This window comes from Salvelinus namaycush, chromosome 2 (genome assembly GCF_016432855.1).
Source record: "Salvelinus namaycush isolate Seneca chromosome 2, SaNama_1.0, whole genome shotgun sequence".
In the NCBI taxonomy this organism is placed as follows: Eukaryota; Metazoa; Chordata; class Actinopteri; order Salmoniformes; family Salmonidae; genus Salvelinus; species Salvelinus namaycush.
The window spans coordinates 79,224,557-79,296,645 of record NC_052308.1 but is presented as its reverse complement, the minus strand read 5'-3'; the positions used below and the strand labels follow the sequence as shown (position 1 = coordinate 79,296,645).

Below are 72,089 nucleotides of genomic sequence, written 5' to 3'. Positions count from 1 at the left end.
GTCAGGGTAAGGGAGGGTTTGGCCGGTAGCGATATCCTTGTCTCATCGCGCACTAGTGACTCCTGTGGCGAGCCGGGCGCAGTGCATGCTGACCAGGTCACCAGGTGTACTGGGTTTCCTCCGACACATTGGTGCGGCTGGCTTCCAGGTAGGATGTGTGCTCTGTCAAGTAGCAGTGCGGCTTGGTTGGGTTCTGTTTCGGAGGACGCCTGTGTCACGATCGTCACGACCAAAACATAGAAACAGAAAACATAGAAATAAGGAAACTAGAATGCCCACCCTAGTCACACCCTGTCCTAACCAAAATAGAGAATAAAAGCATCTCTATGGCCAGGGCGTGACAGTACCCCCCCCCCCCCCCCCCCTCCGGCCGCAAAACCTGACTCTATAGGGGAGGGTCCAGGTGGGCATCTACTTCAGTGGCGGCTCCGGTGCGGGACGCAGACCCCACTCCACCTCTGGCTCCCCCCACTTTGGTGGCGCCTCTGGACTGGGGACCCTCGCTGCAGGCCCCGGACTGGGGACCCTTGCTGCAGGCTCCGGACTGGGGACCCTCGCTGCAGGCTTCGGGCCATGGATCATCACTGGAGGCTTCATGCCATGGATCATCACTGGAGGCTTCGTGCCATGGATCATCACTGGAGGCTTCGTGCCATGGATCATCACTGGAGGCTTCTTGCCATGGATCATCACTGGAGGCTTCTTGCCATGGATCATCACTGGAATGAGGAGACGTATACGCAGCCTGGTGCGGGGAGCTGCCACAGCGCTTACCAGGCTGGGGAGAAATACAGGAGGCCTGGTTCTGGGAGTAGGCACAGGACTCACCAGGCTGGGGAGACATACAGGAGGCCTGGTTCTTGGAGCAGGCACCGGATACACTGGGCCGTGGAGGCGCACTGGAGGTCTCGAGCGTAGAGCCTGCACAACCCGTCCTGGCTGGATGGTTATCTTCGCCCGGCAAAGGCGGGGCGCTAGCACAGGACGCACTGGGCTGTGCAGACGCACCGAAGACACAGTGCGCAGAGCCGGCGCAGGATATCCTGGGCCGAAGAGACGCACTGGCGGCCAGATGCGCTGAGCCGGCACCATCCGTCCTGGCTGGATGCCCACTCTAGCACGGCCGATGCGGGGAGCTGGAATGTAGCGCACCGGGCTGTGAACGTGCACTGGAGACACCGTGCGCTCCACTGCATAACACGGTGCCTGACCAGTACCACGCTCCCTACGGTAAGAACGAGGAGTTGGCTCCGGTCTCCAACCTGACTCAGCCAATCTCCTCGTGTGCCGCCCCCCCAAAAAAAAATTGGGAGTGGCCTCCCGGTTTTCCGTGCCAGCCGTGACCCTGTGTAATCCTGGGCCCTTTTTCTCACTGCCTCCGCTTTCCTCGATGCTTCCACCTGCTCCCAGGGCAGGCAATCCTGACCCGCCAGGATCTCCTCCCATGTCCAGTCCTCCTTACCACGCTGCTTGGTCCGTTTGTGGTGGGTAGTTCTGTCACGATCGTCGTAATGATGAGACCAAGGTGCAGCATGGTGAGCGTACATTTATTTTTACTTAAAATTTTAAATGTCGCCAACAAAACAAGAAACAACAAAAACGAACGCGAAGCTTACTAGGGCTATACAGGCCACTGACAAAGTCAACTACCCACAACTAAGGTGGAAAAACAGGCTGCCTAACTATGATTCCCAATCAGAGACAACGATAGACAGCTGTCCCTGATTGAGCACCATACCCGACCAAAACATAGAAACAGAAAACATAGAAATAAAGAAACTAGAATGCCCACCCTAGTCACACCCTGGCCTAACCAAAATAGAGAATAAAAGCCACATGGTGCTGTCTGACACAGACATGGTGCTGTCTGACACAGACATGGTGCTGACACAGACATGGTGCTGTCTGACACAGACATGGTGCTGTCTGACAGAGACATGGTGCTGACACCGAAGTGGTGCTGTCTGACAGACATGGTGCTGTCTGACACAGACATGGTGCTGACATAGACATGGTGCTGTCTGAAATAGACATGGTGCTGTCTGACACAGACATAGTGCTGACACCGACATGGTCCTGTCTGACACCGACATGGTGCTGACACAGACATGGTGCTGTCTGACACAGACATGGTGCTGACAACGAAGTGGTGCTGTCTGACACAGACATGGTGCTGTCTGACATAGACATGGTGCTGTCTGACACAGACATGGTGCTGTCTGACACAGACATGGTGCTGTCTGACACAGACATGGTGCTGACACAGACATGGTGCTGTCTGACACAGACATGGTGCTGTCTGACACAGACATGGTGCTGACACAGACATGGTGCTGTCTGACACAGACATGGTGCTGTCTGACACAGACATGGTGCTGACACAGACATGGTGCTGTCTGACACAGACATGGTGCTGACACAGACATGGTGCTGTCTGACACAGACATGGTGCTGTCTGACACAGATATGGTGCTGTCTGACACAGACATGGTGCTGTCTGACACCAACATGGTGCTGACAAAGACATGGTGCTGTCTGACATAGACATGGTGCTGTCTGACATAGACATGGTGCTGTCTGACACAGACATGGTGCTGTCTGACACAGACATGGTGCTGTCTGACATAGACATGGTGCTGTCTGACATAGACATGGTGCTGACACAGACATGGTGCTGTCACAGACATGGTGCTGACACAGACATGGTGCTAACACAGACATGGTGCTGTCTGACACAGACATGGTGCTGACACAGACATGATGCTGTCTGACACAGACATGGTGCTGACACAGACATGGTGCTGTCTGACACAGACATGGTGCTGTCTGACATAGACATGGTGCTGTCTGACACAGACATGGTGCTGTCTGACACAGACATGGTGCTGTCTGACACAGACATGGTGCTGACACAGACATGGTGCTGACTGACACAGACATGGTGCTGTCTGACACAGACATGGTGCTGTCTGACACAGACATGGTGCTGTCTGACACAGACATGGTGCTGTCTGACACAGACATGGTGCTGACACAGACATGGTGCTGTCTGACACAGACATGGTGCTGTCTGACAGAGACATGGTGCTGACACCGAAGTGGTGCTGTCTGACAGACATGGTGCTGTCTGACACAGACATGGTGCTGACATAGACATGGTGCTGTCTGACATAGACATGGTGCTGTCTGACACAGACATAGTGCTGACACCGACATGGTCCTGTCTGACACCGACATGGTGCTGACACAGACATGGTGCTGTCTGACACAGACATGGTGCTGACAACGAAGTGGTGCTGTCTGACACAGACATGGTGCTGTCTGACATAGACATGGTGCTGTCTGACACAGACATGGTGCTGTCTGACACAGACATGGTGCTGTCTGACACAGACATGGTGCTGACACAGACATGGTGCTGTCTGACACAGACATGGTGCTGTCTGACACAGACATGGTGCTGACACAGACATGGTGCTGTCTGACACAGACATGGTGCTGACACAGACATGGTGCTGTCTGACACAGACATGTTGCTGTCTGACACAGACATGGTGCTGTCTGACACAGACATGGTGCTGTCTGACACAGACATGGTGCTGTCTGACATAGACATGGTGCTGTCTGACACCAACATGGTGCTGACACAGACATGGTGCTGTCTGACACAGACATGGTGCTGTCTGACACAGACATGGTGCTGACAAAGACATGGTGCTGTCTGACATAGACATGGTGCTGTCTGACATAGACATGGTGCTGTCTGACACAGACATGGTGCTGTCTGACACAGACATGGTGCTGTCTGACATAGACATGGTGCTGTCTGACATAGACATGGTGCTGACACAGACATGGTGCTGACACAGACATGGTGCTGTCTGACACAGACATGGTGCTGTCACAGACATGGTGCTGTCTGACACAGACATGGTGCTGTCACAGACATGGTGCTGACACAGACATGGTGCTAACACAGACATGGTGCTGTCTGACACAGACATGGTGCTGACACAGACATGGTGCTGTCTGACACAGACATGGTGCTGACACAGACATGGTGCTGTCTGACACAGACATGGTGCTGTCTGACATAGACATGGTGCTGTCTGACACAGACATGGTGCTGTCTGACACAGACATGGTGCTGTCTGACACAGACATGGTGCTGTCTGACACAGACATGGTGCTGACACAGACATGGTGCTGACTGACACAGACATGGTGCTGTCTGACACAGACATGGTGCTGTCTGACACAGACATGGTGCTGTCTGACACAGACATGGTGCTGTCTGACACAGACATGGTGCTGTCTGACACAGACATGGTGCTGACACAGACATGGTGCTGTCTGACACAGACATGGTGCTGTCTGACAGAGACATGGTGCTGTCTGACACAGACATGGTGCTGACACAGACATGGTGCTGTCTGACACAGACATGGTGCTGACACAGACATGGTGCTGACACAGACATGGTGCTGACACAGACATGGTGCTGACACAGACATGGTGCTCTCTGACACAGACATGGCGCTGACACAGACATGGTGCTGTCTGACACAGACATGGTGCTGTCTGACACAGACATGGTGCTGACACAGACATGGTGCTGTCTGACAGACATGGTGCTGTCTGACACCAACATGGTGCTGTCTGACACAGACATGGTGCTGTCTGACACAGACATGGTGCTGTCACAGACATGGTGCTGTCTGACACAGACATGGTGCTGTCTGACACAGACATGGTGCTGACACAGACATGGTGCTCTCTGACATAGACATGGTGCTGTCTGACACAGACATGGTGCTGTCTGACACAGACATGGTGCTGTCTGACACAGACATGGTGCTGACACAGACATGGTGCTCTCTGACACAGACATGGTGCTGACACAGACATGGTGCTGTCTGACACAGACATGGTGCTGTCTGACACAGACATGGTGCTGTCTGACACAGACATGGTGCTGTCTGACACAGACATGGTGCTGTCTGACACAGACATGGTGCTGACACAGACATGGTGCTGTCTGACACAGACATGGTGCTGACACAGACATGGTGCTCTCTGACATAGACATGGTGCTGTCTGACACAGACATGGTGCTCTCTGACACAGACATGGTGCTCTCTGACACAGACATGGTGCTCTCTGACATAGACATGGTGCTCTCTGACACAGACATGGTGCTCTCTGACATAGACATGGTGCTGTCTGACACAGACATGGTGCTGTCTGACATAGACATGGTGCTGTCTGACACAGACATGGTGCTGTCTGACACAGACATGGTGCTGACACAGACATGGTGCTGACACAGACATGGTGCTGTCTGACACAGACATGGTGCTGACACAGACATGGTGCTGACACAGACATGGTGCTGACACAGACATGGTGCTGTCTGACACAGACATGGTGCTGTCACAGACGTGGTGCTGTCTGACACAGACATGGTGCTGACACAGACATGGTGCTGACACAGACATGGTGCTGACACAGACATGGTGCTGTCTGACACAGACATGGTGCTGTCACAGACGTGGTGCTGTCTGACACAGACATGGTGCTGACACAGACATGGTGCTGACACCGACATGATGCTGTCTGACACAGACATGGTGCTGACACCGACATGATGCTGTCTGACACAGACATGGTGCTGACACAGACATGGTGCTGTCTGACACAGACATGGTGCTGACACAGACATGGTGCTGACACAGACATGGTGCTGTCTGACACAGACATGGTGCTGACACAGACATGGTGCTGACACAGACATGGTGCTGTCTGACACAGACATGGTGCTGTCTGACACAGACATGGTGCTGTCTGACACAGACATGGTGCTGTCTGACACAGACATGGTGCTGACACAGACATGGTGCTGACTGACACAGACATGGTGCTGACACAGACATGGTGCTGACTGACACAGACATGGTGCTGTCTGACACAGACACGGTGCTGACACAGACATGGTGCTGTCTGACTCAGACATGGTGCTGTCTGACATAGACATGGTGCTGTCCAGACATGGTGCTGACACAGACATGGTGCTGTCTGACACAGACATGGTGCTGTCTGACACAGACATGGTGCTGACACAGACATGGTGCTGTCCAGACATGGTGCTGACACAGACATGGTGCTGTCTGACACAGACATGGTGCTGTCTGACACAGACATGGTGCTGTCTGACACAGACATGGTGCTGTCTGACACAGACATGGTGCTGACACAGACATGGTGCTCTCTGACAAAGACATGGCGCTGACACAGACATGGTGCTGTCTGACACAGACATGGTGCTGTCTGACACAGACATGGTGCTGACACAGACATGGTGCTGTCTGACAGACATGGTGCTGTCTGACACCAACATGGTGCTGTCTGACACAGACATGGTGCTGTCTGACACAGACATGGTGCTGTCTGACACAGACATGGTGCTGTCACAGACATGGTGCTGTCTGACACAGACATGGTGCTGTCTGACACAGACATGGTGCTGTCTGACACAGACATGGTGCTGACACAGACATGGTGCTCTCTGACATAGACATGGTGCTGTCTGACACAGACATGGTGCTGTCTGACACAGACATGGTGCTGTCTGACACAGACATGGTGCTGACACAGACATGGTGCTCTCTGACACAGACATGGTGCTGTCTGACACAGACATGGTGCTGTCTGACACAGACATGGTGCTGTCTGACACAGACATGGTGCTGTCTGACACAGACATGGTGCTGTCTGACACAGACATGGTGCTGTCTGACACAGACATGGTACTGTCTGACACAGACATGGTGCTGACACAGACATGGTGCTGTCTGACACAGACATGGTGCTGACACAGACATGGTGCTCTCTGACATAGACATGGTGCTGTCTGACACAGACATGGTGCTCTCTGACACAGACATGGTGCTCTCTGACACAGACATGGTGCTCTCTGACATAGACATGGTGCTCTCTGACACAGACATGGTGCTCTCTGACACAGACATGGTGCTGTCTGACACAGACATGGTGCTGTCTGACACAGACATGGTGCTGACACAGACATGGTGCTCTCTGACACAGACATGGTGCTGTCTGACACAGACATGGTGCTGTCTGACACAGACATGGTGCTGTCTGACACAGACATGGTGCTGTCTGACACAGACATGGTGCTGTCTGACACAGACATGGTACTGTCTGACACAGACATGGTGCTGACACAGACATGGTGCTGTCTGACACAGACATGGTGCTGACACAGACATGGTGCTCTCTGACATAGACATGGTGCTGTCTGACACAGACATGGTGCTCTCTGACACAGACATGGTGCTCTCTGACACAGACATGGTGCTCTCTGACATAGACATGGTGCTCTCTGACACAGACATGGTGCTCTCTGACATAGACACGGTGCTGTCTGACACAGACATGGTGCTGTCTGACATAGACATGGTGCTGTCTGACACAGACATGGTGCTGTCTGACACAGACATGGTGCTGACACAGACATGGTGCTGACACAGACATGGTGCTGTCTGACACAGACATGGTGCTGACACAGACATGGTGCTGACACAGACATGGTGCTGACACAGACATGGTGCTGACACAGACATGGTGCTGTCTGACACAGACATGGTGCTGTCACAGACGTGGTGCTGTCTGACACAGACATGGTGCTGACACAGACATGGTGCTGACACAGACATGGTGCTGTCTGACACAGACATGGTGCTGTCACAGACGTGGTGCTGTCTGACACAGACATGGTGCTGACACAGACATGGTGCTGTCTGACACAGACATGGTGCTGACACAGACATGGTGCTGTCTGACACAGACATGGTGCTGACACAGACATGGTGCTGACACAGACATGGTGCTGTCTGACACAGACATGGTGCTCTCTGACACAGACATGGTGCTGACACAGACATGGTGCTGTCTGACACAGACATGGTGCTGTCTGACACAGACATGGTGCTGTCTGACACAGACATGGTGCTGTCTGACACAGACATGGTGCTGTCTGACACAGACATGGTGCTGACACAGACATGGTGCTGTCTGACACAGACATGGTGCTGACACAGACATGGTGCTCTCTGACATAGACATGGTGCTGTCTGACACAGACATGGTGCTCTCTGACACAGACATGGTGCTCTCTGACACAGACATGGTGCTCTCTGACATAGACATGGTGCTCTCTGACACAGACATGGTGCTCTCTGACATAGACATGGTGCTGTCTGACACAGACATGGTGCTGTCTGACATAGACATGGTGCTGTCTGACACAGACATGGTGCTGTCTGACACAGACATGGTGCTGACACAGACATGGTGCTGACACAGACATGGTGCTGTCTGACACAGACATGGTGCTGACACAGACATGGTGCTGACACAGACATGGTGCTGACACAGACATGGTGCTGTCTGACACAGACATGGTGCTGTCACAGACGTGGTGCTGTCTGACACAGACATGGTGCTGACACAGACATGGTGCTGACACAGACATGGTGCTGACACAGACATGGTGCTGTCTGACACAGACATGGTGCTGTCACAGACGTGGTGCTGTCTGACACAGACATGGTGCTGACACAGACATGGTGCTGACACCGACATGGTGCTGTCTGACACAGACATGGTGCTGACACAGACATGGTGCTGTCTGACACAGACATGGTGCTGACACAGACATGGTGCTGACACAGACATGGTGCTGTCTGACACAGACATGGTGCTGACACAGACATGGTGCTGACACAGACATGGTGCTGTCTGACACAGACATGGTGCTGTCTGACACAGACATGGTGCTGTCTGACACAGACATGGTGCTGTCTGACACAGACATGGTGCTGACACAGACATGGTGCTGACTGACACAGACATGGTGCTGACACAGACATGGTGCTGACTGACACAGACATGGTGCTGTCTGACACAGACACGGTGCTGACACAGACATGGTGCTGTCTGACTCAGACATGGTGCTGTCTGACATAGACATGGTGCTGTCCAGACATGGTGCTGACACAGACATGGTGCTGTCTGACACAGACATGGTGCTGTCTGACACAGACATGGTGCTGACACAGACATGGTGCTGTCCAGACATGGTGCTGACACAGACATGGTGCTGTCTGACACAGACATGGTGCTGTCTGACACAGACATGGTGCTGTCTGACACAGACATGGTGCTGTCTGACACAGACATGGTGCTGACACAGACATGGTGCTCTCTGACAAAGACATGGCGCTGACACAGACATGGTGCTGTCTGACACAGACATGGTGCTGTCTGACACAGACATGGTGCTGACACAGACATGGTGCTGTCTGACACCAACATGGTGCTGTCTGACACAGACATGGTGCTGTCTGACACAGACATGGTGCTGTCTGACACAGACATGGTGCTGTCACAGACATGGTGCTGTCTGACACAGACATGGTGCTGTCTGACACAGACATGGTGCTGTCTGACACAGACATGGTGCTGACACAGACATGGTGCTCTCTGACATAGACATGGTGCTGTCTGACACAGACATGGTGCTGTCTGACACAGACATGGTGCTGTCTGACACAGACATGGTGCTGACACAGACATGGTGCTCTCTGACACAGACATGGTGCTGACACAGACATGGTGCTGTCTGACACAGACATGGTGCTGTCTGACACAGACATGGTGCTGTCTGACACAGACATGGTGCTGTCTGACACAGACATGGTGCTGTCTGACACAGACATGGTACTGTCTGACACAGACATGGTGCTGACACAGACATGGTGCTGTCTGACACAGACATGGTGCTGACACAGACATGGTGCTCTCTGACATAGACATGGTGCTGTCTGACACAGACATGGTGCTCTCTGACACAGACATGGTGCTCTCTGACACAGACATGGTGCTCTCTGACATAGACATGGTGCTCTCTGACACAGACATGGTGCTCTCTGACATAGACATGGTGCTGTCTGACACAGACATGGTGCTGTCTGACATAGACATGGTGCTGTCTGACACAGACATGGTGCTGTCTGACACAGACATGGTGCTGACACAGACATGGTGCTGACACAGACATGGTGCTGTCTGACACAGACATGGTGCTGACACAGACATGGTGCTGACACAGACATGGTGCTGACACAGACATGGTGCTGACACAGACATGGTGCGGTCTGACACAGACATGGTGCTGTCACAGACGTGGTGCTGTCTGACACAGACATGGTGCTGACACAGACATGGTGCTGACACAGACATGGTGCTGTCTGACACAGACATGGTGCTGTCACAGACGTGGTGCTGTCTGACACAGACATGGTGCTGACACAGACATGGTGCTGTCTGACACAGACATGGTGCTGACACAGACATGGTGCTGTCTGACACAGACATGGTGCTGACACAGACATGGTGCTGACACAGACATGGTGCTGTCTGACACAGACATGGTGCTGTCTGACACAGACATGGTGCTGACACAGACATGGTGCTGACACAGACATGGTGCTGTCTGACACAGACATGGTGCTGTCTGACACAGACATGGTGCTGTCTGACACAGACATGGTGCTGACACAGACATGGTGCTGACTGACACAGACATGGTGCTGACACAGACATGGTGCTGACTGACACAGACATGGTGCTGTCTGACACAGACACGGTGCTGACAGAGACATGGTGCTGTCTGACTCAGACATGGTGCTGTCTGACATAGACATGGTACTGTCCAGACATGGTGCTGACACAAACATGGTGCTGTCTGACACAGACATGGTGCTGTCTGACACAGACATGGTGCTGACACAGACATGGTGCTGTCCAGACATGGTGCTGACACAGACATGGTGCTGTCTGACACAGACATGGTGCTGTCTGACACAGACATGGTGCTGTCTGACACAGACATGGTGCTGACACAGACATGGTGCTGTCTGACACAGACATGGTGCTGTCTGACACAGACATGGTGCTGTCCAGACATGGTGCTGACACAGACATGGTGCTGTCTGACACAGACATGGTGCTGTCTGATACAGACATGGTGCTGACACAGACATGGTGCTGTCACAGACATGGTGCTGTCTGACACAGACATGGTGCTGTCTGACACAGACATGGTGCTGTCTGACACAGACATGGTGCTGTCTGACACAGACATGGTGCTGTCTGACACAGACATGGTGCTGACACAGACATGGTGCTGACACAGACATGGTGCTGTCTGACACAGACACGGTGCTGTCTGACACAGACATGGTGCTGACACAGACATGGTGCTGTCTGACACAGACATGGTGCTGTCTGACACAGACATGGTGCTGACACAGACATGGTGCTGTCTGACACAGACATGGTGCTGACACAGACATGGTGCTGTCTGACACAGACATGGTGCTGTCTGACACAGACATGGTGCTGTCTGACACAGACATGGTGCTGTCTGACACAGACATGGTGCTGACACAGACATGGTGCTGACACAGACATGGTGCTGTCTGACACAGACACGGTGCTGTCTGACACAGACATGGTGCTGACACAGACATGGTGCTGTCTGACACAGACATGGTGCTGTCTGACACAGACATGGTGCTGACACAGACATGGTGCTGTCTGACACAGACATGGTGCTGACACAGACATGGTGCTGTCTGACACAGACATGGTGCTGTCTGACACAGACATGTGTCATTCTGAAGACCAGAATGCTGTGAACCTGGAGATTACATGTTAAATGATAACAAAATTAACATGCACAATATCAACATGTGTCAAATATGTAAATTGAAAACATTGTATGTTTAAAGCACTGTGTGTGTGTTTTTATGGTATGTAACATTTGAAAGGCCATTTTTATGTTAAAATCCCCAAATAATAATTTAAAGTTGAATGAACATATGAGACAAGTTGGGTAAACACATCATTTTAAATTGACAGTTTTCTCAAGTTGGAGCCAGACATTTCTTTTAGCTCGAAAAGTTGAATAAACTATAAAAAGATTTGGAACTAGTTACGTAATCATGATTGGCTGAAATGTGTAGATTTTTTTTTTTTACAGTGTTCCATTACTACACACAAAGAGAGAGAGAGACACAAGCAAGCCAGGACAGGACCACTGGGCTGCCCTGCTAATAGAAATATGCTCCTTCAGATTCCAAATTCCACTGCCTGTCTCTGCCCAACCCGCTCCTTACACACACACACACACACACACACACACACACACACACACACACACACACACACACACACACACACACACACACACACACACACACACACACACACACACACACACACACACACACACAGACACACACACACACACACACACACACACACACACACACACACACACACACACACACACACTGCCTGAGGATGACTATTTCAGAGGAGAATTCTGCTTCCAGTAAGGGCTGTAATCAAGCTTCATGTTTCATCACTTTTAATGTGGAAAAACAGTGAGCCAGTTGTCTGTCTGTCTGTCTGTCTGTCTGTCTGTCTGTCTGTCTGTCTGTCTGTCTGTCTGTCTGTCTGTCTGTCTGTCTGTCTGTCTGTCTGTCTGTCTGTCTGTCTGTCTGTCTGTCTGTCTGTCTGTCTGTCTGTCTGTCTGTCTCCGTATGTGTGTGTCTGTCTGTCTGTCTCCGTATGTATGTGTGTGTGTGTGTGTGTGTGTGTGTGTGTGTGTGTGTGTGTGTGTGTGTGTGTGTGTGTGTGTGTGTGTGTGTGTGTGTGTGTGTGTGTGTGTGTGTGTGTGTGTGTGTGTGTGTGTGTGTGTGTGTGTGTGTGTGCGCGTGTGTGTATGTTTGTGTAAGGATAAGAACTATCACAGGCTATGAGGATAGGAAGAGGTCCTAATCACATCGGCTGCGGAGCGCTTGATCATACAATCATCAAGAACAGCTGATGCTCTCATGCATGCTTCAGTGTTACTTGCCTCGAAGCGATTATAGAAGTAATTTAGCTCGTCTGGTAGGCTCGTGTCACTGGGCAGCTCACGGCTGTGCTTCGCTTTGTAGTCTGCAATAGCTTGCAAGCCTGCCATATCCGACCAGCGTTGGAGCCGGTGTAGTACGATTCAATCTTAGTCCTGTGTTGACGCTTTGCCGTTTGATGATTCGTCTGAGGGCATAGTGGTATTTCTTATTAGCTTCTGGGTTAGAGTCCCGCTCCTTGAAAGCAGCAGCTCTACCCTTTAGCTCAGTGCGATTGATGCCTGTAATCCATGGCTTCTGGTTGGAGTATGTACGTACGGTCACTGTGGAGACAACGTCATCGATGCACCTATTGATGAAGCCAGTGACTGATGTGGTGTACTCCTCAATGTCATCGAAAGAATCCGATCTGTGCTGCAAAACAGTCCTGTAGCTTCTGCTTCATCTGAACACTTTTTTATTGACCGAGTCACTGGTGCTTCCTGCTTTAGTTTTTGCTTGTAAGTGGGAATCAGGAGGATAGAATTATGGTCAGATTTGCCAAATGGAGGTCGAGGGAGAGCTTTGTATGCGTCTCTGTGTGTCAAGTAAAGGGAGTTGAGAGTTTTTTCCCTCCAGTTGCACATTTAACATGCTGATAAAAATGAGTTAAAACAGATTTGAGTTTCCCTGCATTAAAGTCCCTGGCCACTAGGAGTGCCTCCCTCTGGATGAGCATTTTCCTGTTTGCTAATGGCCAGATACAGCTCATTGAGTGTGGTCTTAGGGCCAGCATCGGTTTGTGGTGGTATATAGACAGCTACGAAAAATACAGATGAATACTCTCTTGGTCAATAGTGTGGTCTACATCTTATGATGAGATACTCTACCTCAGGCGAGCAAATCCTCGAGACTTCCTTAGATTTCGTACATCAGCTGTTGTTTACAAACATACAAAGACCGCCAACCATTGTCTTACCAGAGGCCGCTGGTCTATCTTGCCGAAAAAGCTTAAAATCCGCCAGCTGTATGTTATTTATGTCGTTGTTGTCACAGGTTTGCGTACTGGTAGCGAAGTCAGGTGCAGGAGAGCAGAGAGTTGTGAACAGGCGCACACTTTATTTATGCAGGAGCATAAACAAAGCAAACAGAATACGGACGCAACTGCGTCAAAACCTCCAGCAAAAAAATGGCAAAAGTGCAAAGCGCGAAAACAGTTACAAAAGCTATAGTTTACCAAATAAACTTCGTGAAATAAACACGGATCATGGAAAACCAGCCTGGCGCGTCACATAAAACACGTAACACAAAACAATTCCACACAAAGACATGGAGGGGGAACAGAGGGATATATAGCAGTGTAATTAGGGAATGTAAACCTGGTGTGCGGGGAACAAGACAAAACAAATGGAACAATGAGAAATGGAGCGGCGATGGCTAGTAGGCCGGTGCCGTTGAACGCCGAACGAACAAGGAGAGGAGCAGACTTCGGCGGAAGTCGTGACAGTCGTTCAGCCACGACTCGGTGAAACATAAGATATTTTTAATGTCCTGTTGGTAGGATATACGTGATTATAGTTTGTCTATTTTATTATCGATTGATTGTACGTTGGCTAATAGGACCAATGGTAAAGGTAGATTACCCTCTCGGCAACGTATCCTTACAAGGCACCCGGACCTTCGTCCGTCTCTTTCTCTTGCGAATGATGGGGATGAGGGCCTTTTCGGGCGTCTGAAATAAATCCTTCACGTCAGACTCGTTGGAGAAAAAGTATTCCTCCAGTCTTTCTCTCTCTCCTTCATTTCATCTTTCTCTCTCTCCTACCTTTCATCTCCCTCTCTCTCCTACCTTTCATCCCTCTCTCTCTCCTCTAGCTGTCCCGCCTCTCCCTCTCCTACCTTTCATCTCTCTCTCTCTCTCTCTCTCTCTCTCTCTCTCTCTCTCTCTCTCTCCTACCTTTCATCTCCCTCTCTCTCTCTTCTACCTTTCATCCCTCTCTCTCTCCTCTAGTTGTCCTGCCTCTCTCTCTCCTACAATTCATGTCTCTCTCTCTCTCCTACCTTTCATCTCTCTCTCTCCTCCCTTTCATCCCTCTCTCTCTCCTCTAGCTGTCCTGCCTTTCTCTCTCCTACCTTTCATCTCTCTCTCTCTCCTCTAGTTGTCCTGCCTCTCTCTCTCCTACCTTTCATCTCTCTCTCTCTCTCTCCTAACTTTCATATCCCTCTCTCTCTCCTACCTTTCATCCCTCTCTCTCTCCTCTAGCTGTCCTGCCTCTCTATCTCCTACATTTCATCTCTCTCTCTCTCTCTCCTACCTTTCATCTCTCTCTCTCTCCTACCTTTCATCCCTCTCTCTCTCCTCTAGTTGTCCTGCCTCTCTCTCCTACTTTTCATCTCCCTCTCTCTCTCCTACCTTTCATCCCTCTCTCTCTCCTGCCTTTCATCCCTCTCTCTCCTACCTTTCATCTCTCTCTCTCTCTCTCTCTCCTACCTTTCATCTCTCTCTCTCTCCTACCTTTCATCCCTCTCTCTCTCCTCTAGTTGTCCTGCCTCTCTCTCCTACTTTTCATCTCCCTCTCTCTCTCCTACCTTTCATCCCTCTCTCTCCTCTAGCTGTCCTGCCTCTCTCTCTCCTACCTTTCATCTCTCTCTCTCTCTCTCTCTCTCTCTCTCTCCGACCTTTCATCTCCCTCTCTCTCTGCTACCTTTCATCCCTCTCCCTCTCCTCTAGTTGTCCTGCCTCTCTCTCTCCTGCCTTTCATCCCTCTCTCTCTCTCCTGCCTTTCATCCCTCTCTCTCTCCTCTAGCTGTCCTGCCTCTCTCTCTCCTACCTTTCATCTCTCTCTCTCTCTCTCTCTCCTACCTTTCCTCTCCCTCTCTCTCTCTCCTACCTTTCATCCCTCTCTATCTCTCTCTCTCTCCTACCTTTCATCTCCCTCTCTCTCTCTCCTACCTTTCATCCCTCTCTCTCTCCTCTAGTTGTCCTGCCTCTCTCTCTCCTACCTTTCATCCCTCTCTCTCTCTCTCTCTCCTGCCTTTCATCCCTCTCTCTCCTGCCTTTCATCCCTCTCCTGCCTTTCATCCCTCTCTCTCTCTCTCCTGCCTTTCATCCCTCTCTCTCCTGCCTTTCATCCCTCTCTCTCTCCTGCCTTTCATCCCTCTCTCTCTCCTGCCTTTCATCCCTCTCTCTCCCCTGCCTTTCATCCCTCTCTCTCTCCTGCCTTTCATCCCTCTCTCTCTCCTGCCTTTCATCCCTCTCTCTCCTGCCTTTCATCCCTCTCTCTCTCTTCTGCCTTCCATCCCTTTCTCTCCTGCCTTTCATCCCTTCTCTCTCTCTCCTGCCTTTCATCCATCTCTCTCTCCTGCCTTTCATCCCTCTCTCTCTCCTGCCTTTCATCCCTCTCTCTCTCCTGCCTTTCATCCCTCTCTCTCTCTTTCCTGCCTTTCATCTCTCTCTCCTGCCTTTCATGCCTCTCTCTCTCCTGCCTTTCATCCCTCTCTCTCTCTTTCCTGCCTTTCATCTCTCTCTCTCTCTCCTGCCTTTCATCCCTCTCTCTCTCCTGCCTTTCATCCCTCTCTCTCTCTTCTGCCTTCCATCCCTCTCTCTCTCCTGCCTTTCATCCCTCTCTCTCTCTCCTGCCTTTCATCCCTCTCTCTCTCCTGCCTTTCATCCCTCTCTCTCCTATAGTTTTCCTCCTCTCCTCCACCTCGGCCATCTTTCTCCTTCCTCTTGTAACGGAGCTACTTCCGTGAATAGTATGAATACGTGTTAGAGACCTAAAGATTTGAGCTAGCTCCACCAGTCAATGCCTTGGCTTAAAACTTCTTATGGCTGCAAGCCCGATGTCGGTACACTTATGACAACAGCCAGCTCAAGTGCAGGGCCCGAAATTCAAAAGATATTTTTTAGAAATATTTAACTTTCACACATTAACAAGTCCAATACAGCAAATGAAAGATAAACATCTTGTGAATCCAGCCAACATGTCCGATTTTTAAAATGTTTTACAGCGAAAACACCACGTATATTTATGTTAGCTCACCACCAAATACAAAAAAGCACAGACATTTTTCACAGCACAGGTAGCGTGCACAAAACCAACCTAACTAACCAAGAACCAACCAAACTAACCAAGAAACAACTTCATCAGATGACAGTCTTATAACATGTTATACAATAAATCGATGTTTTGTTCGAAAAATTTGCATATTTGAGGTATAAATCATAGTTTTACATTGCAGCTACAATCGGAAATAGCACCGAAGCAGCTAGAACAATTACAGAGACCAAATTGAAATACCTAAATACTCATCATAAAACATTTATGAAAAATACATGGTGTACAGCAAATGAAAGACAAACATCTTGTGAATGCAGCCAATATTTCCGATTCTTTAAATGTTTTACAGCGAAAACACAATATAGCATTATATTAGCTTACCACAATAGCCAAAAACACAACAGCATTGATTCAAGCCAACAGTAGCGATAACGAATAAACCAGCAAAAGATATACATTTTTTCACTAACCTTCTCAAAATTCATCAGATGACAGTCCTATAACATCATATTACACAATACATATATTGTTTGTTCGAAAATGTGCATATTTAGCGGCACAAATCGTGGTTATACAATGTGAATACGTAGGCAAAATGCAATAACAATGTCCGGAGAAATCTTGGAGAGGCACCTAATCTAATCAAATAACTATTCATAAACTTTACTAAAAAATACATGTTGGACAGCAAATTAAAGATAGCTTAGTTCTTAATGCAATCGCCGTGTTAGAATTCTAAAAATAACTTCAGTACGACATCCAGCTTACGTTATTGCGAGAGAGCGCCCAAAATCAAAGCGGAAAACACAACGACACATTTTCGACAGATATATGAAATAACATCATAAATGGGTCCTACTTTTGCTGATCTTCCATCAGAATGTTGTACAAGTGGTCCTTTGTCCAGAACAATCGTTGTTTGGATTTAGAATGTCATTTTTCCCTCTCGAATGAGCAAGCAAAACTTGCCAAGTGGCGCGAAGCTCTCCATCGTCAACAAACGCAAAGAACGGAACACGCCAAAACTCCCGAAAAAAAATCAATAATCTGATTAAATTATATTGAAAAAACATACTTTACGATGATATTGTCACATTTATCAAATAAAATCAAAGCCGGAGATAGTAGCCGTCTATTACGACAGCTTTTCAGAAGGCAATCCCCGGTACCTTCTCGCGCCTTCCTGAAAACAGGAAATTGGTGTCACGTCATGCCAAGAGCTCTTATTCGACCTCAGATCAAGCTATACACTCCATTTCTTCTCTCACTGCCTATTGACATCTAGTGGAAGGCGTATGAAGTGCATGTATACTAATACATATCAAGCAAATTAATAGGGATGCCCTGGAAAAGAGCATCGATTTCAGATTTTCCACTTCCTGTCAGGAAGTTTGTTGCAAAATGAGTTCTGTTTTACTCACAGATATAATTCAAACGGTTTTAGAAACTAGAGAGTGTTTTCTATCCAATAGTAATAATAATATGCATATTGTACGAGCAAGAATTGAGTACGAGGCCGTTTGAAATGGGCGTTTGAAATTCTCTATGCTTTCCTAAATTCACAGAGTCTTTTTTGGAGCTCATATCATCAAATGTAATTCTCTCTCTTTCTCTTCCTCCTTTTTAGATATTTGTCTGTCTGTCTGTCTGTCTGTCTGTCTGTCTGTCTGTCTGTCTGTCTGTCTGTCTGTCTGTCTGTCTGTCTGTCTGTCTGTCTGTCTGTCTGTCTGTCTGTCTGTCTGTCTGTCTGTCTGTCTGTATGTCTGTATGTCTGTATGTATGTTTGTCTGTGTCTCTGGCTTTGGTTTTCGCTCTGTCTGTCTGTCTGTCTGTCTGTCTGTCTGTCTGTCTGTCTGTCTGTCTGTCTGTCTGTCTGTCTGTCTGTCTGTCTGTCTGTCTGTCTGTCTGTCTGTCTGTCTGTCTGTCTGTCTGTCTGTCTGTCTGTCTGTCTGTCTGTTTGTCTGTCTGTCTGTCTGTCTGTCTGTCTGTCTGTCTGTCTGTCTGTCTGTCTGTCTGTATGTCTAACTCTCTAGATATTCCTTTCTTTCCCTCTTTCCCTCTCCCTCCCTCTTTAACACCCACAGGCTTCTGTCCCAAATGGCACCCTATCCCTCATAGGGCCCTTGTCAACAGTAGTGCACTACACAGGGAATAGGGTGCCATTTTGGACGCAAGCACATAAACATGTTGCGATGTGAGGACCCAGCAGGTATCCAGGTGACAAGACACACACTTTCCCCCTTTCCCTGCTGTAGATATAGTTCCCAGGTGCCCTACCCTCTTCCCTCAGGTAGGGTGTTTTAAACGTGTGTGTGTGTGTGTGTGTGTGTGTGTGTGTGTGTGTGTGTGTGTGTGTGTGTGTGTGTGTGTGTGTGTGTGTGTGTGTGTGTGTGTGTGTGTGTGTGTGTGTGTGTGTGTGTGTGTGTGTTTGTCTTGTCAATGAAATATGTATAAAAATAAAATACATTTCAATCGATTGAATCAATCCAAATCTATGGTGGGCATGCAAGATGGTGGCCTCCATGCACTTACGTCTCGTTTGCTAAATTTGTCATATTGTATCTTAATCTCGTTATAGGCTACTATCTGCATGAGCACAGTTTAGGCCTACGTGATCCCAAGACGCTGGCAATATAAAAAATGGGATAAAGTTGATTGTGTTGATTGGTAAATAGTGTTGATTGGTTGTTTTGAAAACTGTGGTCCCGTAGGCCTAGTTCTAAAACGATGACGTCATATCTGTATTCTGACATCTTTCTAGACATAAACAGAGAGGAAGAGGCAAAGCGAGAGGGTTCACTCTCGTCAAAATCTGTTCACGATAAGCAGATCGTCTGCCTTCCCGCCTTTGGGACAACAACTCCCATTTTTAGGACAGAGACAAGACCATCTCGTCGTTTCCTCTGTAATGAGATACCTAGGCCACAAGGTGGCGCCAAACCTCAGTCCTTTCAACACTGCTTCACTACAAGGATCAACCGGAGATACTGTAAGAGGTGTCTGAGCATTTTTTATCTAAAATAAACATCTGAAAGTGATTAATAAAAGTGGTCTGAAAAGGAACCAGGTTAAAATTTATTAAAAACATAAGATACATTCAGGTAAAAAAAAAACTGCCAGAAAAGCAATGTCTAAATGTTCAACCTAGGTCAACATATTCATATATTATATTAATCATGTTTAAATGTTCAACCTAGGTCAACATATTCATATATTATATTAGTCATGTCTATATGTTCAACCTAGGCCAACATATTCATATATTATATTAATCATGTTTATACACTGCTCAAAAAAATAAAGGGAACACTTAAACAACACAATGTAACTCCAAGTCAATCACACTTCTGTGAAATTAAACTGTCCACTTAGGAAGCAACACTGATTGACAATAAATTTCACATGCTGTTGTGCAAATGGAATAGACAAAAGGTGGAAACTATAGGCAATTAGCAAGACACCCCCAATAAAGGAGTGGTTCTGCAGGTGGTGACCACAGACCACTTCTCAGTTCCTATGCTTCCTGGCTGATGTTTTGGTCACTTTTGAATGCTGGCGGTGCACATTTGTGGTCTGCTGGAGGTCATTTGCAGGGCTCTGGCAGTGCTCCTCCTTGCACAAAGGAGGAGGTAGCGGTCCTGCTGCTGGGTTGTTGCCCTCCTACGGCCTCCTCCACGTCTCCTGATGTACTGGCCTGTCTCCTGGTAGCGCCTCCATGCTCTGGACACTACGCTGACAGACACAGCAAACCTTCTTGCCACAGCTCGCATTGATGTGCCATCCTGGATGAGCTGCACTACCTGAGCCACTTGTGTGGGTTGTAGACTCCGTCTCATGCTACCACTAGAGTGAAAGCACCGCCAGCATTCAAAAGTGACCAAAACATCAGCTAGGAAGCATAGGAACTGAGAAGTGGTCTGTGGTCACCACCTGCAGAACCACTCCTTTATTGGGGGTGTCTTGCTAATTGCCTATAATTTCCACCTTTTGTCTATTCCATTTGCACAACAGCATGTGAAATGTATTGTCAATCAGTGTTGCTTCCTAAGTGGACAGTTTAATTTCACAGAAGTGTGATTGACTTGGAGTTACATTGTGTTGTTTAAGTGTTCCCTTTATTTTTTTGAGCAGTGTATGTTCAACCTAGGCCAACATATTCATATATTATATTAATCATGTTTATATGTTCAACCTAGGTCAACATATTCATATATTATATTAATCATGTTTAAATGTTCAACCTAGGTCAACATATTCATATATTATATTAATCATGTTTAAATGTTCAACCTAGGTCAACATATTCATATATTATATTAATCATGTTTAAATGTTCAACCTAGGTCAACATATTCATATATTATATTCATCATGTTTATATGTTCAACCTAGGTCAACATATTCATATATTATATTAATCATGTTTAAATGTTCAACCTAGGTCAACATATTCATATATTATATTAATCATGTTTAAATGTTCAACCTAGGTCAACATATTCATATATTATATTAGTCATGTCTAAATGTTCAACCTAGGTCAACATATTCATATATTATATTAATCATGTTTAAATGTTCAACCTAGGTCAACATATTCATATATTATATTAGTCATGTCTAAATGTTCAACCTAGGTCAACATATTCATATATTATATTAGTCATGTCTAAATGTTCAACCTAGGTCAACATATTCATATATTATATTAATCATGTTTAAATGTTCAACCTAGGTCAACATATTCATATATTATATTAATCATGTCTAAATGTTCAACCTAGGTCAACATATTCATATATTATATTAATCATGTTTAAATGTTCAACCTAGGCCAACATAATCATATATTATATTAATCATGTCTAAATGTTCAACCTAGGTCAACATATTCATATATTATATTAGTCATGTTTAAATGTTCAACCTAGGTCAACATATTCATATATTATATTAATCATGTTTAAATGTTCAACCTAGGCCAACATATTCATATATTATATTAATCATGTTTAAATGTTCAACCTAGGTCAACATATTCATATATTATATTAATCATGTTTAAATGTTCAACCTAGGCCAACATATTCATATATTATATTAATCATGTTTAAATGTTCAACCTACGCCAACATATTCATATATTATATTAGTCATGTTTAAATGTTCAACCTAGGTCAACATATTCATATATTATATTAGTCATGTTTAAATGTTCAACCTAGGCCAACATATTCATATATTATATTAATCATGTTTAAATGTTCAACCTAGGCCAACATAATCATATATTATATTAATCATGTCTAAATGTTCAACCTAGGTCAACATTTTCATATATTATATTAGTCATGTTTAAATGTTCAACCTAGGTCAACATATTCATATATTATATTAATCATGTTTAAATGTTCAACCTAGGTCAACATATTCATATATTATATTAATCATGTTTAAATGTTCAACCTAGGTCAACATATTCATATATTATATTAATCATGTTTAAATGTTCAACCTAGGTCAACATATTCATATATTATATTAATCATGTTTAAATGTTCAACCTAGGTCAACATATTCATATATTATATTAATCATGTTTAAATGTTCAACCTAGGTCAACATATTCATATATTATATTAATCATGTTTAAATGTTCAACCTAGGTCAACATATTCATATATTATATTAATCATGTTTAAATGTTCAACCTAGGCCAACATATTCATATATTATATTAATCATGTTTAAATGTTCAACCTAGGTCAACATATTCATATATTATATTAATCATGTTTAAATGTTCAACCTAGGTCAACATATTCATATATTATATTAATCATGTTTAAATGTTCAACCTAGGTCAACATATTCATATATTATATTAATCATGTTTAAATGTTCAACCTAGGCCAACATATTCATATATTATATTAATCATGTTTAAATGTTCAACCTAGGTCAACATTTTCATATATTATATTAATCATGTTTAAATGTTCAACCTAGGTCAACATATTCATATATTATATTAATCATGTTTAAATGTTCAACCTAGGCCAGCATATTCATATATTATATTATCAAACAGTAACCCAGGGGCGCAACTTTGGTTTTATAAGTGGGGGACATCATTGTTATTATTATTATTATTTACCCTGTCGGATAAACACTCCAAACAGCCTACCCGACTGTATCACATTCCAATGATAAAACTGGGGAGGACAACAATGCAATGTCCCCCACTGTCCCCAGCTAAAGTTGCGCCCCTGCCTGAGTAGCCTAGTAGATATTCTAACCAGGCAGTGACGAGCACAATTTGTTCAAAGATAACGGTTTATTTTATTTAGGTAAGTTTATGTTTTCAGCATTATTACACATTTAAAAAAAGTTGTAATTAAAAAACGTAAAACTACTTTACTGTAACAATAAAAACAAATATGAATAATTGTATTCGTAATCAGTGTCGCCTAAAACCTTGTTTCATATTGTAGGCAACATACTGTTCTGTAAACTCAGGGTGTTTCATAGTGTAGGCAGCATACTGTTCTGTACACTCAGGGTGTTTCATAGTGTAGGCAGCATACTGTTCTGTAAACTCAGGGTGTTTCATAGTGCAGGCAGCATACTGTTCTGTAAACTCAGGGTGTTTCAAATTGTAGGCAGCATGCTGTTCTGTAAACTCAGGGTGTTTCATAGTATAGGCAGCACACTGTTCTGTAAACTCAGGGTGTTTCATAGTGTAGGCAGCACACTGTTCTGTAAACTCAGGGTGTTTCATAGTGTAGGCAGCATACTGTTCTGTAACCTCAGGGTGTTTCATAGTGTAGGCAGCATACTGTTCTGTAAACTCAGGGTGTTTCATAGTGTAGGCAGCATACTGTTCTGTAAACTCAGGGTGTTTCATAGTGTAGGCAGCATACTGTTCTGTAAACTCAGGGTGTTTCATAGTGTAGGCAGCATACTGTTCTGTACACTCAGGGTGTTTCATAGTGCAGGCAGCATACTGTTCTGTAAACTCAGGGTGTTTCATAGTGCAGGCAGCATACTGTTCTGTAAACTCAGGGTGTTTCAAATTGTAGGCAGCATGCTGTTCTGTAAACTCAGGGTGTTTCATAGTATAGGCAGCACACTGTTCTGTACACTCAGGGTGTTTCATAGTGTAGGCAGCACACTGTTCTGTAAACTCAGGGTGTTTCATAGTGTAGGCAGCATACTGTTCTGTAACCTCAGGGTGTTTCATAGTGTAGGCAGCATACTGTTCTGTAAACTCAGGGTGTTTCATAGTGTAGGCAGCATACTGTTCTGTAAACTCAGGGTGTTTCATGGTGTAGGCAGCATACTGTTCTGTAACCTCAGGGTGTTTCATAGTGTAGGCAGCATACTGTTCTGTAAACTCAGGGTGTTTCATAGTGTAGGCAGCATACTGTTCTGTAAACTCAGGGTGGTTCATAGTGTAGGCAGCATACTGTTCTGTAAACTCAGGGTGTTTCATATTGTAGGCAGCATACTGTTCTGTAAACTCAGGGTGTTTCATAGTGTAGGCAGCATACTGTTCTATACACACAGGGTGTTTCATAGAGCAGGCAGCATACTGTTCTGTAAACTCAGGGTGTTTCATAGTGTAGGCAGCATACTGTTCTGTAAACTCAGGGTGTTTCATAGTGTAGGCAGCATACTGTTCTGTAAACTCAGGGTGTTTCATAGTGTAGGCAGCATACTGTTCTGTAAACTCAGGGTGTTTCATAGTGTAGGCAGCATACTGTTCTGTAAACTCAGGGTGTTTCATAGTGTAGGCAGCATACTGTTCTGTAAACTCAGGGTGTTTCATATTGTAGGCAGCATACTGTTCTGTAAACTCAGGGTGGTTCATAGTGTAGGCAGCATACTGTTCTGTAAACTCAGGGTGTTTCATAGTGTAGGCAGCATACTGTTCTGTAAACTCAGGGTGTTTCATAGTGTAGGCAGCATACTGTTCTGTAAACTCAGGGTGTTTCATAGTGTAGGCAGCATACTGTTCTGTAAACTCAGTGTGGATCATAGTGTAGGCAGCATACTGTTCTGTAAACTCAGGGTGTTTCATAGTGTAGGCAGCATACTGTTCTGTAACCTCAGTGTGGATCATAGTGTAGGCAGCATACTGTTCTGTAAACTCAGGGTGTTTCATAGTGCAGGCAGCATACTGTTCTGTAAACTCAGGGTGTTTCATAGTGTAGGCAGCATACTGTTCTGTAAACTCAGGGTGTTTCATAGTGTAGGCAGCATACTGTTCTGTACACTCAGGGTGTTTCATAGTGTAGGCAGCATACTGTTCTGTAAACTCAGGGTGTTTCATAGTGCAGGCAGCATACTGTTCTGAAAACTCAGGGTGTTTCATAGTGCAGGCAGCATACTGTTCTGTAAACTCAGGGTGTCTCATAGTGTAGGCAGCATACTGTTCTGTACACTCAGGGTGTTTCATAGTGTAGGCAGCATACTGTTCTGTACACTCAGGGTGTTTCATAGTGTAGGCAGCATACTGTTCTGTAAACTCAGGGTGTTTCATAGTGTAGGCAGCATACTGTTCTGTAAACTCAGGGTGTTTCATAGTGTAGGCAGCATACTGTTCTGTAAACTCAGGGTGTTTCATATTGTAGGCAGCATACTGTTCTGTAAACTCAGGGTGTTTCATAGTGTAGGCAGCATACTGTTCTGTAAACTCAGGGTGTTTCATAGTGTAGGCAGCATACTGTTCTGTAAACTCAGGGTGTTTCATGGTGTAGGCAGCATACTGTTCTGTAAACTCAGGGTGTTTCATATTGTAGGCAGCATACTGTTCTGTAAACTCAGGGTGTTTCATATTGTAGGCAGCATACTGTTCTGTACACTCAGGGTGTTTCATAGTGTAGGCAGCATACTGTTCTGTAAACTCAGGGTGTTTCATAGTGCAGGCAGCATACTGTTCTGTAAACTCAGGGTGTTTCATAGTGTAGGCAGCATACTGTTCTGTAAACTCAGGGTGTTTCATAGTGTAGGCAGCATACTGTTCTGTAAACTCAGGGTGGTTCATAGTGTAGGCAGCATACTGTTCTGTACACTCAGGGTGTTTCATAGTGTAGGCAGCATACTGTTCTGTAAACTCAGGGTGTTTCATAGTGTAGGCAGCATACTGTTCTGTAAACTCAGGGTGTTTCATAGTGTAGGCAGCATACTGTTCTGTACACTCAGGGTGTTTCATAGTGTAGGCAGCATACTGTTCTGTAAACTCAGGGTGTTTCATAGTGTAGGCAGCATACTGTTCTGTAAACTCAGGGTGTTTCATAGTGTAGGCAGCATACTGTTCTGTACACTCAGGGGGTTTCATAGTGTAGGCAGCATACTGTTCTGTAAACTCAGGGTGTTTCATAGTGTAGGCAGCATACTGTTCTGTAAACTCAGGGTGTTTCATAGTGCAGGCAGCATACTGTTCTGTAAACTCAGGGTGGTTCATAGTGCAGGCAGCATACTGTTCTGTAAACTCAGGGTGTTTCATATTGTAGGCAGCATACTGTTCTGTACACTCAGTGTGGATCATATTGTAGGCAGCATACTGTTCTGTACACTCAGGGTGTTTCATAGTGTAGGCAGCATACTGTTCTGTAAACTCAGGGTGTTTCATAGTGTAGGCAGCATACGGTTCTGTAAACTCAGGGTGTTTCATAGTGTAGGCAGCATACTGTTCTGTAAACTCAGGGTGTTTCATAGTGTAGGCAGCATACTGTTCTGTAAACTCAGGGTGTTTCATAGTGTAGGCAGCATACTGTTCTGTAAATTCAGGGTGTTTCATAGTGCAGTTAGCATACTGTTCTGTAAACTCAGGGTGTTTCATAGTGCAGGCAGCATACTGTTCTGTAAACTCAGGGTGTCTCATAGTGTAGGCAGCATACTGTTCTGTAAACTCAGGGTGTTTCATAGTGTAGGCAGCATACTGTTCTGTAAACTCAGGGTGTTTCATAGTGTAGGCATCATACTGTTCTGTAAACTCAGGGTGTTTCATAGTGTAGGCAGCATACTGTTCTGTACACTCAGGGTGTTTCATAGTGTAGGCAGCATACTGTTCTGTAAACTCAGGGTGTTTCATAGTGTAGGCAGCATACTGTTCTGTAAACTCAGGGTGTTTCATATTGTAGGCAGCATACTGTTCTGTAAACTCAGTGTGGATCATAGTGTAGGCAGCATACTGTTCTGTAAACTCAGGGTGTTTCATAGTGTAGGCAGCATACTGTTCTGTAAACTCAGGGTGTTTCATAGTGCAGGCAGCATACTGTTCTGTAAACTCAGGGTGTTTCATAGTGTAGGCAGCATACTGTTCTGTAAACTCAGGGTGTTTCATAGTGCAGGCAGCATACTGTTCTGTACACTCAGGGTGTTTCATAGTGCAGGCAGCATACTGTTCTGTAAACTCAGGGTGTTTCATAGTGTAGGCAGCATACTGTTCTGTAAACTCAGGGTGTTTCATAGTGTAGGCAGCATACTGTTCTGTACACTCAGGGTGTTTCATAGTGTAGGCAGCATACTGTTCTGTAAACTCAGGGTGTTTCATGGTGTAGGCAGCATACTGTTCTATAAACTCAGGGTGTTTCATATTGTAGGCAGCATACTGTTCTGTAAACTCAGGGTGTTTCATAGTGCAGGCAGCATACTGTTCTGTAAACTCAGGGTGGTTCATAGTGCAGGCAGCATACTGTTCTGTAAACTCAGGGTGTTTCATATTGTAGGCAGCATACTGTTCTGTACACTCAGTGTGGATCATATTGTAGGCAGCATACTGTTCTGTACACTCAGGGTGTTTCATAGTGTAGGCAGCATACTGTTCTGTAAACTCAGGGTGTTTCATAGTGTAGGCAGCATACGGTTCTGTAAACTCAGGGTGTTTCATAGTGTAGGCAGCATACTGTTCTGTAAACTCAGGGTGTTTCATAGTGTAGGCAGCATACTGTTCTGTAAACTCAGGGTGTTTCATGGTGTAGGCAGCATACTGTTCTGTAAACTCAGGGTGTTTCATATTGTAGGCAGCATACTGTTTTGTAAACTCAGGGTGTTTCATATTGTAGGCAGCATACTGTTCTGTAAACTCAGGGTGTTTCATAGTGTAGGCAGCATACTGTTCTGTACACTCAGGGTGGTTCATAGTGTAGGCAGCATACTGTTCTGTAAACTCAGGGTGTTTCATAGTGCAGGCAGCATACTGTTCTGTAAACTCAGGGTGTTTCATAGTGTAGGCAGCATACTGTTCTGTAAACTCAGGGTGTTTCATAGTGTAGGCAGCATACTGTTCTGTAACCTCAGTGTGGATCATAGTGCAGGCAGCATACTGTTCTGTAAACTCAGGGTGTTTCATAGTGTAGGCAGCATACTGTTCTGTGCACTCAGGGTGTTTCATAGTGTAGGCAGCATACTGTTCTGTACACTCAGGGTGTTTCATAGTGCAGGCAGCATACTGTTCTGTAAACTCAGGGTGTTTCATAGTGTAGGCAGCATACTGTTCTGTAAACTCAGGGTGTTTCATAGTGTAGGCAGCATACTGTTCTGTAACCTCAGTGTGGATCATAGTGTAGGCAGCATACTGTTCTGTAAACTCAGTGTGGATCATATTGTAGGCAGCATACTGTTCTGTACACTCAGGGTGTTTCATGGTGTAGGCAGCATACTGTTCTGTAAACTCAGGGTGTTTCATAGTGCAGGCAGCATACTGTTCTGTAAACTCAGGGTGTTTCATAGTGTAGGCAGCATACTGTTCTGTAAACTCAGGGTGTTTCATAGTGCAGGCAGCATACTGTTCTGTAAACTCAGGGTGTCTCATAGTGTAGGCAGCATACTGTTCTGTACACTCAGGGTGTTTCATAGTGTAGGCAGCATACTGTTCTGTACACTCAGGGTGTTTCATAGTGCAGGCAGCATACTGTTCTGTAAACTCAGGGTGTTTCATAGTGCAGGCAGCATACTGTTCTGTAAACTCAGGGTGTCTCATAGTGTAGGCAGCATACTGTTCTGTAAACTCAGGGTGTTTCATAGTGCAGGCAGCATACTGTTCTGTAAACTCAGTGTGGATCATAGTGTAGGCAGCATACTGTTCTGTAAACTCAGGGTGTTTCATATTGTAGGCAGCATACTGTTCTGTACACTCAGGGTGTTTCATAGTGTAGGCAGCATACTGTTCTGTAAACTCAGGGTGTTTCATAGTGTAGGCAGCATACTGTTCTGTACACTCAGGGTGTTTCATAGTGCAGGCAGCATACTGTTCTGTACACTCAGGGTGTTTCATAGTGTAGGCAGCATACTGTTCTGTAAACTCAGGGTGTTTCATAGTGTAGGCAGCATACTGTTCTGTAAACTCAGGGTGTTTCATAGTGCAGGCAGCATACTGTTCTGTACACTCAGGGTGTTTCATAGTGCAGGCAGCATACTGTTCTGTAAACTCAGGGTGTTTCATAGTGCAGGCAGCATACTGTTCTGTAAACTCAGGGTGTTTCTCAATACGCATATTTCCGTACTCCACACTCTCATGCTACAGTATGTGTGTATTCTCTGATCACATTCTCTTGAGTACGTTCTTGTGAGGACGAGAGTGTGGGGAATGCATAAAGCAAAACATTTGAGAAGTACTCGCACACCCCCTACTGTATTACCTTATGCTTCACCTCCTCATTCACTGAAACCTCCAGCCAGAACAACGGCAACAAAGTAAACGTTTTACTTCATAATTATCAGCCTTGTGTGAATCGTAATAATCTAGCTAGCCAGCTAGTTAAACAGGCAAAAATTACCTAAAACGAATATTATGCTAGATATATTTCAATTCTTCGTGGGTAGCTAGCTAACAATTCTTCGTGGCTATCTGGCTAGCTAACAGTACTAGTAGCTAGCCAGTTAGCCAGTTAGCCAGTTACTCAATTGTTATACTTGAGTAAAAGTAAAGATACCTTAATAGAAAATGACTCAAGTAAAAGTGAGTCACCTAGTAAAATACTACTTGAGTGAAAGTTAAAAAAATATTGTTTTTAAATATACTTAAGTATCAAAAATAAAAGTATAAATCATTTCAAAATCCTTATATTAGGCAAACTAGAAGGCACATTTCAAATCAAATCTAATCAAATTGTATTTGTCATGTGCGCCGAATACAACAAGTGTAGACCTTACAGTGAAATGCTGAATACAACAAGTGTAGACCTTACAGTGAAATGCCGAATACAACAAGTGTAGACCTTACAGTGAAATGCTTACTTACAAACCCATAAACCAACCATTTATTTTAGATGTTTTGTTTTTATTGACGGATAACCAACAGCACACTCCAACACTCAGACATAATTTACAAACAAAGCGTTTGTGTTTAGTGAGTCCGCCAGATCAGAGGCAGCAGGGATGACCACAGATGTTCTCTTGATAAGTGAGTGAATTGGACCATTTTCCTGTCAAAATGTAAGCAGTACTTTTGGGTGTCAGGGATAATGTATGGAGTAAAAAGTATATTATTTTCTTTAGGAATGTAGTGGAGTAAAAGTCAAAGTTGCCAATAATATAAATAGTAAAGCAAAGTACAGATTAAAATAATGGCCGCCATTGATTTCATGAAATTGTTCATAATTTTGTATATGGTTGCGTCATATTTCGCGTCATACTTTCCGTTAAAGCTTGCATCATGCATGCTTCAAAATATGTACAAACGGAGAATGCATTCGAGAAGTGCCCTCCGTGCTCCGGTTTCGTATACTTTAATTTGGACTCATACGTCGACTCTTCTGTTCTCCAATGTGCGTGCTTGAAGCAGGGTGGTATACATGATGAGAAACGCCCTTTCTTTATCCACCAGAGTAGCACCTGTTGTTAGTTTTCCCTTACCAATGAGACATAGCCTAGTCCAGATATGAGCAACTTTGATGAGGCTGGCCTCAAACTCATCATGAGGGCCCGCCATCACCCCCCAACCGTCCCCCAAGTTATTTTGTTGTAATTCTACACATTTTGCAATGGGGTGCAGAGAAAATGCTGTGCTTTTAAAGCAAGTTTGCTCAAATTCTAAACAGTTTTCCATAGGATGGAGAGAGATGTTTACAGTTGTTACTGTAATATCTGAGTGAAAATGACTAACAAAATCAACGGGGGAGCCCCCAGGCGGTCATTTGACCATGATTACTACAAGTTTAGATAGCTGGCTGCTAGACTCATTTACCAGTCTAAAACATGTTCGCTGACATGGGCTACTTGAGTGACTATCAGTGACTGAAATAACGAGAAAAACTGCTAATGTTCAACCAAATTTGAAATTGTACCTTGTGTATTCTACTATTCTAACTCGCAACCGTACACAACAGACGGGGGTCCCGGGGGGGGGGGGGGGGGGGGGGGGGGGGGGGGGGTCCCCGTCCCTGGCTTAGTCATTACTGTTCTACCGAGCTCAACAGATGAGGCAGGGAGGCCACACCAGGTGACCAACCGACAGTGTAGCCTACAGGTTAGATAATCTTCGCGCAGGTCTGTGCTGTCCATGTGACTCTGGAGCGCCGTGTGTGTGTGTCTTTGCGTGCGTGCGTGTTATCCGCTTACAGTGGCTCTCAACGCAAAGCCCCTGTCATCTTGCTTGCGCTGCTGCTTGCTCATTCCCGATGTGCCAACTGGAGAGAGAAGAGAAGTGACGTTGGTTGTTTGAACGTTAAGGGGAAAACGTTAGGAGAGCCATGGCGAACTCAGGACAAAAAGTGGTGCTAATCACGGGTTGCTCCTCCGGGATCGGGCTGAGGATGGCGGTGATGCTCGCTAAGGACGAGAAACAGCGCTTTCACGGTAAGAGAGTAACCTCCAGTGCCTTCAGGAAGTATTCACACACCCTTTGACTTGTTCCACATTTTGTGTTACAGCCTGCATTTAAAATGTATACAGTTTAGATGTTTGGTCACTGTCCTACACACAATATCCCATAGTGTCAAAGTGGAATTATGTATATATTTTTTAAATTGTTACAAATTAATACAAAAAAATGAAAAGCTGAAATGTCTTCGGTCAATACTATGTAGGGAATAGGGTACACTATGTAGGGAATAGGGTGCCATGTGACACTTACACAGCAGGTATCAGCACTTACACAGCAGGTTTCAACACAGCAGGTTTCAACACTTACACAGCAGGTTTCAATACTTACACAGCAGGTTTCAGCACTTACACAGCAGGTTTCAGCACTTACACAGCAGTTTTCAACACTTACACAGCGGGTATAAACACTTACACAGCAGGTTTCAACACTTACACAGCAGGTTTCAGCACTTACACAGCAGGTTTCAGCACTTACACAGCAGGTTTCAACACTTACACAACAGGTTTCAACACTTACACAGCAGGTATAAACACTTACACAGCAGGTTTCAACACTTACACAGCAGGTTTCAGCACTTACACAGCAGGTTTCAACACTTACACAGCAGGTATCAACACTTACACAGCAGGTTAACACTTACACAGCAGGTTTCAACACTTACACAGCAGGTTTCAACACTTACACAGCAGGTTTCAGCACTTACACAGCAGGTATCAACACTTACACAGCAGGTTTCAGCACTTACACAGCAGGTTAACACTTACACAGCAGATTACAACACTTACACAGCAGGTTTCAGCACTTACACAGCAGGTTTCAGCACTTACACAGCAGGTTTCAACACAGCAGGTATCAACACTTACACAGCAGGTATCAGCACTTACACAGCAGGTTTCAGCACTTACACAGCAGGTTAACACTTACACAGCAGGTATCAACACTTACACAGCAGGTTTCAACACTTACACAGCAGGTATCAACACTTACACAGCAGGTATCAACACTTACACAGCAGGTATCAACACTTACACAGCAGGTTATAACACTGGTACACAACATAGATCACTTACATAGCAGGTTATACCACTGGTACACAACATACATCACTTACATAGCAGGTTATAACACTGGTACACAACATAGATCACTTACATAGCAGGTTATAACACTGGTACACAACATACATCACTTACATAGCAGGTGAAACCACTGATACACATTGGAGAGAACACTTACACAGCAGGTTTCAACACATAGCATGGTTACATGATTGTCTGTCTGCAGTCTGGGCTATGTAAGGCTCTGTGTACGTAAGAGCATAGCAGGTTATAACACATAGCATGGTTACATGATTGTCTGTCTGCAGTCTGGGCTATGTAAGGCTCTGTGTACGTAAGAGCATAGCAGGTTATAACACATAGCATGGTTACATGATTGTCTGTCTGCAGTCTGGGCTATGTAAGGCTCTGTGTACGTAAGAGCATAGCAGGTTATAACACATAGCATGGTTACATGATTGTCTGTTTGCAGCCTGGGCTATGTAAGGCTCTGTGTACGTAAGAACATAGCAGGTTATAACACATAGCATGGTTACATGATTGTCTGTCTGCAGTCTGGGCTATGTAAGGCTCTGTGTACGTAAGAACATAGCAGGTTATAACACATAGCATGGTTACATGATTGTCTGTCTGCAGCCTGGGCTATGTAAGGCTCTGTGTACGTAAGAGTGTGTATGTAAGTTACACATCATGGTTGTTATGTATCATCCCTGCTTAACCTGAGACCAATTAGTAAGAGTAGTAGCATTACCACTGTTCTCAGTGTCATAATGCCTGGTGGACAATACCTAAACCTCCAGGAGGGGCCCTGGCTGGGCCGCTTACTGCCCCACTTAGAGGCCTCATCCTGGGCCGCGGGCGAGCCAGAGGGTGGGGTGGGATGGGTATTCTTGGTGCTAACGCTAAGCTAGCCCCATAATAAGATCAGCCCATGGTGCCAGGGCTAAATCAGACAGCAGACACGTGAGGTATAGGTAGTTCAGGGCCGTCTGGCTGCTATCTATAGAACAGTATAAGACAGTGTTTTTTAATCCTGGTTCTGAGGGGTGAACATGTGTTTGTTTTAATCCTGGTTCTGAGGGGTGAACATGTGTTTGTTTTAATCCTGGTTCTGAGGGGTGAACATGTGTTTGTTTTAATCCTGGTTCTGAGGGGTGAACATGTGTTTGTTTTAATCCTGGTTCTGAGGGGTGAACATGTGGTTGTTTTAATCCTGGTTCTGAGGGGTGAACATGTGGTTGTTTTAATCCTGGTTCTGAGGGGTGAACATGTGTTTGTTTTAATCCTGGTTCTGAGGGGGGAACATGTGTTTGTTTTAATCCTGGTTCTGAGGGGTGAACATGTGTTTGTTTTAATCCTGGTTCTGAGGGGTGAACATGTGTTTGTTTTAATCCTGGTTCTGAGGGGTGAACATGTGGTTGTTTTAATCCTGGTTCTGAGGGGTGAACATGTGTTTGTTTTAATCCTGGTTCTGAGGGGGGAACATGTGTTTGTTTTAATCCTGGTTCTGAGGGGTGAACATGTGTTTGTTTTAATCCTGGTTCTGAGGGGTGAACATGTGTTTGTTTTAATCCTGGTTCTGAGGGGTGAACATGTGTTTGTTTTAATCCTGGTTCTGAGGGGTGAACATGTGGTTGTTTTAATCCTGGTTCTGAGGGGTGAACATGTGTTTGTTTTAATCCTGGTTCTGAGGGGTGAACATGTGTTTGTTTTAATCCTGGTTCTGAGGGGTGAACATGTGTTTGTTTTAATCCTGGTTCTGAGGGGTGAACATGTGTTTGTTTTAATCCTGGTTCTGAGGGGTGAACATGTGTTTGTTTTAATCCTGGTTCTGAGGGGTGAACATGTGTTTGTTTTAATCCTTAACACTATTCAGTTGATTCCACTAATCAACACATCGTTAAACCTTTCACTAGTGGAATCAGCTGTGCGTTACTCAGAACCATGTGGTATAATGTAGGGACGTATAGGGTTAATTGTTATGTATAGAGTAGTATAGGACTGTATAGGATACTCAGAACCATGTGGTATAATGTAGGGATGTATAGGGTTAATTGTTATGTATAGAGTAGTATAGGATTGTATAGGATACTCAGAACCATGTGGTATATATTAACCTGTATAGGGTTAATTGTTATGTATATAGTAGTATAGGATTGTATAGGATACTCAGAAACATGTGGTAGATATTAACCTGTATAGGGTTAATTGTTATGTATATAGTAGTATAGGATAGTATAGGATACTCAGAACCATGTGTTATACACAGTTAGATGTAGACCAGCGATACGCAACCTGTGGTCCGTGGACTGGCCCCCGGCCCCTGGGATGATACTGAGCGGTCCATCAGATAGTTAGCTGACAGTGATTTAGTTATACGGGGCGGCAGGTACTGCCGGTTCGAATCCCGGGGTCTGACGGGACCCGGGAGTTGCTGGAATGAAATCCCAGATGCCGTAGCCTGTCGTTGTACCCTTGAGCAAGGCTCTTAACCCCCCCACAACTGCTCCACGGGCGCCCAGTGTGGCAGCCCCCTGCTCCAACCTCTCCAACCTGTATACAGGTGTTCTATCTGAATTTGATCACTCTGTTTTCGCAGAGAATTTTCCTGCACAGCAGAAAATTCTTAATTTGATATTTTTGAGGGGCTTCTAAAGTTTGTAATTTCCACTGTAAAATCTCTGAATGTATCAACTACTACAACAATGTCTATTAATCATAATCCACATAATAATTCAAATTTCCTGTTGCTGCAGGATTGTTTTCCTGCTGTGAGAAACTAGTCAAATTAAAATGCAACATCTTGTTGTGTCTTTCAGAGTGGTTGGGATGAATTGATTGGATGAATTGATGAATTGATTGGATGAATTGATTGGATGAATTGGATGAATTGATTGGATGAATTGGATGAATTGATTGGATGAATTGGAAGTCACATTTCGGTTTGACCTTGTATACAGATGATGAATAAAAGGATCTCAATCTTTTGATGGAGCTAAACGGTCCTTGGACATCAACTCATCCTCCTTCCCTCTCTAACCTGAAGGCTACCTGCCTATTGTTGTGTGTGTGTGTGTGTGTGTGTGTGTGTGTGTGTGTGTGTGTGTGTGTGTGTGTGTGTGTGTGTGTGTGTGTGTGTGTGTGTGTGTGTGTGTGTGTGTGTGTGTGTGTGTGTGTGTGTGTGTGTGTGTGTTTGTGTGTGTGTGTGTGTGTGTGTTTTTACCCTGAATGAACTGTCATATGAACATCATAATGTGCTACAAGAAGAGACCGACCTGGAAAAGGTCTCCATAAAGAAGGAGAGGAGAGAGGGGAGAGGGGGAGGGAAAAGGTTTCCATAAAGAAGGAGAGGGGAGAGGGGGAGGGAAAAGGTTTCCATAAAGAAGGAGAGGAGGAGGGAAAAGGTCTCCATAAAGAAGGAGAGGGGGAGGGGAGAGGGGGAGGGAAAAGGTTTCCATAAAGAAGTAGAGGGGAGAGGAGGTGGGAAAAGGTTTCCATAAAGAAGGAGAGGAGGGAGGGGAGAGGGGGAGGAAAAAGGTTTCCATAAAGAAGGAGAGGGGAGAGGGGGAGGGAAAAGGTTTCCATAAAGAAGGAGAGGAGGAGGGGGAGAGGGGGAGGGGAGAGGGGGAGGAAAAAGGTCTCAATAAAGAAGGAGAGGGGGAGAGGGGGAGGGAAAGGGTCTCAATAAAGAAGGAGGGAGGGGAGAGGGGGAGGAAAAAGGTCTCAATAAAGAAGGAGAGGGGGAGAGGGGGAGGGAAAAGGTCTCCATAAAGAAGGAGAGGGGAGAGGGGGAGGGAAAACGTCTCAATAAAGAAGGAGAGGGGGAGAGGGGGAGGGAAAAGGTCTCAATAAAGAAGGAGAGGAGGGAGGGGAGAGGGGGAGGGAAAAGGTCTCAATAAAGAAGGAGAGGGGGAGAGGGGGAGGGAAAAGGTCTCAATAAAGAAGGAGGGAGGGGAGAGGGGGAGGGAAAAGGTCTCAATAAAGAAGGAGAGGGGAGAGGGGGAGGGAAAAGGTCTCAATAAAGAAGGAGAGGGGGAGAGGGGGAGAGGGGGAGGGAAAAGGTCTCAATAAAGAAGGAGGGGGAGAGGGGGAGGGAAAAGGTCTCAATAAAGAAGGAGAGGGGGAGAGGGGGAGGGAAAAGGTCTCAATAAAGAAGGACAGGGGGAGGGAAAAGGTCTCCATAAAGAAGGAGAGGGGGAGAGGGGGAGGGAAAATGTCTCCATAAAGAAGGAGAGGGGGAGGGAAAAGGTCTCCATAAAGAAGGAGAGGGGAAGGGAAAAGGTCTCCATAAAGAAGGAGAAGGGGGAGGGAAAATGTCTCCATAAAGAAGGAGAGGGGGAGAGGGGGAGGGAGAAGGTCTCCATAAAGAAGGAGAAGGGGAGAGGGGGAGGGAAAAGGTTTCCATAAAGAAGGAGAGGGGAGAGGGGGAGGGAAAAGGTCCCTATAAAGAAGGAGAAGGGGAGAGGGGGAGGGAAAAGGTCTCCATAAAGAAGGAGAGGGGGACAGGGGGAGGGAAAATGTCTCCATAAAGAAGGAGAGGGGGACAGGGGGAGGGAAAAGGTCTCCATAAAGAAGGAGAAAGGGGAGGGAGAAGGAAGGATTGGGAGAGGGAGAAGGAAGGAGAGGGGGAGGGAGAAGGAAGGAGGGGAGAGAGGTGAGAAATAGCTACGAAAATCAACAATAGCCAGCTAGAAAGTAAATTCAGTCCTTTGGGAATATTATTATTATTATTATTATTATTTTTATTTTTATAATATCTTATAGAATGTGGTTTCCCCCCCGCCCTTTCCTCTCCTCCTCTCCTCACCTCTCAACATACACATTCCACACACACACACACACACACACACACACACACACACACACACACACACACACACACACACACACACACACACACACACACACACACACACTTACACACAACACACAATAGAAAACCCCACCCACCCACACTCACACAAATAATATAAACATTCCATACTCAAACATGCACTTACATGCAGGGTTTGTAACTTCTGTTTAACACCAATGTATTACACACACTTACGTGCTCAAACACACACACACACACACACACAGTGTAATTTCTGTTTACTCATTATCAGGTTTAATCCAGTGAACTCTGTTTGACCCTATTCTCTCTCTCTCTCTCTCTCTCTCTCTCTCTCTCTCTCTCTCTCTCCATGTCTCCCTCCCTCCCTTTCATCTCTCTCTCTCTGTACATCTCTCTCTCTCTCTGTACATCGCCTCCCTCTCTTTCTCTTTGTTTACAAACCTCCCTTTCTCTCTCCGCCACTCCCTCTCTCTCTTCCCCTTCTCTCTCTCTCTCTCTCCCTCCAAATCTCTCTCTCTCCCACTCCCCTCTCGCCCCTCTCCTCTCTCTCTCTCTACAGTCATTGCCACCATGCGAGACCTGAAGCGTAAAGACAAGCTGGTGGAGGCAGCAGGTGATGCGTACGGGAAGAGCCTCTCTCTAGCTGTGTTGGACGTGTGTACGGACGAGTCAGTCAAACAGTGTATCAACGGAATCAAGGACAGACATGTAGACGTACTCAGTAAGGAACAACCTTTGTGATCTATGGACTTCTCTGAGGGACTGTGTCCCAAATGGCAACCTATTCTCTATGTACTCAGGAAGGAACACCTTTGTTTTTATGACGCAAGGCAACACTTCTGTCAAAACAAAACAGACCATAACTAAGGAACACATTTAGGATTTGAAAATCAAAAAAAATCTATAAACCAGAGCCCATTATCTTAAAAAAATAAAAATAAGTATCTTTATTTAACTAGGCAAGTCAGTTTAAGAACAAATTCTTATTTACAATGACGGCCTACACCTGCCAAACCCGGACGACGCTGGGCAAATTGTGCGCCGCCCTATGGGACTTCCAATCACGGGCCGGTTGTGATACAGCCTGGAATCAAACCAGGGTCTGTAGTGACACCTCTAGCACTGAGATGCAGTGCCTTAGACCGCTGCGATACAGCCTGGAATAGAACCAGGGTAGACTATGTGTTGTTGTACGTTCTCAACTATACATATCTTACACACATCTATCTTAACCTCCCTCAACCCTGACCTTAACCATTAGGGATAAACCATGCAAAACTGACCTCAGTTCAAATCATAGTTCATTGAGAGACTGGAGAGGCCACAGTAAAACTGACCTCAGTTCAGGGGCCATATGTATCATGTGTCTCAGGCTAGGAGTGCTGATCTAGGATCAGGTCCCCCTCCTGTCAATGTCGTCTTATTCATTGTGTTCTAGAAGGCAACATTTATCCTAGATCATCGCTCCTTAGATGCTTGATGTATACCAGGGGTACTCAACTACTCAGTGGTGTAAAGTACTTAAGTAAAAATACTTTAAAGTACTACTTAAGTCGTTTTTTGGGGTATCTCTACTTTGCTTTACTATTCATATTTTTGACAACTTTTACTTCACTACATTCCTAAAGAAAATAATGTACTTTTTACTCCATACATTTTCCCTGACACCCAAAAGTACTCATTACATTTTGAATGCTTAACAGGACAGGAAAATGGTCTAATTCACACACTTATCAAGAGAACATGCCTGGTCATCCATACTGCCTCTGATCTGGCTGACTCACTAAACACACGTTTCGTTTGTAAGTTATGTTTGAGTGGTGGAGTGTGCCCCTGGCTACCCGTAAAGAAAATAGAAAATGGTGCCATCTGGTTTGCTTAATATAAGGAATTTGAAATGATTTATACTTTTACGTTTGATACTGAAGTATATTTTAGCAATTACATTTACTTTTGATACTTAAGTATATTTAAAACCAAATACTTTTAGACTTTTACTCAAGTAGTGTTTTACTAGGTGACTTTCACTTTCTATTAAGGTATCTTTTACTCAAGTATGACAATTGGGTACTTTATCCACCACTGCAACTACTATTTGAGAAGGTCCGGTCACACACATTTCCTAGGTGGCAAAAGTCCTAGGTGGCAAAGGTCCTAGGTGGCAAAGGTCCTAGGTGGCAAAGGGATATTGTCATTCATCAGCCTTGTGCGTTCTACTATTACAACTCTCAACAGCAGTAAGTTGAAAGCCCGATAGACTGGGCTAAAGCCTTAGGTTATACTGCCTCTGTGTGGTGACTACTGGAACACAACTGAAGAGACTAGAGTGCTCTGATCACCTACGCGAACAGGGGTGTCACTCTTTCCTTCTTGTTTCCCTATTCCTTCCTCTCTCTTCTCCCCCTCGCCCCGCTTTCTCCCTCCCCCTCTCTACCTCTTTTCTCTCTCTCCTCCCCACCTCCTTCTCCCTCTCACCTCTCTCTCCCGATCCTTCTCCTTTCCACTCGTTCCCACGTATCTCGCCCCCTCTTTCTCCCTCTCATCTCTCTCTCCCCCTCCTTCTCCCATCCTCCTCCCTCCCACCTCTCCTCTCTCTCCCTCCTCCTCCCACCTCTCCTCTCCCTCCTCTCCTCTCCCTCCTCCTCCCACCTCTCCTCTCCCTCCTCCTCCTTCCGCCTCTCCTCTCCCTCCTCCTCCTTCCGCCTCTCCTCTCCCTCCTCCTCCCACCTCTCCTCTCCCTCCTCCTCCTTCCGCCTCTCCTCTCCCTCCTCCTCCCACCTCTCCTCTCCCTCCTCCTCCTTCCGCCTCACCTCTCCTCTCCCTCCCACCTCTCCTCTCCCTCCTCCTCCTTCCGCCTCACCTCTCCTCTCCCTCCTCCTCCCTCTCACCTCTCTCTCCCCCACCTCTCCTCTCCCTCCCACCTCTCCTCTCCTCTCCCTCCTCCTCCCACCTCTCCTCTCCCTCCTCCTCCCTCTCACCTCTCTCTCCCCCACCTCTCCTCTCCCTCCTCCTCCTCTCTCTCTAGTTAATAATGCAGGTATAGGTCTGGTGGGACCGGTGGAAAGCATCAGTATAGCTGAGATGAAGAGTGTGTTTGAGACCAACTTCTTCGGTGTGATCCGGATGATCAAGGAGGTGATGCCAGATATGAAGAAGAGGAAGGGAGGACACATCATAGTGGTCAGCAGTGTCATGGGACTACAGGGTACGGAACTATGCTTTATTGATTGATTGATTGAATGATTGGCTGATATGAAAAAGAGGAGGGGACACACATCATAGTGGTCCAAGTGATATGTGGCAAATGTGATATGTTCACTTTTTCATAAAAGCACGAAACTCGGTACACTTGTACAGTTTGAGGCTCTGAACATTTTCAGACGTGGAGGCATTGCAAAAACGCCTCCTGGCGGCCGTGGCGGCCATTTTTATATTCTGCCATAGCCGGAAAGTGTGTTTTCCTGTCCTATCTGCTGAACCAAACATGATAACACGGAAAAGGTGATGTCTACATCTATGTTTTGATGGTGAAGGATGACAATGGTTCCGTGTACAACATCATAAACAGTTTCTGAATATGATATAATGGTGGACTTTTATGTAATGTGAAGAAATTCAATATAAATCATAGAATATTATGTCTGTTGTTCATTTGAAAATTGGATAAAACCCATTTCTTTATGTTTTTACATAATGCTTGTCAACAGATGTGGTAGTAGTGGGGATCCTAATGAAATACTGAAATACTACTCTCTGATCTCAGGTGTCGTGTTTAATGACGTGTATGCTGCCTCTAAGTTTGCAATGGAAGGGTTTTGTGAGTGTCTGGCTGTACAGCTGCTCAAGTTTAACGTCACGTGAGTCTCTCTAACACAGCTAGCTATGTTTTCCAAAATTAATGTCTTTATTTTTTTATTTAATATGTATATTTTGTCGGGACGGACCAATTAAAACATACGATTAAAAACATGATCTCTCTTCTGTCCTTCTCCCCCTCTTTCTTTTCTCTCTCCTTCTCCCCCTCTTTCTTTTCTCTCTTCTTCTCCCCCTCTTTCTTTTCTCTCTTCATCTCCCCCTCTTTCTTTTCTCTCTCCTTCTCCCCCTCTTTCTTTTCTCTCCTTCTCCCCCTCTTTCTTTTCTCTCTCCTTCTCCCCCTCTTTCTTTTCTCTCTTCTTCTCCCCCTCTTTCTTTTCTCTCTCCTTCTCCCCATCTTTCTTTTCTCTCTCCTTCTCCCCCTCTTTCTTTTCTCTCTCCTTCTCCCCCTCTTTCTTTTCTCTCTCCTTCTCCCCCTCTTTCTTTTCTCTCTCCTTCTCCCCCTCTTTCTTTTCTCTCTCCTTCTCCCCCTCTTTCTTTTCTCTCTCCTTCTCCCCCTCTTTCTTTTCTCTCTCCTTCTCCCCCTCTTTCTTTTCTCTCTCCGTCCCTCTTTCCCTCCTCTCCCCTCTCCCTTCCTCCTCTCCCTCCCTCCTCTTCCTCCCCCTAGTATGTCTATGATAGAGCCAGGCCCGGTCCATACAGAGTTTGAATCTAAGATGATTCAGGACGTCCGTCAGAAAGAGTTCCCTGGGGCCGATGCCGATACCGTCAACTACTTTAAAAACGTCTACCTGCCCTCCTCCGTCGACATCTTTGAGACGCTAGGACAGACCCCCGATGACATTGCCAGGGTTAGTCCACCTGTCTGAGTGTGTGTGTGTGGCCTACTCTCTCTCTACTCTCTCTCTACTCTCTCTCCCTCTGTCTCTCTCTCTACTCCCCCCCTCTCTTTTCTCTCTCTCTCTCCCTCTGTCTCTCTCTCTACTCCCCCCTCTCTTTTCTCTCTCTCTCTCCCTCTGTCTTTCTCTCCCTTTCCTCCCCCAGCAGTGCACTAACTAGTCTCTCTCTCCTTCTCTTCCTCCCCCAGCAGTGCACTAACTAGTCTCTCTCTCCTTCTCTTCCTCCCCCAGCAGTGCACTAACTAGTCTCTCTCTCCTTCTCTTCCTCCCCCAGCAGTGCACTAACTAGTCTCTCTCTCCTTCTCTTCCCCCCCCAGCAGTGCACTAACTAGTCTCTCTCTCCTTCTCTTCCTCCCCCAGCAGTGCACTAACTAGTCTCTCTCTCCTTCTCTTCCTCCCCCAGCAGTGCACTAACTAGTCTCTCTCACTCCCCTGTAGTGTACTAAGAAGGTGATTGAGCAGGGCAGTTCTGCACGGTTCCGGAACCTTACCAACCCGCTGTACACGCCCATCGTGGCACTGAAGTATGCAGATGAGACGGGCGGCCTGTCAGTGCACGCCTTCTACCATATGTTGTTCAACCTGGGGCCCCTGATGCACGTTAGCATGAAGGCTATGCAGTACCTGACCTGTGGATGTCTACGCTCCAGGACCATCTCCCCTAACTAGACATGGACACACACACACACACACACACACACACACACACACACACACACACACACACACACACACACACACACACACACACACACACACACACAGAGAGAGACACACGCACAGACACACGGGCATGCAGAGACACACACACACGGGTACGCAGAGACACACACACACAGAGAGACACACAAGCATGCAGAGACACACACACACACACAGAGAAACACACGAGCATGCAGATACGCAAACACACGGGCACGCAGAGACCAGTGCCAGGCACACAGAGACACACACAGAGACACACACACACACACACACACAGAGACACACACACACACACAGAGACACACACATAGGCATACGGAGGCACACAGGCACACAGTGACACACACACACACTAGTATGCAGCACCTCACCTGTGGATGTCTGCGCTCCAGAAACATCTCACCCAACACACACACTCACACGGAGAGTCAAGACACACACTTTAAAGACAAACTCAAAACACCCCCTGCAGTTTTAAAGTGTTCCTCCCTCTGTGAGCTGCCATACTTTGTACTGTTTGTTTTGATAGAAGCAGGACCTACAGAAGTTGAAATGTAACCTCTCTGTCTGTCTAACATAGACTATGTATGTATAGATACTATCTTGTGTGTAATGTATGTCATTTTGAATAGAATGGATCGGCTCTATTTTGACATTAAAAGCTCTTTCTACCTTCTTGAGAAGTCCGTGATTTATATTGGAACAAAAATATGACATTCCGTTACTGTTGTCATGTTCCTTAATTATGGTTTTTGGGAAACATTCAGAATATCTGTTTTGATTGTTAAGATATAATATATTTGTAGGATTATTCAACCTGAAAGAAAAGACATCAGTGAAGTAGAGATGGATGCAATGTGTAGTCGCTCCGTTGAACCACAAGATGGCACTATCGACACGTAATCTATTAAAAACAGCTTGAGTGAAGAAGTTGCTTTCTTTGATCAGTGTGGAACCGTGATTATCTGCCAAAAGGGTCTTCAAGCCAATTCACATATGATCTGAGATTACTGGGTAAAATATAATGTTATCCTGCCTAGTTAAATAAAGGTTAAATAAAATATAAAATCCTATTCAGACAGAAAGATTAAATGAATTTGCGCAATATGCGCAGTCACGACGGCCTTGAGCACACAGATATGTATTCTCGCGGGGACAGCGAAAACCTCGTTCTGTTAAAACAGGGCATACAACAGCGGGCAACTTTCAAAATCAAGTGTCAAGGTAAAATCAAGCTTTCTATCATTTTATAGAACGTTTCCAAATACAACAAACAATTTAGTAGTCGTGTTATTTGTCCACGTTCACCCGATCAACATTGATTAGTCTATTGATCTAGCTAGCTTGCTAACTAGCCATTAGTAAACACCAAGCTAGCTGTGGGCGCGCAAAATGGCGGTCAGTGCAGATAATTTGTTTTGGTAGCTGAAGGAATTATTGGATTTCCTTACCCAAATATGACCATATGGTAATTTCTACGGTCATAGAACCCCGTATGAATATGGTTTAGTTTGTTTACCAAAGTAATTGATTACTTTCTGCAAGTTATTCACCTCTAAAACTAAGTTTGCGACAACACTAACTTAGATAGACAGATAAGATAGCTAGCTCAAAAACTAGCTTGTCGAACGTAACGTAAACTCACGTAAATTCGTACATCGCCTTGGTCCGTACAATTGCCCTTATTTTAGCGCCCCAAAAACGTAATACTTCCAGATCAACTGTAATGTCAATACCATTGTAAAGCACAATTTCTACCCTTTCCAACATTATCAATTACATGACTTTCTGCATAATTCAAGCAGTCGGGTCTTTTTAAAATGGCGGGTGGGGAAGCAAAACTAATGCGTGATAGTGAGAAGGAGAGATGTGTGTGGGAAAATATTTGTTTTGTTTTTTGTTGGAGAGGTTAATAATGGGATGGAAATCCTTTTGAGTTACATATCCTTAGGAAAAGCTTATATTAGCATAACAAGGTTGTTGGTTGAAGTTTGTGTCTTCATCTCTTTGTTTAATTAATGTCAGGGGTATTCGTTATTTACTCAAACGTAAGGCTATTTTCCTGTAGTGCAAACGGTTTACTGCAGACTTTTACTTTCTACAAGAGACTCATGCTTGTTCTTCCGATCTATCTTTTTTTTATTTTTATCTATGGGGTAACGATATCTGGTTATCATATGGCAACAACCACTCTGCAGGTGTAGCAGTTTTAAGAGGTGCATTTAAAGGGAAAGTCATCAGACTCACCACTCTGGATGTTGGTTAATTTTAACAGTGAATTTCAACTGTGAAATGTTTTTTAGGGAATATTTATGCATCCAACAACAAACAAAACAACAGGATATTATTTCAAGAATTTGAAGAAGAGATTAATAGAGTTATAGGTGTATTTCAGGATATCAAAATAATCTAGGTGGAGATTTTAATTCTGTATCTAATGTGATGATTGACAGATATCCCCCTCCCAACAGATCCAACGTAGTTAATCCTGAGTTTAATAATCTATGTCTTGGTCTTGGATTAGTTAGATTATTAAACTCAGGATTAACTAACTAATCCAAGATCAAGACATAGATTATTAAACTCAGGATTAACTATGTCTTGATCTTGGATTAGTTAGTTAATCCTGAGTTTAATAATCTATGTCTTGGTCTTGGATTAGTTAGTTAATCCTGAGTTTAATAATCTATGTCTTGGTCTTGGATTAGTTAGTTAATCCTGAGTTTAATAATCTATGTCTTGGTCTTGGATTAGTTAGTTAATCCTGAGTTTAATAATCTATGTATTGGATTAGTTAGTTAATCCTGAGTTTAATAATCTATGTCTTGGATTAGTTAGTTAATCCTGAGTTTAATAATCTATGTCTTGGTCTTGGATTAGTCTCTATTTGGAGATCTAAATAGCCTGATAAAAAGGACTTCACTTGGAGTAACAAGGACGTGTCCAGACAGTCAAGAATTGACTTCTGGTTGATTTCTAATTCATTAGATAATACTGTAGTCAAGGTATCAATTGATCTATCAATTCTTACTGATCATAAAGTTATATTCTTATCTTTTAAATATGAATGGATCTGAAGTTAAACTGAATCGGAGTTATTGGAAACTCAATAGTAGACTGTTGGAAGTGGATCATTTCAAGATATTATACAAGACAATTGCAGGAAAGCCCAACTATTTTAGTCTTATGGGAAATATTGGGAATTAATGAAGTATGAAATAAGACAAACAGCCATGAAGAGAGGTAAAGAAATTGCTGAAGTTAAAAGATTGAGGGAAGATAAACTTGTTAAAGAAATCCTTTCTCTAATCTCTATGGAGGACCTTGATGAAGAAGGAAAGGGTCAGTTCTTCTCTTTACAACTAGAAATGGACCGAATGTATGAAGAGAGAGCAAAAGGGGCATTTGTAAGATCAAGAAGGAGATGGTTGGAGGAAGGTGAAGAAGAAAAAAATAATAATTACAATTTAGAAAGACAAAAATTCTAAATCTACACATTCATAAGCTTAATATCGATGGCAAAGAAAATGAAAACCCCAAAATATTTCCAAATATGTTTCAGAATTCTATGGTAATCTTTATACCAGTAATGCCTGTCCTACTAGTGACATATCTGCCTATCTAGACTCTGTCAAAGACTATGCAAAATTTATAGATGAAGACTTCCAAAAGTCTTGTGATGAAATTAATTCTATCAATGAAATAAAAAAAATTATCAGCAAGTTAAAATTCGAACAAATCTCCAGGGAATGATGGCATTATCAGTGAATTCTATACATATTATCAGGAGGATATTATTTAATTTATATTTCATGTTTGTAAGGAGGCAATTGATTTAGGGGTCCTGCCTGTTTCTATGACACAAGGCCTCATTTCTGTAATACCCAAACCAAACAAAGATTCTATGATGTTAGAAAATTGGAGACCAATCACATTAATGAACAATGATGGAAAGCTACTTGCATCCATCTTTGCAGAAAGACTTAAAAAAGGTCTTGACCAAATCATTGATGAAACCCAGTCTGGTTTTATGAAGGGCAGACATATATGTATTAATATTCGACTAGTATTGGACTTGATAGACTACAATGAGCACATTATGGAAGATAGCGTTATTTTATTTGTAGACTTTTACAAGGCATTTGATACAGTTGAACAATATTTTATTTTTGAGACTCTTCAATTTTTTGTTTTTGGTCAATATTTTCAAAATGTAATTAAGACACTTTACAATATTAGTAACAGCTCTGTTAAATTATCCCATGGAACTTCACAGAGATTCGACATTAGACGTGAAATTAAACAAGGATGCCCAATTTCTCCTTTTTATTGGTCACACAAGTTATGGCACTTAATTCAAATCAAATTTTATTGGTCACATACACATGTCCAAGATGGCGTAGCAGTCAGACATCCTCGTCTTGTCCCGTGTATATATATTCTATATAGAGGTCGACCGATTATGATTTTTCAACGCCGATACCGATTATTGGAGGACCAAAAAAAGCCGATACCGATTAATCAGTCGATTTTATTTTTTACTTGTAATAATGACAATTACAACAATACTGAATGAACACTTATTTTAATTTAATACATCAATAAAATCAATTTAGACTCAAATAAATAATGAAACATGTTCAATTTGGTTGAAATAATGCAAAAACAAAGTGTTGGAGAAGAAAGTAAAAGTGCAATATGTGCCATGTAAGAAAGCTAACGTTTAAGTTCCTTGCTCAGAACATGAGAACATATGAAAGCTGGTGGTTCCTTTTAACATGAGTCTTCAATATTCCCAGGTAATAAGTTTTAGGTTGAGGTTATTATAGGAATTATAGGACTATTTCTCTCTCTACCATTTGTATTTCATATACCTTTGACTATTGGATGTTCTTATAGGCACTTTAGTATTGCCAGTGTAACAGTATAGCTTCCATCCCTCTCCTCGCTCCTACCTGGGCTCGAACCAGGAACATAACGACAACAGCCACCCTCGAAGCAGCGTTACCCATGCAGAGCAAGGGGAATAACTACTACAAGTCTCAGAGCGAGTGACGTTTGAAACGCTATTAGCGCGCACCCCGCTAACTAGCTAGCCATTTCACATCGGTTACACTAGCCTAATCTCGAAAGTTGATAGGCTTGAAGCACAGCGAAGAGCTTCTGGCAAAACGCAGGAAAGTGCTGTTTGAATTAGAGGTCGACCGATTATGATTTTTCAATGCCGATACCGATACCGATTATTGGAGGACAAAAAAAGCCGATACCGATCAATCGGCCGATTTATTTAAAAAATATATATATATATATCATACACACACACACACATTTTTGTAATAATGACAATTGCAACAATACTGAATTAATAATGAACACTTTTATTTTAACTTAATATAATACATGAATACACACACAGCTCTGAAGTGACAATGATACTGATACTATTTCCTGTGGAATATTTAGCACATTATATCCCTTTATTATTTAGTGAAACTCACCTTGTTGTGCTTCCTCTTTTGGATCCATCTCTAGACTTCCATGTCTGTACTCAAGTCCACTGAGTCCCCGGGTTCTTACTGTGGTGTTCCAGCCCAGAGAAGCTCACAGTGGGGTCCAGAGATGGTCTCTGTGAAGCTGGAGGACTGCAGTCAAACACTGGAACTGAATGTGATTGTCAAAGAGGAGGTGGAGGAGAGAGGAGTCAAAGAAGAAGAGGAGAACAGGGAAGTGTCTGCTCCAGATCTAGAGGAAGAGGAGGCAGCAGTAGATAGTATCACTGACCCAGGTAAGTTCAGGTGTGGAGTACGGAGAGAGGTTGGTGCCTATTGTATTGCTTCTGCTTGCATCAAAAGTATTTTAAAGCCCCTTTCAATGTTTCCTTTCTGATTGTAACCCCATATCTGTCCATATTCCTACAGGAGAGATCTCCAACCCAGGTTCAGACAGTGAGCCCAGTTCCACAGCATCAGGAAACAATAAACAACACAGACGGAGGAACTCAAGACAGAAACATCACCACTGCATGGACTGCTTCACTAGTTTCTATGATCCAGAGAAGTTGAGAAGACACACTTGTAGGCCCCTCCCCTGTTCAGATTGCAAAGGCAGTTTTATTTGTCTAACTCACCTCATACCACATCAACAGACTCTCAAAACAAAGAAGCCTTACACGTGTGGTCAATGTGGGAAGAGATTTCAGACCCCAAGCATCTTGAAGACGCACCAGCTTACTCACACAGGAAAGAAGCCTTTCCATTGCTCCCAATGTAGGAAGACTTTTGATTCGTCATTACATTTGAAGAGACACCATAAAATACACACAGTGGAGAAGCCTTTCCATTGTGCCCAATGTGGGAAGAGTTTCAGTGATGAAGGAAATCAAAGTAAACATCAGAGAATACACACAGGAGAGAAGCCTCACCAATGCTCTGAATGCGGGAAGAGTTTCAATCAGTTATCACATTTAAAGGTACACCAACAAATTCACACAGGAGAGAAGCTTTTTCACTGCTCTCAGTGTGGGAAGAGTTTCAGTCTGTCATCTAATCTGAAGAGGCACCAGCTAATGCACAAAGAGAAGCCTCTTCATTGTAGGAAGAGTTTTAAGTTGGAAGGAAGCTTTCAGAGTCATCAGAATACACAGTGGCGAGAAGCCCTACCACTGCTCCCAATGTGGGAAGAGCTTTAGTCAGGCAGGACGGCTAAATGAACACCAGAAATATCACACAGGAGAGAAGCCATACCGCTGTGATCAGTGTGGGAAGAGTTTCCATCGAGTAGGACACCTAAATAACCACCAAAGAATACACACAGGCGAGAAGCTTTACCACTGTTCTCCATGTGGGATGAGTTTCACTTGGTTATCGTCCCTAAAATATCACCAGTTAAAATGTCAGGGTCGTTCCACTATTACTATTATTATCCAATATTAAAATACATGTTCAATGAGATCCCTTTAATATAGACCACATTGTGAAACCAATAAATCAGGTTTTTAATATAAATAGTAGAGGTCGACTGATTAAATCGGCATGGCCGATTTAATTAGGGCCGATTTTCAAGTTTTCATAACAATCGGTCATCTGCATTTTTGGACACCGATTATGGCCGATTACATTGCATTCCATGAGGAAACTGCGTGGCAGGCTGACCACCTGTTACACGAGTGCAGCAAGGAGCCAAGGTAAGTTGCTAGCTAGCATTAAACTTATCTTATAAAAAAACAATCAATCTTCACATCATCACTAGTTAACTACACATGGTTGATGATATTACTAGTTAACTACACATGGTTGATGATATTACTAGTTTAACTAGCTTGTCCTGCATTGCATATAATCAATGTGGTGCCTGTTCATTTATCATCGAATCACAGCCTGCTTCGCCAAACGGGTGATGATTTAACAAAAGCCCATTCGTTGCACGAATGTACCTAACCATAAACATCAATGCCTTTCTTAAAATCAATACAAAGAAGTATATATTTTTTAAACTGCATATTTAGTTAAAAGAAATTAATGTTAGCAGGCAATATTAACTAGGGAAATTGTGTCACTTCTCTTGTGTTCATTGCACGCAGAGTCAGGGTATATGCAACAGTTTGGGCTGCCTGGCTCGTTGCGAACTAATTTGCCAGAATTTTACATAATTATGACATAACATTGAAGGTTGTGCAACGTAATAGCAATATTTAGACTTAGGGTTGCCACCATTTCGATAAAATACGGAACTGAAAGAATAAACGTTTTGTTTTCGAAATGATAGTTTCCGGATTTAACTATATTAATGACCTAAGGCTCATATTTCTGTGTGTTTATTATATTATAATTAAGTCTATGATTTGATATTTGATAGAGCAGTCTGACTGAGCGGTGGTAGGCAGCAGCAGCAGGCTCATAAGCATTCATTCAAACAGCACTTTCCTGCGTTTACCAGCAGCTCTTCGCAACGCTTGAAGCACAGCGCTGTTTATGATTTCAAGCCTTTCAACTCCTGAGATTAGACAGGCAATACTAAAGTGCCTATAAGAACATCCAATAGTCAAAGGTATATGAAATACAAATGGTATAGAGAGAAAAAGTCGACGTGTCATAATTCCTATAATAACTTAGGGCTGAACTTGAAAGGGGTTCCTTCGTTATTTTACCGTTCATGTCTTCCACAGAGAATGTCTTGATCTACTTCAACGCCTTGGCGTTTTGATACCGTGTAAATCTCACTAGGATATGGTAACATTTGTCAACATATTTTCATAAATCCACTCTACAATTTTTTTAAAAATCTTTGCTTATATTTAGTCAATATTGATCAGAGTTACCTTGTCCTATGGATATCTACACAGTTATCAAATTGGCAAGGTGGTGTAAGCCTACACGAAACACAGACCTTATTTGAAGTCAATCTAAAAATATCCTATGGAATAAATGAAGGAAGGAACCGCTTTTCAGATTTTGCTGGAAGGTGTCATGGGGATTATGACTCACACTTTGGTCGTCGGTTCTTACCATGCCCATTATTCAAATAGGATTTCCTGCATATAGAAATTACAGTTTCTGTTTTCAACATTCATCACAGGTAACTTAAACTCAAGTTTTATTATTCAAACAGTTGAGAGTATTTGTGTCTCCTAAGCAGACTCTTCAGTATCCTTGTCACTTCAGAGAGCTGTGTGTGTGTTTTACAGATGGCAGAGAAAAGCAGAGCACCAGTGTGGGACTATTACATCGAATTGGCACCAGGGAAAGCAAGGTGTCTTATTTGTGATAAAGATGTAAGCATGGGGTCAGCAATGGCTAAATACAAAAATACCACCAACCTGTGGAATCACCTTAAGAACACCCATCCAAAAGCCCATAAGGAAGCAAAGATGAAAAAAGCAAACGCAAATTCTTCACAAGGAAAATGTGACACAGACACGTCACAGACATCGCAGGCTACACTCGTGCAACTTTTTAATAAACAAGCAAAATGGCAGGACAAAGACCCAAGGGCCAAGAAGATGGATGAAGCAATTATTGAGATGATTGCCACTGACAACCAGCCATTCACAGTGGTGTCTGACGTTGGTTTTCAGCGGCTGATTAGTCTTGCTGAACCCCGGTACAGGATCAAAGAAGAAAACTTATTTCGCACAGAAATGCTAGATAAAACTCATGAAAGAGTTGTGATGAAAGTGAAGAATCTGGTGGCAGCAGGGAACGCTCCACACATGGCATTCACAACTGACTGCTGGTCAGGCACTACAGAGTCCCTGATGAGCCTTACTGGACATTTCATTGACAATGTCTGGACAAGAAAGCAGGTTGTGCTGAATGTCAAGACTATGACTGGATCACACACAGGAAACTACATCAGAGAGATGTTTTTGACCATGTTGGAATACTGGGAAATCCACACAGAACGTGTAGTGCTGGTCCTCAGGGACAGTGGGGCAAACATGGTGAAAGGTATGAGACTGGTAGAGCTTCCAGACTTCAGCTGCAGTGCACACATCCTACAGCTTGTAATCAATGATGGCCTATCCAGTCAGAGAGCTGTGCTAGACATTATTGCCATGTTGAAGAGTTGTGCATCTCACTTTGACCACTCTGTACTGGCCAAACAGAGGCTGAGGGCCATTCAGGAAGAGCTTGGCCTTCCCAAACACAGCATCATCCAAGCAGTTCAAACTCGCTGGAACTCAACACTACACATGTTGCAGAGGATGTTTGAACAGAGGCGTGCACTGAAAGTGTATGCAGGTGAATACGGACACATCGGCAGTTTGTCTGCTGCACAGTGGGACATTGTCTCTAACCTAATTGAGACTCTGGCCCCTATGGAGGAGGTGACACTGGAGATGAGCCACTCCGACTCTACAGCCGCATGCATCATCCCCAGTGTGTCGGTGCTGAAGCTGATGCTACAGCAGGAGGGTTCTTCTACTCAGGGCATCAAAACAACACGGAAGACCATGTTGGACAGTCTGAGAAGGAGGTTCTCCAAGGCCGAGGAGACAAAGTGCCTGGTGCTGGCAACTGTCCTGGATCCACGTTACAAGAGCTACGCCTTCAGCTCAGGGACAGCACTAGAGAAAGCAAAAGAGTGGCTGAAGGAGGAGTCTGACCTACTAAGGAAACCAAATCCCAGAGCCACAGCAGATGGGACGAGTGAAGAGGTGGACCCAGATCCAGGTGCAAAGAGGCAAAGAGTCCAGGTAGATCAGCCACCCAGTCTGGTGGACAGCCTCTACGCTAGAATCCTTGGAAGCCAAGAGGGCAGGGCTGAAGTCCAGTGCAGTTTTGAAATTGCGTTGGAGCGTTACCTCACAGAGCCTGTCATTGACAGAAAGAGCGGCTTGCCTTTAGAGTGGTGGAAGCAAAATGAGGACAGATTTCAATATCTCGCTCCACTGGCAAAGAAGTTTCTCTGTCCCCCACCTTCTTCGGTCCCAAGCGAGAGAGTGTTCAGTGAGGTGGGGATAATTTATGATAAGCAGAGGAGCAGACTGACAGGGGAGCATGCAGACAAGCTCTGCTTTCTGCACTACAACCTAAAACTTCTGAACTGGGAATATTGACCCATGAAAGCTGGTGGTTCCTTTTAACATGTTGTTCTCATGTTATTTGAGACTAAATTGATTTTATGTATTCAGTTAAAATAAAAGTGTTCATTGTTCATTCAGTATTGTTGTAATTGTCATTATTACAAATATATATATATATTGGAGGACCCAAAAAAGCCGATACCGATTAATCGAAAGATTTAATATAAAATAAAATACACGTGTGTGTGTGTGTGTATTCAAAACAAATCAGCTGATTAATCGGTATCGGCTTTTTTTGGTCCTCCAATAATCGGTATCGGCGTTGAAAAATCATAATCGGTCGACCTCTAATAAATAGACTTGCTAAATTGCCAAAAATTCAGCATTTTGAAATGCCCCTCTGTCACTTCTAGGATGATTTTAACCCACTTAATCCCAGAATGTCTCTCAGCTTCACCACCGTTGTAAAGCGTTGTAAAGCCCTAGTTGTTGCTTTGACAGTCATTTCTGAAGATTGTTATGTATTTCATGTGGAAACATTGAACGTATAATAGTGAACTCATAGAGTAAAAGCAGATGAGCTGCTACTTTTTGGCCACTTCCTGGTGTTTGGTTGTGAGAACTGAGTGGGATCCCCTGTTAGCCAGGCTAGAACATGTTTAAACTGTTGTTGTTGTTGTTGTGAAGCTTGCATTCAATTGCCTGATGGACACAACAAGCTTTCATTCCCCCTGTCATAAGGAGATTGATGGCTGATTTTAAGAAGAAATCACCAACCCTGCACTTAATCGCCACTTACTACAGCCGTTGTTTTATTTAACCTCTTGAGATGGGAACACGTGTTTTTAGGAAGTTGAACATGTGCTCTTTATGACGTAATGTACGTTTTTTTTTACCAATTTTGCACTTCGCAAACGGGACCAAATTGGTGGAACGACCCACTATATCCCTGCCTCTTGGCAGTGTTCTGCCGCATCAACTTCAAACCCAGGTGCGAAAGTAGATTTTATTACTTGGCGGTACATTTGTTTTTTTGATGGGCCTAATTAGTAAAATACGTCTTTACACTTTTAACCCTTTACTGCACGCATTAAAATAGGACCATGCAACAAACTGTTGGATTCGTTTTTCTCACTTAAAATGGCCCCAAATAGACAAAAAATATATATTTTTAAATGTGCATATGTTGCCATATGTTAACACTGTGCAGCAACCGTAACAATATGGAACTACTAAAAACATTAACAATGTGATTTTCTAAAATCATGTTTATTTCTCTAACTTGATTGTGCTATTTGAAACAAATAAATGTATATGTAAAAAAAAGAATAATAATAGTTTTCTAATAGAAATTATGTGAATTGCCTCCAGAGTGGCGCTGTCGTCTAAGGCACGACGTCGTAGTGCTTGAGGTGTCACTACAGACCCGGGTTCGATCCCAGGTTGTGTCACAACCGGCCGTGACCAGGAGTCCATAGGGCGGCGCACAATTGGCCCAGCATCCATAATGTCTGTCTGTAATATACCATTTTGTGGGGGAAAACTAATTCTTATTGGCTGGGCCTAGCTCCCCAGTGGGTGGGCCTATGCCCACCCATGACTGCCCTGCCCAGTCGTGTGGAATCCATAGATTAGGGCCTAATGAATTTTATTTCAATTGACTGATTTCCTCATATGAACTGTAACTTAGTGAAATTGTTACCTGTTGCGTTTATATTTTTGTTCTCAGTATATTTGTCGGCGACAGAACAATTAAAACATACAATTAAAAACGTGATCTTCTCCCTCCCCCTCTGACAGTTCCTAAAATAAAATTTGAGCACATTTCTGTAGAGTTGTGGGCAGAATGTTTAAATCTTTTGCAGTGATTTTTTTCAAACTGAAACCGCTGTAAGGAAAGCCATTCTGATTGGTTGTCTATTGACCAATTGAAAAGTAGCCTAAATGCTGCCTACAGCCAACACTTATATGCAAAAGACAAATTGCTGTTCAATATTTAGTTTATCGATACATGATTGCGTTTCCATCTCCTGCCTTGGTATAGGCTCTGAGATTAAATAGACTAGAATGTCGCGCTCCTATCGCTCAGCAATACTGTAGCCTACCCATATAAGTCTACTGTCAAATATTAGTCTACCGACCCATTTACTTAGGAGCATGGTTGGCTATTGAATGAGCGATGGATAAATGGTAGCATGGTTGGCTATTGAATGAGCGATGGATAAATGGTAGCATGGTTGGCTATTGACTGAGCGATGGATAAATGGTAGCATGGTTGGCTATTGAATGATCAATGGATAAATGGTAGCATGGTTGGCTATTGACTGAGCGATGGATAAATGGTAGCATGGTTGGCTATTGAATGATCAATGGATAAATGGTAGCATGGTTGGCTATTGACTGAGCGATGGATAAATGGTAGCATGGTTGGCTATTGACTGAGCGATGGATAAATGGTAGCATGGTTGGCTATTGACTGAGCGATGGATAAATGGGAGCATGGTTGGCTATTGAATGAGCAATGGATAAATGGGAGCATGGTTGGCTATTGAATGAGCAATGGATAAATGGTAGCATGGTTGGCTATTGAATGAGCAATGGATATATGGTAGCCTAATATTAGTTGTGTAGCGGGAATTAACCAGTCATGTCAGAAAAGGAGAGAGAGACATGGCCTGCAATATGATTATGATAGTCCTATATAATAAAAATCTAATAAATAGGAGCCATGCTGCTATTGGTATTTGTTAAGGATCCCCATTAGCCATGCTATTGGTATTTATTAAGGATCCACTTTAGCCATGCAATCGGTATTTATTAAGGATCCCCATTAGCCATGGTATTTGTATTTATTAAGGAGGTCCAAAGAAATTTGGCAAATATAAAATACAACAGTACATTTAACATTATTACATTAATATTTAACATTATTTAAAAGTATGTGGACACCCCTTTAAAATAAGTGGATTTGGCTATTTCAGCCACACCCGTTGCTGACAGGTGTATAAAACCGAGCACACAGCCATGCAATCTTCATGGACAAACATTGGCAGTAGAATGGCCTTACTGAAGAGCTCAGTGACTTTCAATGTGGCACCGTTATTGGATGTCACCTTTCCAACAAGTCAGTTAGTCAAATTTCTGACCCTGCTAGAGCTGCCCTGGTCAACTGTAAGTGATTTTACTGCCTCTGAAAGCAACGTCAGCGCAATAACTATTTGTCTGTGGTGGTTGTTGCAGATGTTGTGCACAACATTTTAGTGAATGTTAGGAGAACATTCCAAGGATATTTAATTTAAAACATTTTTTTTTAAAGAAGTGAATTGGAATGTTATCTAATGTTGTGGGAATGTTAGCTAATGTTGTGGGAATGTTCCCAGTTTGCTGGGTAGTTTCTCCCTCTGCACTATGATGGTGATTGAACAGGGCAGTTCCTGCACGGTTCCGGAACCTGACCAATCGTGGCTCTGAAGTCGGGGCACGCCTTCTACCATATGTTGTTCAACCTGGGGCCCCTGATGCACGTTAGCATGAAGGCTGTGCAGTACCTGACCTGTGGATGTCTACGCTCCAGGACCATCTCCCCTAACTAGACACGGACACAGAGAGACACACTCTGACATTCCATACCTGTTGTCATGCTTGTTAATGCTGGGTTTGGGAATCATCCAGGATACCTGTTGTCATGCTTCTTAATGCTGGGTTGGGGAATCATCCATGATACCTGTTGTCATGCTTCTTAATGCTGGGTTGGGGAATCATCCAGGATACCTGTTGTCATGCTTCTTAATGCTTGGTTGGGGAATCATCCAGGATACCTGTTGTCATGCTTCTTAATGCTCGGTTGGGGAATCATCCAGGATACCTGTTGTCATGCTTCTTAATGCTGGGTTGGGGAATCATCCAGGATACCTGTTGTCATGCTTCTTAATGCTTGGTTGGGGAATCATTCAGGATACCTGTTGTCATGCTTCGTAATGCTGGGTTGGGGAATCATCCAGGATACCTGTTGTCATGCTTCTTAATGCTTGGTTGGGGAATCATCCAGGATACCTGTTGTCATGCTTGTTAATGCTGGGTTGGGGAATCATCCAGGATACCTGTTGTCATGCTTCTTAATGCTGGGTTGGGGAATCATCCAGGATACCTGTTGTCATGCTTCTTAATGCTTGGTTGGGGAATCATCCAGGATACCTGTTGTCATGCTTGTTAATGCTGGGTTGGGGAATCATCCAGGATACCTGTTGTCATGCTTGTTAATGCTGGGTTGGGGAATCATCCAGGATACCTGTTGTCATGCTTGTTAATGCTGGGTTCGGGGATCATCCAGGATACCTGTTGTCATGCTTCTTAATGCTGGGTTGGGGAATCATCCAGGATACCTGTTGTCATGCTTGTTAATGCTGGGTTGGGGAATCATCCAGGATACCTGTTGTCATGCTTGTTAATGCTGGGTTGGGGAATCATCCAGGATACCTGTTGTCATGCTTCTTAATGCTGGGTTGTGGAATCATCCAGTGGACCTACTGTCAGACTGATGGAGCTGACATGGATGAACCTGTAGTAAGTGGACCTGCTGTCAGACTGATGGAGCTGACATGGATGTATCTGTAGTAAGTGAACCTACTGATGGAGCTGACATGGATGTACCTGTAGTAAGTGGACCTGCTGTCAGACTGATAGAGCTGACATGGATGTACCTGTAGTAAGTGGACCTACTGATGGAGCTGACATGGATGTACCTGTAGTAAGTGGACCTACTGTCAGACTGATAGAGCTGACATGGATGTACCTGTAGTAAGTGGACCTACTGTCAGACTGATGGAGCTGACATGGAGGTACCTGTAGTAAGTGGACCTACTGTCAGACTGATGGAGCTGACATGGAGGTACCTGTAGTAAGTGGACCTACTGTCAGACTGATGGAGCTGACATGGATGTACCTGTAGTAAGTGGACCTACTGTCAGACTGATGGAGCTGACATGGATGTATCTGTAGTAAGTGGACCTACTGTCAGACTGATGGAGCTGACATGGATGTTCCTGTAGTAAGTGGACCTACTGTCAGACTGATGGAGCTGACATGAATGTACCTGTAGTAAGTGGACCTACTGTCAGACTGATGGAGCTGACATGAATGTACCTGTAGTAAGTGGACCTACTGTCAGACTGATGGAGCTGACATGAATGTACATGTAGTAAGTGGACCTACTGTCAGACTGATGGAGCTGACATGAATGTACCTGTAGTAAGTGGACCTACTGTCAGACTGATGGAGCTGACATGGAGGTACCTGTAGTAAGTGGACCTACTGTCGGGGCTGATTGTGTTTCTGCTTTTTTGGAGTTCTGTTCAGAAATCTTACTCTCATGAATGTCTGGTGTCAAAGGACACTTTGATAATGAATCAAGTTGACGTCATAGCTTTTATTGGTAAGGTTATCAATACGACTTGGGTTGTGGGAAGCAGAAATGCCAGATTGGAGGTTATTGTGGAGACGGAAAAAGAGATATTGGGGGTAAGAGATGTTACTGTTGAAATGTGGTTGTTGTTGACATACTGAACAGTCCTAAAGGTGGAGGGTTTCAGCATTTTTTAGTTTACCTTTATTTAACTAGGCAAGTTAAAGAACACATTTTTATTTTCAATGACGGCCTAGGAACAGTGGGTTAACTGCCTTGTTCAGGGGCAGAACGACAGATTTTGACCTTGTAACTTTCCGGTTACTAGTCCAACGCTCTAATCACTAGGCTACCTGCTGCCCTGATAGGATAAAGATTAATAGGGCTGGGGGGAGGGGGAGGGTGTGGTAGAAGTTAGGGATTTATTTGGTTTTGAATTTTATTTTCATGGTAGTACAAAATTGGGCAGTCATGAGTGATGTACATTCCAGCACAGTAGGTGGCGGCATGCACTTCAACGATTGTTTGCGGACCGCCATGATATCATAGAAGAAGAAGTTGCTTTCTTAAAATGGATGGGCCAGGAGGTTGAGGAAGATGGCAGAAGTGTCGTTTTGAAGTTGAAAGCACATTGAGTACAGTTAGTGAGTGGACAACAGTGGAGTCAAAGAATGGAGAAAACAAATGCTAAAATTGTTGTGGAAAATAAGTCTGATGAATCGTTGCTTGTTGGAGTACGTTTTTTGGATAATGATGATAATATTTTGGAAACTCTTTTGAAGTCACGAGGATGGTGAAGAAGGCTTTGGGAAAAGTAACCAGGAGTGGTATGGTGTTGACATCGTGTAGTCATAGTAACCAGGAGTGGTATGGTGTTGACATCGTGTAGTCATAGTAACCAGGAGTGGTATGGTGTTGATATCGTGTAGCCATAGTAACCAGGAGTGGTATGGTGTTGATATCGTGTGTATCTAGAGCAAAAGGAGTGTACATTGTGGCTCGCAGAATTATCGACTCATGAAATGAACAGCTTTGATATTCAGAGCAGGGCACTGGTAAAAGCTGTTATCTCTGGCGTCCCGTTGGACATTGATAATCAATATCTTAGGCAAAAAAATCCAGGAGTAGTTAATGCACGTCGCTAGACCTGTCTGGAGAACGGGGGAAAGAAGCTAAATTATTGATGTTTGATGAGTATTTACCACCTTATGTAAAGTTGGGACATATAAGATATGCTGTAAGAGCATTCGTGCAAAACCCGATGCAAGAAGTGTAAAAAGTTTGACCATGTGTCAAGGGTTTGCAGACGGAAGAAATATGTTGTTGAAGAGTGTGAATGTAAAACGTTGCAAATGTGGTGCTGAAAGAGGTTGAGGTGTCAAGGATCAGGGCTGTACAGCAAGTCTCCTATGTGGAGGCAGTGAAGAGTTGAAGGGTCAAGAAGCCACTGTTCTGAAGAAGATATGGCGGTGGATGCATCACAACCAGTTGCCAATGTTATTCGTCAATCCAGTGATCTGGATACGCTTTTTGTGAAGAAGGTGCATGTTGTAATATTTATAGCCACAGTTATTAATTGTATTGCACACGAGTCCAAGAAGCTAGACAACATATCAGCAGCCGAGAAGTTTTTGGGCCTCCAAGACTTAACAGCAGAAGCACTGCAAGGACTACTGTCGCCAGGAAATGCCCCGCCATCACAATGTCCTTCTGAGCCTGTGTAGGAACCTGATTTAAAACAGAAAGCAGGCTGATTTTGTTTAATTATCATTTCGTTATTGATAGTTTGTGTGGATTACATTTTTTACCACGCTTTTTTTGTTTTTCGGGTCTTTATTATCCACCTGTACTGTAGGTGGCGGAATGCACGTATCATTGTTGCGGACGCCATTATACCAAAGAAGAAGAAGTTGCTCTCTTTCGTCAGTGTGGAACCGTGAGTTAAGTGCTAAAAGGGGCTTCAAACCGCTTCACATTTGGTCTGAAAATCACTATTACTTCCAAACCAATGGGTAAAATATAATATCCTATTCATAAAGAGACTTAATTAAGTTGCGCCATGTACGCATCTAGCGCAGCCATGGCGGTCTTGAGAACTCCCAATATGTATTCTCGCGGGGACAGCACATATCGCGTTCTCATACAGGGTGTTCTCTAGCTAGCTAGCTACATCAAAAACACGAGCTGTCAACTTTCGAAATCAAGTGTCAAGGTAAGATCAAGCTTTCTAACATATTCTATAATGTTTCCAAATAAACAACATAATTTAGTGTTCGGATTATTTGTCCACGTCCACCGGATCAACAATTAGCCTATTGATCCAGCTTAGCTACGTCGTTAACTAGCCATTAGCAGCTAACTAGCAATCAAAGCAAGTTTGTTGATTTTCAAGACGCTGTGTTGTGAATCACCATATTATTTGTTATTGTGCATTCTCAAATATATGAAGTGTGAATCGTTCATCTTTAAGATGACATTGGCAACCCTGATCAGCTAGTAAGTTAGCATGGCTAGCTAGCCGTTTTGTTCGGTAGACGAGGTGGCTAACTTAATTTCAGTAACCATTGTTCATGTTTTGGCGATTATAAACTAAATGTCGGTTTTAGTTATCCTCTGCTTTAAATGCGGCTATCAGCAGTTGCTATATCTATTCTTGGACTTATAAATGTAATATATATATACACCCCCATTGGTTCTTGAAGAATATATTTTGAAATGTCTCATGAGCTTAGCTTACCTGTTGCATCCCATTAGAACCCAGAATACAAGCTTGTTTTACGCCAACGTTTGAAAAAAATACTGTATCGCCTCAAAACATGGTTAAAACTATAATTTTTATATAGTGGATGGTCAGTCCTTCCATCCTTTGCTCGCTCTATGAATTTGAAAGTGCTTACATTTCTCTGCTTACATTTCTCAGCTTTTCACTGTACCAGGGGCGTGGAGTCCACTTTCTTATTGTTTCTACTGATTGCCACTTTTTAAACTATATTGCGTGTAATGTAGCTAGCAGTGGAGCGCAAGTGCTCTGTCTTCATAGACAGCCTAATACTAGCCATACCTCACCAGACCTTCACAAAAGTTTCTGAACTTTTATTAGGGTAATAAGTCAAGTCATTGGGCTCCCGAGTGGCGCAGTGGTCTAAGGCACTGCATCTCAGTGCTAGAGGCGTCACTACAGACCCTGGTTCTACATGGCAATATGAATGTCCAATACGCACAATAGACTGACTGGGGAGGTGATTTCCCACAATTAAAGTCCCTCAATTAGAGCTACGATGTTAATATTTGTGTAATTTCTTCAGAATTGTAATCTGTGGGTGTCACACCATTTCATGGACCCAAGATCCATAGGTAAGGCTATACATTTCAAGAAAAGTAGGCTATGTCCCCAATGCAATGTTGAAATCTATACATCCACATTGTGATTTCAACAGATTTTTGGGGAGGTCAAATGAACAAAATATTGTCTTGTTGAATTTATATAACAACATTCCAAACTTGTTGAGCATTATGTTGTTCATTTGTGGCAGGATTACACTATTTGCATGTTTGCATCAGTTCCTTTGGGGGACTTTTAATTTGAAGGTGAAACACCGATTCCATTATTGTTGCTCACTCTGTTGTTCATGTTCACACAAGTAGCTATAAAGCTATCATTGCCTTCGCCATGACAACGTTAGCTTGCTAGATACATTTTAAAGCAGAGATTCCTAGTACATATATTTTGCATGGTTTATCCCTTTATAATGGATTTTGTGAAAATCACCTTTCACGTGTTGTGCTTCTTCTTTTGGATCCATCTCTAGACTTCCATGTCTGAGCCCAAGTCCACAGAGTCCCTGGGTTCTGGATGTGGTGTTCCAGCCCAGAGAAGCTCACAGCAGGGTCCAGAGATGGTGTCAGTGAAGCTGGAGGACTGCAGTCAAACACTGGAACTTAATGTGATTGTCAAAGAGGAGGAGGAGAGAGGAATCGAGGAGGAGATACAAGTAAAAGAGGTGGATCAGAGAGCAGTCAAAAAGGAAGTAGAGATAACAGCCAAAGAAGAGCATGAGAGAACAGTCGAAGAAGAGGAGGAGGAGGAGGGTATAAGCATCAAAGAAGAGGTGGAGGAAAGAGCAGTGAAGGCAGAAGAGAACAAGGAAGGAGCTGCTCAACATCTAGGAACTAAAGAAGTAGATAGTATCAGTGACCCAGGTAAGTCCAGGTGTGGAGTAGGGAGAGAGGGTGGTGCCTTGGTGGCCCCAGGGAATTCCAAAACTATTATTGTGTTTTTGCTTGCATCAAGTCTTTTAAAGCCCCCTGTTAGCAGTTGATGTTACTCTTCAATAACACCCCAAAGCAAATCAGGGGGAGGGCCGTAGGTTTATTCTTATTCAAAGAGGACGAACCGTGCGGGGAGGTAGATGTTCATTCTCCCCTGTCCTCAGTGATTCTCTCCAGTGATTCTCTCCACAGAATAAAGGGACAGGATGCACTTTATAACCCAGCCCTAGCCTGTGGTTGACCAATTTAGCCAATGGGCAAATAACAAGTATCCTATTTCAGGTTGGACCAATGAGAATGTGCCACACGTAGCTATGATTTCAAGACTGACATTCCTAACAGATGTTGAACTGAAAACCAACTATTTCCATTGATAAGTCCCTATTGATCGTTAATGCTCTATTGAATTTGTCCTCTTAACCTTTAGTACTGTATTGACCTCTCGTCCTCTGTCTCTGCGTTGTGTATTTATCTTCACAATATTGTTTACCTTTTTTTTAATGCTCTGTTCCTGATTCTAACCCCATATCTGTCCATATTCCCACAGGAGAGAGCTCTAACCCAGGTTCAGACAGTGAGCACAGTTCCACAGCATCAGGAAACCATAAACAACACAGACGGAGGAACTCAAGACAGAAACATCACCACTGCATGGACTGCTTCACTAGTTTCTATGAGCCAGAGGAGTTGAGAAGACACACTTGTAGGCCCCACTCCTGTTCTGATTGCAGAGACAGTTTTATTTGTCCGATTCACCTCAAATCACACCAACAAAGTCTCAAAATAAAGAAGACATACCCGTGTGGTCAATGTGGGAAGAGATTTCAGACACCAAGCAGCTTGAAGATGCACCAGCTTACTCACACAGGAAAGAAGTCGTACCACTGCTTTCAGTGTAGGAAGACTTTCGGTTGGTCATTCAATTTGAAGAGACACCAGAAAATACACACAGGGGAGAAACCTTTCCACTGCTCCCAGTGTGGAAAGAGCTTCAGTCAGACAGGAGACCTAAAGAAACACCATAGAATACACACAGGAGAGAAGCCTTACCACTGCTCTGAGTGTGGGAAGAGCTTCAGTATAGAAGCAAATCTAAAGGAGCACCAGAAAATACATACAGGAGAGAAGCCTTTCCACTGCTCCCAATGTGGTAAAAGCTTCAGTCGGTTAAGAGAACTAAAGAAACATCAGAGAATACACACTGGGGAAAAGCCATACATCTGTGATCAGTGTGGGAAGAGTTTCAGTCAAACAGGAGTCCTAAAGAGACACCAGCTAACTCACACAGGAGAAAAGCCTTTCAACTGCTCCCAGTGTGGGAAGGATTTCAGTCAGTCATCACTTTTGAAGAGACACCAGCTAACTCACACAGGAAAGAAGCCTCACCACTGCTCTCATTGTGGAAAAAGTTTTAAATTGGAAGGAAGTCTTCAGAGTCACCTGAGAATACACAATGGAGAGAAGCCCCACCACTGCTCCCAATGTGGGAAGGCTTTCAGTCAGGCAGTAGACCTAAAGAAACATCAGAGAATACACACAGGGGAGAAGTCTTTCCACTGTTCTCAGTGTGGGAAGACTTTCGGTCGGTCATTATTTTTGAAGCGACACCAGAGAAGACACACAGGGGAGAAGCCTTTCCACTGCTCACAATGTGGGAAGACCTTCAGTGAAAAAGGAAATCTAAAGCAACACCAGAGAAGACACTCAGGAGAGAAACCATACAGCTGTGATCAGTGTGGGATTTGTTTTAAATGGAAACAAAGCCTGAAGGAACATCAGGAGGCAAAGCACAGTGCCGTGCCCAACTCTAACCTTATAATGGAGTTGCCAAGCTGGGCATCTACGTATCTAACTAATATTGACTGACAAAAAACATTCTGTTAATTTCTCTGGGATATGTGGGATGGTAGCGTCCCACCTAACCAACAGCCAGTGAAATTGCAGGGCGCCAAATTCAAAACAACAAATCTCAATTAAAATTCCTCAAACATACAAGTATTATACATCATTTTAAAGATAAACTTCTCGTTAATCCAGCCACAGTGTCTGATTTCAAAAAGGATTTACGGCGAAAGCACACCTTGCGATTATGTTAGGTCAGTACATAGCCACAGAAAAACACAGCCATTTTCCCAGCAAAAGAGAGGAGTAACAAAAAGCAAGCTTTCATTAAATCACACATGAAAGATACCAAATTAAAGCTACACTGGTTGTAAATCCAGCCAACATGTCAGAATTCAAATAGGCTTTTCGGCGAAAGCAAACAATGCTATTATCTGAGGATAGCACCATTGTAAACAAAGAGAGAGAAGCATATTTCAACCCTGCAGGCGCGACACAAAAAGCAGAAATAAAAATATAATTCATGCCTTACCTTTGACGAGCTTCTGTTTTTGGCACTCCAATATGTCCCATAAACATCACAAATGGTCCTTTTATTCGATTAATTCCGTCGATATATATCCAAAATGTCCATTTATTTGGCGCGTTTGATCCAGAGAAACACCGGTTCCAACCTGTGAAAAGTGACTACAAAATATCTCAAAAGTTACCTGTAAACTTTGCCAAAACATTTCAAACGACTTTTGTAATACAAATTTAGGTATTTTTTAAAGTAAATAATCAATAAAATTGACGACAGGATCAAATCAAATTTATTTATATAGCCCTTCGTACATCAGCTCCGTACAAGTGCTGTACAGAAACCCAGCCTAAAACCCCAAACAGCAAGCAATGCAGGTGTAGAAGCACAGTGGCTAGGAAAAACTCCCTAGAAAGGCCAAAACCCAGGAAGAAACCTAGAGAGGAACCAGGCTATGAGGGGTGGCCAGTCCTCTTCTGGCTGTGCTGGGTGGAGATTATAACAGAACATGGCCAAGATGTTCAAATGTTCATAAATGACCAGCATGGTCAAATAATTATAATCATAGTAGTTGTCGAGGGTGCAGCAAGTCAGCACCTCAGGAGTAAATGTCAGTTGGCTTTCCATAGCCGATCATTAAGAGCATCTCTACCGCTCCTGCGGTCTCTAAAGAGTTGAAAACAGCAGGTCTGGGACAGGTAGCACGTCCGGTGAACAGGTCAGGGTTCCATAGCAGCAGGCAGAACAGTTGAAACTGGAGCAGCAGCACGGCCAGGTGGACTGGGGACAGCAAGGAGTCATCATGCCAGGTAGACCTGAGGCATTGTCCTAGGGCTCAGGTCCTCCGAGAGAGAGAAAGAAAGAGAGAATTAGAGAGAGCATACTTAAATTCACACAGGACACCGGATAAGACAGGAGAAGTACTCCAGATATAACAAACTGACCCTAGCCCCCCGACACAAACTACTGCAGCATAAATACTGGAGGCTGAGACAGGAGGGGTCAGGAGACACTGTGGCCCCATCCGATGATACCCCCGGACAGGGCCAAACAGGAAGGATATAACCCCACCCACTTTGCCAAAGCACAGCCCCCACACCACTAGAGGGATACCTTCAACCACCAACTTACCATCCTGAAACCAGGCCGAGTATAGCCCACAAAGATCTCCGCCACGGCACAACCCAAGGGGGGCGCCAACCCAGACAGGAAGATCACGTCAGTGACTCAACCCACTCAAGTGACGCACCCCTCCTAGGGACGGCATGAAAGAGCACCAGTAAGCCAGTGACTCAGCCCCTGTAATAGGGTTAGAGGCAGAGAATCCCAGTGGAGAGAGGGGAACCGGCCAGGCAGAGACAGCAAGGGCGGTTCGTTGCTCCAGAGCCTTTCCGTTCACCTTCACACTCCTGGGCCAGACTACACTCAATCATATGACCCACTGAAGAGATGAGTCTTCAGTAAAGACTTAAAAGTTGAGACCGAGTCTGCGTCTCTCACATGGGTAGGCAGACCATTCCATAAAAATTGAGCTCTATAGGAGAAAGCCCTGCCTCCAGCTGTTTGCTTAGAAATTCTAGGGACAATTAGGAGGCCTGCGTCTTGTGACCGTAGCGTACATGTAGGTATGTACGGCAGGACCAAATCTGAAAGATAGGTAGGAGCAAGCCCATGTAATGCTTTGTAGGTTAGCAGTAAAACCTTGAAATCAGCCCTTGCCTTAACAGGAAGCCAGTGTAGGGAGGTTAGCACTGGAGTAATATGATCAAATTTTTTGGTTCTAGTCAGGATTCTAGCAGCCGTATTTAGCACTAACTGAAGTTTATTTAGTGCTTTATCCGGGTAGCCGGAAAGTAGAGCATTGCAGTAGTCTAACCTAGAAGTAACAAAAGCATGGATAATTTTTTCTGCATCATTTTTGGACAAAGTTTCTGATTTTTGCAATGTTACGTAGATGGAAAAAAGCTGTCCTTGAAACAGTCTTGATATGTTCGTCAAAAGAGAGATCAGGGTCCAGAGTAACGCCGAGGTCCTTCACAGTTTTATTTGAGACGACTTTACAACCATCAAGATTAATTGTCAGATTCAACAGAAGATCTCTTTGTTTCTTGGGACCTAGAACAAGAATCTCTGTTTTGTCCGAGTTTAAAAGTAGAACGTTTTCAGCCATCCACTTCCTTATGTCTGAAACACAGGCAATTTTGGGGCTCCACCATGTTTCATTGAAATGTACACCTGTGTGTCATCCGTATAGCAGTGAAAGTTAACATTATGTTTTCGAATGATATCCCCAAGAGGTAAAATATATAGTGAAAACAATAGTGGTCCTAAAACGGAACCTTGAGGAACACCGAAATTTACAGTTGATGTGCCAGAGGACTAACCGATATCTTTCCAACAGATAAGATCTAAACCAGGCCAGAACTTGTCCGTGTAGACCAATTTGGGTTTCCAATCTCTCCAAAAGAATGTGGTGATCGATGGAATCAAAGGCAGCACTAAGGTCTAGGAGCACGACGACAGATGCAGAGCCTCGGTCTGACGCCATTAAAAGGTCATTTACCACCTTCACAAGTGCAGTCTCAGTGATATGATGGGGTCTAAAACCAGACTGAAGCATTTCGTATACATTGTTTGTCTTCAGGAAGACAGCTTATTCCCAAAAAATTGAGAGGAATGGAAGATTCGATATAGGCCGATAGTTTTTTATATTTTCTGGGTCAAGGTTTGGCTTTTTCAAGAGAGGCTTTATTACTGCCACTTTTAGTGAGTTTGGTACACATCCGGTGGATAGAGAGCCGTTTATTATGTTCAACATAGGAGGGCCAAGCACAGGAAGCAGCTCTTTCAGTAGTTTAGTTGGAATAGGGTCCAGTATGCAGCTTGAAGGTTTAGAGGCCATGATTATTTTCCTCATTGTGTCAAGAGATATAGTACTAAAACACTTGAGTGTCTCTCTTGATCCCAGGTCCTGGCAGAGTTGTACAGACTCAGGACAGCTGAGCTTTGGAGTAATACGCAGATTTAAAGAGGAGTCCGTAATTTGCTTTCTAATGATCATGATCTTTTCCTCAAAAAGTTCATGAATTTATTACTGCTGAAGTGAAAGCCATCCTCACTTCAGGAATGCTGCTTTTTAGTTAGCTTTGCGACAGTATCAAATTTCGGATTGTTCTTATTTTCCTCAATTAAGTTGGAAAAATAGGATGATCGAGCAGCAGTGATGATCTGTGTTCAATACAGGATTAAAACAAACTGTAGCTAGTTTTCTGGTCTTGCGCCTCTAACAAACAGTACACTTCAAGTGACTCACGTTCAAAATGGCTGTACTTCTTCATTATACAAAGGAAAAACCCTCAACCAATTTCTAAAGACTGTTGACATCCAGTGGAAGCGTTAGGAACTGCAAGAAGGTCCCTTAGAATTCTGGATTCCCAATGAAAACTCGTTGAAAAGAGTGACCTAAAAAAAAAAATCTGAATGGTTTGTCCTCTGGGTTTCGCCTGCTAAATAAGTTCTGTTATACTCACAGACATGATTCAAACAGTTTTAGAAACTTCAGAGTGTTTTCTATCCAAATCTACTAATAATATGCATATCTTATCTTCTGGGGATGAGTAGCTGGCAGTTGAATTTGGGTATGCTTTTCATCCAAATGTGAAAATGCTGCCCCCTATCCTAGAGAAGTTAAACCTCTTTTAAATATATATTTGACCTTCTAACACTTTATTTAGACAGCCAAAAACACAGGGGACGACAGGAAATGGTTAGGGTGGACACAGGAATTGAAAACCGGTCTCCAGGGGGGAGTAGAGTACATGCAACTGGCTGCGAGTGTTAACGCTATACAACAGGTTATTATTCTGTGACACTTGAAATTAATTTTTAATATTCTCATATGGAAAATGTACTAAAGAGTTATGGCATGTGGATCATATCCTCCTGAACTCCATTCAGTTTCTATCTGCATAAGTCAATACTTTCTAAACTAAACTTCCATTATCTCAATTCCACCAAGACACACACCTCTCGGGAACATGTTATGTGCATATTGATGTCATTTCACCAGACTGCACATGTATCTGCTTAATGTAAGTTTCTCTGGGTGATTTGTGATGTTTGACTTGTGCTTCCCGTGACTGTGTTTTTATATGTGTGTATTTATATTGTATTATTCAGGGCACATTTGAAGAAGAGACTTCGGTCTCAATATGTCTTCCCAGGTCAAATACAGGTCAATACATCACTAATAATAATGACCTGATTTAAAAAGTAGAGGCCAGACATAAGGGAAGGCTGTTGTCTGTATTAACCAGTGATCTACTACAATGCAGGGTAAAAAATAAAATAATGACAAGATGAGCACGTTTTTATTTTGGTTTTATTCACCATGCAGACAACGGGTTCCACCAGCTTGTTACTGTGCACATCCATCCATGTCAATGATATGGCATGCACAGGTTCATAAGGTCATCCACCATCAATTGACTGTTGGCACGGGATGCCCCCCCACCTACACTGTAGAGTACCATTACACACCATTTTCGATCTCCTTAACCCATCAGAGTGTAAGGCCTGTGTAAACCGGGGGGGGGGGTCTACTCAGGATTATGTAGCTATTTGACTTAGAATTCTAAGAACCCTTGATGTATCAAAGAAATCTATCAAACAATTATTTGATGATAAAGTATTTTTGGACTTACTGCTGTTTAGTCCATACAAACACACTGAATAACAGATAGTCCATACAAACACATTGAATAACAGATTCACTACATGGAACAACAGATAGTCTTTACTGCTGTTAGTCCATACAAACACATTGAACAACAGATATTTGACTAACCACTCCTTTGAATGTGTAGTATTGTGCAATTAAAAACAGAGTATTGCCACCAATTTCTATTTATTTTGGGAAGCACTTTGAAATTTCGGCAATATATACTGTTCAATTCCTGACTAACAAACGTATCAGGAACAGCTAGAACACCAGCTAGTCCTTTAATAATGATATACACATGTCAATTATTTCATAGTTCAAAAGTTGGTGTTCAGCCAAGCAAGCCTGTTTGTCAGTCAACACTGTCTCTAATGTGTCATTTAGTTTTTTACCACCTGCTTTTTCACAGGAATGTGTCTTTTCCACAAGGCCGTAGCGATGTGCAGAACTAAAAAACACAAACTTTGGTATGACTCTGGATCCTATTAGCAGAGAGTCTGGGGATTCCAAATCACCCTCCTTTATTGGAAACAACTTGTATAGTTCCAACAGTACGGAAACAAATGGCTGTATAGTGCTGTAATGAAAATACAGTTTTGGTAACAGTTGACTTGATTTTTCACACGAGAACTTCCTGATATGACACAAGCAGATCCTGTTGGTACAGTGTCTGAGGATTCCAAATCACCAGTGGTGGACAAAGTACCCAATTGTCATACTTGACTAAAAGTAAAGATACCTTAATAGAAAATGACTTACGTGAAAGTTACCCAATACTACTTGAGTAAAAGTCTAAAAGTATTTGGTTTTTAATATAGTTAAGTATCAAAAGTTTAAATGGAATCGCTAGTAAAAATTATTTCAAATTTGTTATATTAACACAATTTCCTTTATTTACAGATAGCCAGGGGCACTCTCCAACACACACATCATTTACAAACAAAGTGTGAGTTGGACAATTTTCCTGTCAAAATATAACAAGTACTTTTGAGTGTCAGGGAAAATGTATGGAGTAAAAAGTACATTATTTTCTTTAGGAATGTAGTGAAGTAAAAGTAAATTACAGATACCAAAAAACCCGACTTAAGTAGTACTTAAGTATTTTTACAGCACTGCAAATCATACCCCTTTATTGGAGACAACTTCTATAGAATTAACAGTACAGTAGCAAATAGCTGTATAGGGGTATAACTGCTTTAGTTTAAATGGTACAGAAGCAAACGTGTAGATAAATCAATAACATTTATTTTTTAAAGCTATTTACAGTGCTTTACAGATACTCTGCCAAAACCCCCAAAGAGCAAGCAATGCAGAAGCACAGAGGCTAAGAAAAACTCCCTAGAAGGCATGAACCTAGAGGAACCAGACTCTGAGGGGTGGCAAAGTCCTGTTCTGGCTGTGGAGATTTTAAGAGTACATGTGGACATTAAGGCAAGACGGTTATTCAAGACATTCATAGATGACCAGCAAGGTCAAGTAATAACCACAGTGGTTATAGACGGTGGAACAGTTCAATACCTCAGGAGTGATTGTCCGTTGGCGTTTCATAGCCAGGCATTCAGAGGTTGAAACAGCAAGAGGTAAATCATTTCGGCTCTTGAACGTATCCATGCTTTGTTA

General features: G+C 43.8%; 3 protein-coding genes across 4 annotated transcripts; all 3 read left to right on the top strand.

Annotated features, from left to right (window-relative positions):
- The first annotated feature begins 31,746 nt into the window (after positions 1-31,746).
- Positions 31,747-43,156, top strand: LOC120019520 (retinol dehydrogenase 8-like). The gene is made up of 6 exons (XM_038962819.1): positions 31,747-31,852; positions 38,335-38,496; positions 40,801-40,980; positions 41,539-41,632; positions 42,256-42,439; positions 42,926-43,156. Exons 1-6 carry the CDS (start codon positions 31,747-31,749, stop codon positions 43,154-43,156), a joined length of 957 nt encoding a protein of 318 aa, XP_038818747.1.
- A 1,194-nt stretch (positions 43,157-44,350) lies between these two features.
- LOC120019452 (zinc finger BED domain-containing protein 4-like) lies at positions 44,351-53,765 on the top strand. Of its 2 annotated transcripts, none has more exons than XM_038962761.1 (4): positions 44,351-44,416; positions 48,725-48,977; positions 49,111-49,661; positions 51,876-53,765. In XM_038962761.1, the coding sequence occupies exons 2-4, from the start codon at positions 48,731-48,733 to the stop codon at positions 53,748-53,750; spliced, it is 2,673 nt and encodes an 890-aa protein (XP_038818689.1). In that variant the 5' UTR covers positions 44,351-44,416; positions 48,725-48,730; the 3' UTR covers positions 53,751-53,765. The 2 variants fall into 2 exon arrangements, with proteins under 2 accessions (XP_038818689.1, XP_038818679.1); XM_038962751.1 differs by lacking the exon at positions 44,351-44,416 and adding an exon at positions 44,579-44,660.
- A 9,168-nt stretch (positions 53,766-62,933) lies between these two features.
- LOC120019465 (zinc finger protein OZF-like) lies at positions 62,934-65,342 on the top strand. Its single transcript, XM_038962772.1, has 2 exons — positions 62,934-63,318; positions 63,935-65,342. The coding sequence occupies exons 1-2, from the start codon at positions 62,934-62,936 to the stop codon at positions 65,251-65,253; spliced, it is 1,704 nt and encodes a 567-aa protein (XP_038818700.1). The 3' UTR covers positions 65,254-65,342.
- The last annotated feature ends 6,747 nt before the right edge of the window (positions 65,343-72,089 follow it).

Coding starts and splice junctions, on each gene's coding strand:
- LOC120019452 (XM_038962751.1), top strand. Junction 48,978..49,110: donor AGATAGTATCACTGACCCAG/GTAAGTTCAGGT, acceptor ATATTCCTACAG/GAGAGATCTCCAACCCAGGT. Junction 49,662..51,875: donor ATCAGTTATCACATTTAAAG/GTACACCAACAA, acceptor TGTGTTTTACAG/ATGGCAGAGAAAAGCAGAGC.
- LOC120019520 (XM_038962819.1), top strand. CDS start 31,747: ATGGCGAACTCAGGACAAAAAGTGGTGCTAATCACGGGTTGCTCCTCC. Junction 38,497..40,800: donor CAGACATGTAGACGTACTCA/GTAAGGAACAAC, acceptor CTCTCTCTCTAG/TTAATAATGCAGGTATAGGT. Junction 41,633..42,255: donor CTGCTCAAGTTTAACGTCAC/GTGAGTCTCTCT, acceptor TCCTCCCCCTAG/TATGTCTATGATAGAGCCAG.
- LOC120019465 (XM_038962772.1), top strand. CDS start 62,934: ATGTCTGAGCCCAAGTCCACAGAGTCCCTGGGTTCTGGATGTGGTGTT. Junction 63,319..63,934: donor AGATAGTATCAGTGACCCAG/GTAAGTCCAGGT, acceptor ATATTCCCACAG/GAGAGAGCTCTAACCCAGGT.